This window comes from Nicotiana tomentosiformis, chromosome 6, assembly GCF_000390325.3.
Source record: "Nicotiana tomentosiformis chromosome 6, ASM39032v3, whole genome shotgun sequence".
Classification (NCBI taxonomy): Eukaryota; Viridiplantae; Streptophyta; class Magnoliopsida; order Solanales; family Solanaceae; genus Nicotiana; species Nicotiana tomentosiformis.
Window position 1 is genome coordinate 85267002 of NC_090817.1, and position 72089 is coordinate 85339090.

Genomic DNA, 72089 nt, shown 5'->3' on the forward strand with positions numbered 1-72089 from the left:
TTTACCAACGTGACAATTGTTTTATCAATATGCTCTTCCATGCTAAAGTGTTTCCTGAAAAATCATGTGTATAAAATTTAAGAAAAAGGAATACACATTTTTAAGAATATAAAATTATTTCATTAAAAATAAAAAATTTAAAGTTAAATTATTTATAATTATGAAACTATGTTGTTCTTTTTTGGAGATGCTAAATATAGAAAATGTGTCATATAAACTAAACAAAATAAACTATTACTATAATACTTAAAAATAATTTCCTTAAAAGATTTTAACATATCATAACAAATTATGTTTAGTACTTATTTTAGGCAATTAATAGAAAGTTATACAGGGTAATTGTCTTTTAATCAGCGTAATCAAATAAAAACAATTTAGCTACTGTGTATAGAACTTAACTCTTATTTTATTGCCACTACTCCACTTAGGGGGTGTCAATGGTTCGGTCGGTTATTTTATAAAATTTATACCGTACTAGTTTTTCAGTTATTCTATTATGTATAATCAAAATTAGACTTTTAGAAACCATACCAATCATGCCGGTTTCTCTTCGGTATCGGTACGGTTTGGTTAATTTTCGATATTTTGTTAAGTGTCATTTAAAAGTCACTAGTAGAACTATAATGCAATAACATACGTACTTTTATAGGACTTGGCAAAATTCTTTATATATTTTTTCTATTTAAAGGGTGATGAATTAAGAAAATATAAAAGATGGCCAGAGTATAGATCCATCAACTATTCTACAACAGTGCAAAAGAAACTAAGGAAAGAAAAAGATATAAATCACACTAGTGGAAAGATAAGAATAAAGTCTATAAAAGATTAAATATTTGAAAATATAAATTTAAATCATACGAAAGCAAACATATTCTATATATTGTAGCTTTCTATTTATAATCGCTACAATACCTTGTGTCTTGCTAGTGAATATGCTGGAAATAATTTAGTTTCAATAGAAGTAGTATAATAGGTTTGGGAATTAGGATTTTGACTTCAATTATTTATTGGCTTGTAACCGTTTTCATAATTCCAAAGTCCAAGGAAAAATTTAATGAGTTATTTTACTTAAACTTAATATATAGATATATTTATTCCATATAAATTTATTCGGTACAGTTCGGTATTTTTTCGGTTTATGTTCATAAAATAAAAAACTTACCCTAATTATCGGTACGATTATAGATTTATATAAAAATTTACGATTTTATTAAAAGAAACCTAAAAATCAATTCGGCACGGTACGGTTTACACTATGTTTGGATCATTGTTACCCATCGTTTTATAATATATTGTATTGTACTGTATTGTATTGTATTGTATCGTTTTATGGATACAACGTTTGAATAGATTGTATCGTTTACTGTTGTTAAATAATATTTTTGTTGTTGGTTTGATTGTATCGTACAGTACTGTACCTGATAAGTTCACTAAAATACCCGCAATTATTTTAAATAAAATTTATAAAGAATTACACATAAAAATAATTTAAGAAAATCTCTTTCTACTAATTTATCATTAATTACGTAGCTTGGAAACAAGAGCAAAAACCTGGGGAAAAAAGGTTAACTAATATTAGCAACACAAAAAAATTAAAACGATAAAAAGAGACAAAGAATCGAACGGAAACGTGGATAATAAAAAGAACGGGGCAAACCAACTCCAGAAAGGATGAAAGAAGACAAAGTAGGTCAATAGGTTGGAGATTTGGAGTTAAAATAAAAAAAAATTAATAATAAAATAAAATTATGGAGTAATAAGTAAAAGCATAATTAGAAAAGAAAATAGGGAATGATCTCACCACACCAAATCAGTTGTTTTATAAAATGGGGTTTCTGGTTATTCCGCAACAATAAATTTAACAATATGATACAATTAATTTTAAATAAATAATCAAAATAAATATTATTTTGAAATAATAATACAATACGATACAACGGATAAAACCATCCAATTAAATTGTAAGCTGGTTTTTAATATTCATTTACCCCCGACTCCACTAATATATTTTAGCAGTATGTCTGCTTCTAATTTTGTCATCTTGTGTTCTGAAGCTATACTAACTTTACCCTAAGGTCAGCTTAGCGGTGCAAATTATACGTGACAAACACTTTAAATCAACAGTGGGCTGATCTAATATCCTTCACTTCCAATCGAGAGGTTCTGAGTTCGAGTCGTCCCAAGAGAAAAGTGGAAAGTTTTTAAAAGGATGAAGTCGAGGGTCTATCGGAAACAGTCTCTCTACCCCAGGGTACGGGTAAGGTGTGCGTACACACTACCCCGAAACTCCACTAGTGAAATCATACCGTATTGTTAATGTAAACACTTTAAAAGCCGTTCGATAAGCAGGTGGGTCCCGAAATGTGATTGGTGTGAGGAGCTGCGACAAACTGTGACTGAAACATTAAGCGACGCGCCAACGCGGCATTTCAGTTGGAGAGCACGAGCCGACGTAAAACTCGTGGGCCAGGGCCGATGAAATCGAGCTGTAAGAATACTTGACTTGGTAAACCCATGTAACATTGAAACCTGTCACTGACTCAGTTGTTTGTACTTGTGGGTTTACGTTTTGACCAGAAGTCCTTAACCTATAGTCTAATTAATTTTGGCTGAATATTAGGAAAAGGAGCAAAATTCAAGCTCTTTCCTGAAAAAGTTGAAGCAACAACGTTTTAAAAAAGTAAAGTTGAACCTAATATTGTGACGGAGGACTTTTGAAGACAATTTCAAATTCTTAACAAAAATAAATATTAAGTGATTTTTTCTAATTTACCTTAACAGACAAAGTTATGTGATACACATATTTCAGCTGCTGCCAACTCAGTTGCCATGGAAGTACACACCTAAGCCTATTCATATGTTTGTTGTTGCTAGTTTTTAAATTTTAGTTGGCGGGAAAGTTAGTTAAGCTCTAATTTTTAGCTTATGCATTTCCTTTGCATTTTCATAGATAAATAGAACAATTGTAACATAGGAACACATATTTTGAATGACAATTGAACTTTGATCTATCTCCTTCTCTATTCTCAGCTCGTCTTCTCTTCTCCTTCTCTCCTTCTTCGTAATTACTGTTACATTGCTTCTCGATACCAGAATTTGGTATCAATTGGTATCAGAACTCGTAGACGATGGGACCACGCAGAGTTGTCGATGTTGTGACGGGAAATCAACCCATGGATTTACATGAGCAATATGAAGATCTTGCAGCTCAATAGCTAGATCTAAGGGAAGAAATGAATCACAAACAGCAAAAATTAAGAGAATAGTTGGACAAACGCCATGTTGAGCTACTTCAGATGGTAAGTGCCCTTAAGAACTCATTCGATGGCTTTCAATTGAGTCAGCAATCGAAGGACAATGCTTCTATTTCGACTGCTAGGAATAAGGTGCTACAATCTGGACAAGGCATCCTTGGTCCAAATCATTATGGTGTTAATACAAATCGAGGTCATAATTTGATTTTTTTCCAATTTTAATGGAAAATTTTTGAAAAGCTGGTTGTATAGAATTGAACAATAGTATTTTGTTGATAACACTCCTCTCAATCAGAGAGTGAGTTTAGTTGCAATGAATTTGGATGATGAGGCATTGGAATGGCATCAGTCTTACAAGAAGTGTCGTGAATCAATTGAGCTTCCTAACTGGGATGAATATTTGGCTGCTTTGGATGAGACTTTTAGTGAAGAATTCTATGATCCCATGTTAGTGTCACACCCCTTTTTTATCCCCCACAAAGATAATGTATATAAATTATTGTGGGTTAAAAAGAATTCCAGTTAAAGTGACAAAATTGAGTAGGGATTATTGTATTTACAGAGTCGCCACTTGGAATTGATTTTGTTGGTGTTCCAAGTCACCTTTTATTTGAATCCTCAGTCAAAGAAAGATTTGACTCTATTATTATTGGTTTGCGAAAATAAAGTTCGGGTAAGGAATTCTGTTGATCGGAGAGAAGGTGTAAGGCATTCCCCGAGTCCCGTGGTTCTAGCACGGTCGCTTTATTGACTATATTTAACTTAAATTAATTTTGGATAAACTGTAATTTATATGATTTTTATATTTTCCCTATGCCCGCTTTAATTGTGTGATTATGGCGTTATGAAATTATCTTGCAACGAGTCACGCGTATGTGTACACATTGATAATGCTTTTATCATTATTAAGATTGTTCCGTTAAAGTAGCGCGAACGCATACCTTGCCTTCAATTTTGAAATTTGTAATTATGTCACACGAACGTATGCATAAATCACGATAATTGATTTATTACTGCGCACCTAAAGCATACAAACGATATTTATGAGTGTTCAAATCCTAAATGTGAGATTATTATAAAGTCACAAATTACGAAATTTGTTGTGGAGAAGTGTAGCATTTAGATATTATTGTAACTAAAGATATTACTATAACGTCCCTATTATTCCTATAATCAAGCATAGAGATAATCCTAAAATGGAAATGCTTTAAACAACAATACAATCACATCAAGTTAACAGAACAGTAACATAGAGCACATTGCTTAGTAGAGCACAAATTTAAGCACTAAAATATTAATAATAAAGGTTACCAATGTACGATTATTAAAGGAAACAGAAGAATTACAATGAGAGTAAAAGTGGACCTTTACGTCAAATACTATGACGTGAATACCCCTTGAAACTTTAAAGACCAAAGCCGGCTTCAAACCGAAATCAGTGGTTTAAAATCTCGCCGGTGACTGAACCTCGACCGAAACTCTAATAACAACGATGATTTAAAGGCTGTTTTATTATGTTTCTATAACTGGGTTTTTTTAGCTTGATTTCAGGTTTAAAATTTGTAATTTATGGACTAATTTTTTTTTTTGCTAGGTTTGTAGTGTTGATTTAGGGACTGCTTTTGGGGTGAAAAAATGGATCGATTATTAGCTGAGCTCCCAATTGTCTTTTGTGAAGAAGTAGTAGTATTTGGCAGTGGTGTTAAGTTATTGGGTTATGGAGTTTTAGAGGTGATTTTAATGGTGGAAAAATAAGTGTTATGAATGGTAACTCCCAAAGAAAAAGATAAGATCCATTTGTAGTATATATATATTTTTTGTGCTGCATTTTCTTCTCTCTGTTCTCTGTCTCCAGATCTAATTTCCTCTCTTTTTGCTTCTCTCTCGGATCCCCTTTTTTTCCTCCTCCCCTTTTTGACTTTTTATTATATGTATAGTAGAATAAAAATTGGGAGAAGGAGAAATTGGATTCCTACCCTATGTGAGCTTTTTAAAAAGTGGGTAGCCAATTGGGAAAAGTGCAAGATTTGTGCAAAATTTTTAAGGCCATATCGTTGTGCCACTCTTTTGTTCATTTTTCTTTTTGCTCTTTTGTATTTATTTATTTAGAGATAATAGGTAAATAGGGTAAAATACTACATCTTACTAACCAAAGGATTAAAGTACTAAATATTCAATATTTATTTATAGAAAGTCATTAAACTAACAAAATATATACTAATAAAATATATTTTAAAATTTTTCTTTCTTTAAAAAAAATTAAAACAAGACTAATTATCTAAAAATATAACCTTTTTATTTTTAATTTTCTTAAAACCGTATCAAAAGATAAAACAAAAGCTTTAAAAATATTTACCAACTAAAAAGTGGTGAAAAAAATTCAAATATGATCAAAAATTAGGTGATCACAGCATGCCCCTCCTTGCTTGGAAACATGAAGTATTTTCTGGCAAAGAAAAATGAGCGATATGACTAATTTTTGTCCATACCATTATTCAAAAGGGAAGAGAGAAAAGAGTGCAATCGAGTCCTGGTTTTGGACGGCCTACATATCCCGGATTATAAGGGAATCAAGTCGCGTGTAGTTCAAGTAAAAGGATGGAATGCTGAGTTGGAGAGTCAAGTGAGGTTCTGTCGAGGCTCCGGCCAGTAGTCGTGTTATTACATCAAAATCAAAAGAGAATAAACAAGCCTATCAACTATAAGTTACAAGATTCATATCTATAAGTCTTCTAAAACTTGATCTTGAGTCTTGACTGGTTATTCATACAGACTCTGATCTGAACCTTGATGTTTGCTCGTTGCAGGTGCCAGTTCATTCTTCTACTACTTCTTCTGATGAAAATGGTAAATGCAATGCTCGTGACTTCAGTCATGTCTTGAGCAGTTCACATCTTTTCATCCGCTTCTGCATTCTGGATTCGTTTTTTTTTGTTTTCTTTCCTTTTTTTTTGGATCGAGACTTCTTTTATTGGTCATCTCGAACCCGTGCTTCGAGGTAAAACCTGCTGAGATACCAAAACAAACAAACGGACGAAATTTTTCTGGCTCAGTTTTCACTAGGAAAATTTCGTGAGTTATTTGTAACAAAACTCTATACTACTTCATTGTTGAAAGCAATAAAAGGTTGGGATTGGTGTACCCTAGGAAAGCATGATTCTTTAGGAATGGTGTACCCTAATTGTCTAAATGGTACCTCAACTAAGGATTGGTGTACCTTATGTTGGGGAAATGCGATGGGGAATAGTGTACCCTAATACTGGTAATGAGACTAAGAAGTGAAAACCCTATATTTAAAAAATAAAAATCAACTAAGGAGTGGATACCCTATGTCGGAAAATACAGTTAGGGATTGGTGTACCCTGATATTGGTTAGGAAAGGTAACCAGGGGTTGGTACCCTATATTACGGAAAAAGAATATAATTAGGGATTAGTACCATGTATTACTGAAATAAAATGTAAACAGGGGTTGGCGCCCTGTATTACTGAAAAGGAAATGTAACCAGGGGTTGGTACCATGTATTACTGAAAGGAAAAATGTAACCAGGGGTTAGTACCCTGTATATAACTAGGGGTTGGTACCCTATATTACTGAAAGGAGTGTAACCAGAGGTTGGCACCTTGTATTACTGAAAGGAAAAATATAACCAGGGGTTGGTACCATGTATTACTAAAAGGAATGTAACCAGGGGTTGGTACCCTGTATTACGGATAAAGTGCAGGATCCACCTAGGCGAAAAAGTTCTACCTAGGTTAAGCTACGTAAAACATCCTCAGCGAAGAGTACTTCTACCTGGAACTATGAGCTGGCTCCCCCTAGGCGAAAAGGTTCTACTTGGTTTTAGCTACGTAAATCATCCTGAGCAAAGAGTACTTCTACCCGGAACTATGAGCTGGATCCCCCTAGGCGAAAAGGTTCTACCTGGGTTAAGCTACGTAAAACATCCTGAGCGAAGAGTACTTCTACCCGGAACTATGAGCTAGATCTCCCTAGGCGAAAAGGTTCTACCTGGGTTAAGCTACATAAAACATCCTGAGCGAAGAGTACTTCTACCCAGAACTATGAGTTGAATCCCCCTAGGCTTAAAGGTTCTACCTGGGTTAAGCTACGTAAAACATCCGGAGCGAAGAGTACTTCTACCCGGAACTATGAGCTGGATCCCCTAGGCGAAAAGGTTCTACCTGGGTTAAGCTACGTAAAACATCCTGATCGAAGAGTACTTCTACCCGAAACTATGAGTTGGATCCCCCTAGGCGAAAAGGTTCTACCTGGGTTAAGCTACGTAAAACATCCCGAGCAAAAAGTACTTCTACCCGGAATTATGAGATGGATCCCCCTAGGCGAAAAAGTTCTACCTGGGTTAAGTTACGTAAATGATCTGTATGAACTATAGTGATGCATGCTAAAAATAAAAGAAAATGGAGATTTCACTTAAACTTACCTTTGGTGACATTCGTCCTTTAAGAATTGTCATTCTGCACTAACAAGGTGGGTTGCTCTGATGGTAAGCACCCTCCACTTCCAACCAAGAGGTTGTGAGTTCGAGTCACCCCAAGAGCAAGGTGGGGAGTTCTTGGAGGGAAGGATGTCGGGGGTCATTTGGAAACAGCCTCTCTACCCCAAGGTAGGGGTAAGGTCTGCGTACACAATACCCTCCCCAGACCCTACTAGTGGGATTATACTGAGTTGTTGTTGTTGTTGTATTCTGCATTGCTTTGTTCCTGCTTCAAAGCAAAGAAAAATTGTGAGTTTTAAAAATGGTGGTCGGTGTGTGGCCTTGATGTCTTTGGTAGCTTGGCTTCGTGCCCATCTTCTTTTGATGATGATTTCAACCTACCACTAGATGTATCCTGAATACCAATTAGATTTCTGGCCCCAGAGAGCCTTTGACTCTTCAAACTTTTACATGACGGTTGGTCGCGTGGGACTTAACCTTTTCAACTTTATTTTGCCTTTGTGGCATTTCACTTTCGACTTCTTTCCTACAAAACATTCAATTTCTGAGAATTAGGGAACCTTTGGCTTTTCAAACTTTGCCAAAATGGTTAGCCACTTGGGACTTAACCTATTCAACTTCATTTTGCCTTGTAGGCACTTTCAATTTGATTTTCTCCTTACAAGAGTTTTTGATTTCTAAGCATCGACCGCTATGGCCAGCCGGGGTCGACTTGATGCCCCTGTCGAATCTGGGTGCCTTTTTTGCATATTAGCTTGTATCAAATGAAAGCCCTGTAAATCAGTCTTGTTATCTCTTCTTTGCCTTAGTTTTGGAACAGAGTTAGATCGAAAGGGATTCAAATAAAAACAAATAATGGAATGGACGATGAATTTAGACAAGAGGTATCCCTTTCGGGGAAGGAAAGAAGGACCTATCTGGAGTACATGCGAACTTCAATGAACATGACATGCCTTTTGGACTTGATGCCTGATCTGTGTAAATCGTCCGACTCTTAGAAATTCATCATAACCTTTGTCTCGAAACCTAAAAACCTTGCCCAGGACTGTCAATACCAATGGCCGTGAAGATCCTCTTTTCGATCAGTAGTGCCCTTTGCGGGTTTTCACCAGTGAATCTCTCTCATTTCTCTTCTCGCCATCACCTTATAGTGCCCTTTGTGGGTTTTCACTAACAAGACTCTCTTATTTTCATTTTCTTTGCTCGTCATCGCCCTATGGTGCCCGTGAGGGTTTTCACCAATAAGCCTCTCTCATTTTATTTCTCTCATTTTGGTGGCATCAGATCCAAGTGATTGTATCCTCCAATTCTTGAATATTCTCGTTGATTGATCGGAAGGACTTGAAAAGGATTTGGATTGAATTACAACTTTGGAACCTCTCAGGCGAAACCATCGCTGAACCATTGTAACACCTTCCCAGTTTCAAATTTTGGGGGAATGTATATTTTTATTTTGGTATGACTGAACCCCAAAGAGAGGTTGCCTACGTATCCTTTTGGAATCAAGTCGAACGTAGTTCGATTAACATGAACTTTTTTGATTTACCTTTTTTGTTTGTCTGTTTTCTTTTCTTTTCTCTTTTTTTCATCTTTTTTTTTCCTTCCTTTTTTTCTTGTTTCTTTTTTTTTATAACATCTCCAGGTTCCAAAGAGAATAATCAAAGAAATGTAACCGGCTCGAAAGGGTTAGCAAAGGATTGATAGTGTTTGGATAGCGAGAATGAAAGCATTCGTCATCCCAATCCGAGAACATTAATGCTACATAGAGGGTCAAACGAAGTATCTTTTGACTACATCTGCATTGACAATTATCTCGGAGATATTTCCTTCAATATCTCCCAAATACAATGCTCCATTTGGCAAACACTCTTGTTAAAGTGAATGACTTTTCCAATTTGGAGTCAATTCTCCTTTAGCTTCTTCATGATGTGGGAGCATACGTCTCATAACGAGTTGTCTAACTTTCAAATTTCCTGGGCCTCACTTTTTGTTGTAGACACAGGCCATTCTTTGTTGGTACAACTGCCAGTGGCAAACTGTGACCAATCATTTTTCATCAATTAGTGTCAGTTATTCCAATCGGTTCTAGACCCAATATTTATCCTCGATCTCGGCTTCAACAATGATCCGAAGAGAGGGAATCTCAACTTCGTTCCAATTTTCTATTTCTTACAAGCCTTGTCTTCAAAATATTTTGTTTCTTGATTCATTATTTCGGGGTCTGGCAGCATTTTAAGATCAAGGTATGAAGTCCGCAAGCATGTCATGTTATTAAAATCTGCATTAACATAATTGAAAAGCGAACAAAAGAGGTGACAAGATTAAGAAAAGAAACATTCCTAGACAATGTAATATTAATTTCATTTGATTTTTATTTTATTTCTTTGATTTTTTTTTCTTTTGAATTTTAAATATATAAGGGTTTACATTGGAAAGTTAGACAATAAAGTAAAACATCCGGACCGCACCCTCGGATAATCCGAACACAGAAAGGATAGCAAGACTGGCTAGCGAGACTCCCATCTGTTGGGGGACTTTCAGGCTTGGCGATCGTTTTTGTTTTTTGGCTTTTCTTCTGTCTCGACAATGGCTGCAATGGCCTTTAGTGCCAGATCAAATTCCTTATCTTCACATATCATTCCGACTACTGGCCCATTGGTGTGAGTAGGCAGAAGATTGTTCATCATATTAGGGGCCTCTTCATCCCTAAGCATTATTGCCTTGACCTCAATGAGGTCTTCCACTGCTCTCTTAAAAGTCCAACAGTCTTCCGTATCATGTCCCACTACTCCAGAGTGGTATTCACATCTAGCATTAGCCCGGTGCGAGGGGGACTCAGAGTTTGACCGGTTCGGGGCTACTGGCTCCAGTAGACCTATCCCGACTAGCTTTTGGAACAAGCTCGAGTATGTTCACCAACATGGGTGAACTGATTCCTTTTGGGGAGGCTCTTTTTTTTTTCTTTTTTTTTTGATTTTTTTTTTCATATCTTGATTTCTTTTTCTTTCTTTTTTTGTTATTTTTCGCTCTTTGTTTTTCTTTGTTATTTTTTTTATCACTCTTTTCTTTCTTTTTCACTCAATTTTTTTTTCTTCTTTTTTTGGTTTATTTAATGGCAATAATCGACTCCGATGGGGATTGCTTACGTATCATGACGCCACATGAATCAGATTTTGCGTAGTTCGGGAGAAGATCAGGAATAAAGTAAATAAACTAATTCTTTATCTTTCTTTTTTTTCCTCATATACAAAACAGACCATGAAAGCTTCTAACAAGGAAAATATTTTGGATTTTATTTTTGGTTGAAATAAACTTCTAAAGAAAGATTTTTTTTTTGATTTCGCTTTTTTTGTTGAGTTATTTTTTGGAATCTTCGAAAGAAAGATTTTTAAAAAAGGAAAGAAAAGATTTTAAATTTTAATTTTTTTTGTAAATTTAAAAAGATTTTTTTTATGGAATTTTGGGAGAAATACTTTATTTTTTAAAAGGAAGAAAATATTTTTGGATTTTTAGATTTGACGTCTCTTTGAAAATTGGGGGTGGAACCGATGTGGTTTGCCTGCGTATCTCACATCTGGTGAGAATCAGACCCGCGTAGTTCGGTTAAAACCGACTATGTTTTTTTTTTATGAAAGTTAATCTTTAAAAACCATATGCACTAGACCACACCATATGCAAGCCTCCCATATAATGCAACAAGTAGCACATAATATGACATAATGGTCTCAACAAAGTACCTGTCCTAAAACAGAACTCGGCCCCTGTGTCGAGCGTTGCTAAGTCAAATGCACATGACGCAAATAAAGCGTAGCCTACTAGGGATATTTATTGCTTGTGGCTTGTTCTTCTAAGTTTTCAAATCCTAAAGGAGATGGCATCTAGAGCTAGCTTACCCGGACGGACAACCCAAGCTAAGAAGCGTCAAGCGTCACCAGTAGTAGAACAACACTGTCTAGCTAACGGCTCTCCCGCCTAAACATGTGTGACTAAATCCTTCACCCGAAGCTGGTAGGCAAACTGGCTTTATCTCAAGATAAAAATTTTGTGATACTGGTAGGAAAACACAACATAACTAACTATCAGAAGACTCAGAGGGGTATGAGAGAGGATACAATTTATATATACAGTTCAACAATATCAAAGCGATAAAAAGTGGACAAGTAGCACATTAGGCCCAATTAAATCACAATATATACAAAAATTAATAAAGCCAAATAAAGTCAATGTACAAGCTCGATTTTTTTAGAATTCCCCAGCAGAGTTGCCAGAGCTGTCACACCCCTTTTTTACCCCTCACAAAGATAATGTATATGAATTGTTGTGGGTTAAAGAGTTTTTTCAGTTAAAGTGATAAAATTGAGTAGGATTATTGTATTTACATAGTCGCCACTTGGAATTGATTTTGTTGGTGTTCCAAGTAACCTTTTATTTGAATCCCTAGTCAAAGGAAGATTTGACTCTATTATTATTGGTCTGCGAAAATAAAGTCCGGATAAGGAATTTTGTTGACCGGGGAGAAGGTGTACTCGTGGTTCTAGCACAGTCGCTTTATTGACTATATTTAACTTAAATTAATTTTGGATAAACTGTAATTTATATGATTTTATATTTTCTCTATGCCCGCTTTTATTGCTTGATTACGGCGTTATAAAATTATCTTGAAACGAGTCACGCGTATGTGTACCCATCGATAACGCTTTTATCATTATTAAGATTGTTCCGTTAAAGTGGCGCAAACACATACCTTGCCTTTAATTTTGGAAATTGTAATTATGTCACACAAGCGTATGCATAAATCACGATAATTGATTTATTACTGCGCGCCTAAAGCATACTAGCGATATTTATGAGTGTTCAAATCCTAAATTAGAGATTATTATAAAGTTACAAATTATGAAATTTGTTGTAGAGAAGTGTAGCATTTAGATATTATTGTAACTAAAGATATTACTATAATGTCCCTATTATTCCTATAATCAAGTATAGAGATAATCCTAAAATGGAAATGCTTTAAACAACAATACAATCACATCAAGTTAACAGAACAGTAACATAGAGGACATTGTTCAGTAGAGCATAAACTTAAGCACTAAATTATTAATAATAAAGCTTACCAATTTACATTTATTAAAGAAAAAAGAAGAATTACAATGAGAGTAAAAGTGGACCTTTACGTCAAAGACTATGACGTGAACACCCTTTGAAACTTTAAAGACCAAAGCCGGCTTCGAACCGAAATCAGTGGTTGAAAATCTCGCCGGTGACTGAACCTCAACCGAAACTCTAATAACAACGATGATTTAAAGGTTGTTTTATGGTGTTGCTATAACTCGATATTTTTAGCTTGATTTCAGGTTTAAAAGTTGTAATTTATGGACTATTTGTTTTTTTTTTGCTGGGTATGGAGTATTGATTTAGGGACTACTTTTGGGTGAAAAAATGGGTTGAATTTTAGCTGAGCTCCCAATTGGATTTTGTGAAGAAGTAGTAGTATTTGAAAGTGGTGTTAAGTTATTGGGTTGAGTTTTAGAGATTATTTTAATGGTGAAAAAATGAGTATTATGAATGGTATCTCCCAAAGAAAAAGATAAGATCCATTTGTAGTATATATATATATATATATATATATATATATATATATATATATATATATATTGTGTTGCATTTTCTTCTCTCTCTGCTCTCTGTCCCCAGATCTAATTTCCTCTCTTTTTTCTTCTCTCTCGAATCCCCTATTTTTCCTCCTCCCCTTTTTGACGGAGAAATTGGATTTCTACCCCATGTAAGCGTTTTAAAAAGTGGGTAGCCAATTGAGAAAAGTGCGTGTGCAAGATTTGTACAAGATTTGTGCAAACTTTTCAAGGCCACATCGTTGTGACACCCTTTCGTTCATTTTTCTTTTTACTCTTTTTTATTTATTTATTTAGAGATAATAGGTAAATAGTGTAAAATACTACATCTTACTAACCAAAGGATTAAAGTACTAAATATTCAATATTTATTTATAGAAAGTCTTTAGACTAACAAAAAATATACTAATAAAATATATTTTTAAATTTTTCTTTCTTTAGTTTTTAAAAAAAAAAATTAAAACAAGACTAATTATCTAAAAATATAACCTTTTTTTATTTTTAAATTTCTTAAAAACGTATAAAAAGATAAAACAAAAGCTTTAAAAATATTTACCAACTAAAAAGTGGTGAAAATAATTCAAATATGGTCGAAAATTAGGTGATCACAGTTAGAATTAAAGCTGTTGAGACAGACTGGATCAATTAGGGAATTCCAGTTTGCTTTTGCTCGACTCTTAGCTCAATGCGATTTATCTGTGAGCCAAGCCATCTCTTGTTTCCTAGGTGGACTTAAGGATGAGTTGGTTCATCCTGTGAAGATGCATGAGCCTCAGACCTTATCTAAAACATATAGGTTAGCCCGATTAGCAAAAGCAACATTGGCTGCTAATGCTAAGGCACAAAGGTCCAACTCTGGAGGTCACTCTTATTTTTCTATGAAGAGGCCTAGCTATGACTCTGCACAGTCCAAACTACACCCTAGCAGTGTTACTCCAGTACCTAAATTAACCTACCTCCTCCTCGAGCTCTAGTTGCCCCTAAGAACATAAGGACCATTTTCACTATTGAGATGCAGGCTAAGAGAGCACAGGAATTATGTGTCACGACCCAAATCTCACATGTCGTGATGTCGCCTATCACAATACTAGGCAAGCTGACAATCACAATAAACCATGTATCTTTAACTCTGAAAACATAATAAAATAAGCTTAAGAGTAAAATCTCATAAATAACTAATAAGAGAATACCGCAACTCCAAAATTCGGGTGTCACTGAGTACATGAGCTTCTAAATGACAACATAGTCTGACTGCTAAAACACTATCTAGAAAGATAGAACGGTATAAATAATTGAAAATAAGGAGAGTCAAGGTCTGCGAACGCCAAGGCAGCTACCTCGATAATCTCTAACAGATGAAACTCTGAAGCTAGTAGCCACCATACCCGAAAGTACCTGGATCTTCGCGCAAAGTGCAAAGTGTAGTATGAGTACAACCAACCTAATATTTTCAATAAGTAACAAGACTAACCTTGCGCTGAAAGTAGTGATGAGCTTAACATGTACAATCCAAATACAAAATTTTTAAAGTACAGAAATATAGACATGCTTCCAAATTTAACAGTTTAAGTTCAATACGGATAAAATATGCCAAGTGTGACAGAAATGAGGAATGATACATCACTATATCTACATGTCAATTATGCATGTTAATTGTAATACAACACAGTGATAAAATCATATGCATACTCTCGGAGCATCAATTCAGTCAGTCCTCCCAGTCACTCAGTCATCCTAGTCACTCAGTCCTTCAAATCGCTCGGCACTCGCACTTAGTAGGTACCTGCGCTCACTACTGGTAAGTCAGACTCCGAAGGGGTGGATCCTGCTCAAGCGCTAAAATAAACCAATCATGGAATGAATCAATAAATCATGATGTGGTGTACAACCCGATCCCATAAAACTCACTCACAACCAGGCTTGCGGCCTCACTCAGTCATCAATCTCTCCAGTCTCTTGGGCTCACAAATATCATGACAATTAGCCCAAACAATGATGATATGATGTATAAATAAATGCCAACAGAGACTGAGATATGATATACAAATGATAGATGTGATCAAGTACATAATTGCAAATTAAGCAAATAATTCAACAGCAACACGACCTCAGAGGGTCCCAACAGTACCAACAAATAGCCTAAACATGATTTCTAACATGAATCACGACTCAATTTCTCTAACACATGGAGAATACGTGGATAATAACAAGATTATATGACTACACAATTCCATAGAATTGACCGAGTCACAATTTCTATGGTGCACACCCACACGCCCATCACCTAGCATGTGTGTCACCTCAACACCAACCACATAACACTTAATTAGGGGTTCATACCCTCAGAACAAAGTTTAAAAGTATTACTTACCTCAAACCCTGCAAATCTCTACTCCAATATTCCCTTGCCTCGTGAATCGGCCTCCAAACGCCTCGAATCTAGCCACAAACAACTCGATACAATCAACATAAGTTATATGAATCAATTCCATATGACAAAGTTAAGCTCTTTAACAAAAGTAAAAAAGAAAATCAGCTCAAAAGGTTAACCCCGAGCCCATATCTCGGAATCTGACAAAATTAACAAAATCTGAATATCTATTCAACCACGAGTCCAACCATACCAAAATAATTCAATTCCAATCACAACTCGACCTTTAAATCCTCAAATTAAAGCCTATGAAGTTTCTACATTATTTCCCAATTTTTCCAACCCAAAACACTAATTAAATGATAAAAATAATGATAGATTCATGTATATTAACCAAATTCGAATTAGAATCACTTACCCCAATCAATTCCTTGAAAATCCCTCCAAGAATCGCCTCAATCCGAGCTCCCAAAGTCCAATTATGAAATTTTACTCTAACCCTCATTTTTGAAATCTTATATTCTATCGAGATGTCCTTCTTTGCGAACGCGGATAGAGCCTCGCGTTCGCCAAGCACAAAATACTCAGCTGCCAAAATTTCTCTTACGTGAACGCGAGAGCCCCCTGGCGAACGCGATAACCAAACGACCCCAAGCTTCACGAACGTGAAGCCTCCATCGCGAACGCGTAGACCTAACGTGTGAGGTCCCCAGCCTGCCTCTCTTCTTCGCGAACGCGGCTCCTTGCCTCTGATGCACAAACACACTATACCTTCGCGAACGCGTGGCCTTCTTCGCGAATGCGAAGAACAAACTTCACCTGCCTCCCAGGTACTTTTCGCGAATGCGAGACCTCTCTCGCGAACGCATATAAGAACATCAGACACCAAAAAATTTGCAACTCTACAAGGCCAAATTCAATTCGCAATCAACCTGAAACTCACCCGAGGCCCCCGTAACCTCAACCAAACATACCAACAAGTTCTAAAACATGATACGAAGTTAGTCGAGGCCTCAAATCACATCAAACAATATCAAAATTACGAATCGCACCCCAATTCAAGCCTATTGAAACTAATGAACTTCCAACTTCTACAATCGATGCCAAAACCTATCAAATCATCTCTGATTGACCTCAAATTTTACACACAAATCTTAAATGATACAACGTACCTATTCAAAATTCCAGAATGAAAATCCGAGCCTAGTAACCACAAAATCAACTCTCGGTCAAACTTCTTAACTCTCCTGCCACATCTTAGGCCGGGGGAGGGGAACAGACTCCCGCCGCCCGTACCCCAGAGCCACAGGCCCAGGTTTACCATGCCCTAGAGATTTTGAAGTACAGGGGTAGTAACAAGCGTCTCAAGTTCCTGCTCTCCAACTGGAGCTACTGGTGGCTTTGCTGCAGCAGCTCGTTCAAGTGCTCCCGCTGCACCGCGGGGTGTTCCTCGGCCTATGCCCCGGCTCCGGCCTCTTGAGGCTCCAACAGGGGGCGTGGGTGTCTGATCATCGGATTTAGTTGTGCGTGTCCTCACCATATGTGAGAGAATAAAAAGACTAGAGTTTATAATTTCGAAGTCAACAAATGCACACAATATGGAATCAAAAAAGCGAACAGTTTCATAGCCTCCCGAAGATAAGTGCAGACGTCTCCGTACCGATCCGCGAGACTCTACTAAATCTGCTTGTGACTCATAACACCTATGAACCTAGAGCTCTAATACCAACTTGTCACGACCCCAAATTCCCTCCATAGGATGTCGTGATGGCACCTAGTCTCTAAGACTAGGTAATCCTATCAATGCGGAATAACATAATAGAAATCTAAAATAATTGAAACAGCAATTCAAATAATTACAACTCCCAATACCAGGTAGAAATAAGTCACAAACTTTTAAAAATTTATTCTAAGTGTTTCTATACATCTGAGTCTAAAGATAAAAAGGAAAACAACATAATAAGGATAGAAGGGGATTTCGAGGTCTGCGGACTCTAGCAGATATAACTTGAAGTCTTCGCGTATGGCTAGTTCACTGATGTCTGGTCTGATAGGAAGTACCTTGATCTGCAAAAAAAGATGTGCAGAAGCGTAGTATGAGTACACCACAGCGGTACCCAGTAAGTGCTAAGCCTAACCTCGGTAGAGTAGTGACGAGGTTAGATCAGGCCCTACTGGAAATAATAAAAGGCAGGGTAAAATTTTTAACAATATAATAATAAAAATAATAATGGGAATGAATCAAGTAAGTAGTATTTCACAATTTAACTACACAGAATAAGGGCAAATAATACCTCACGGAAGGAAAACAAAAATTTACAACTTTAAGGAAAATACAAAAATAACCAAAGGCAAATGCAGCCATAAAGAAATATCAACAAGGGCACTCCCGAGGTACCGCCTCGTAGTCCCAAATCATAAATCAATTCACAATATCTCATTTCCTTATATCACTACAAGAGCCTTCACATTTAATTTTAAAGAAATCATTTTTCCCGAAATGGCATTTCACGTTTTATCCACCCTTATCACACCGTATGACTTCTAGTAGTTCCCCTACTAGCCACGTGTATCAAGCCACCCTTATCTCACTGCATGCGTTTCAACACCCAGACCTTATACCACCACATGCGTATCAGTATCACAATATATCACAATTTATACCTCAAGTGCCCAAATATCTCAACTTGCCAAAATAAATCAACAATAATATAAATTTTCACAATAAGGAGCTCACGACTCAATCAAAATGAATACAAATCTCAACAAAATATTCGAGAATGAATAACTCAACAAAGCAATATTTCACAATAAAACACTTTACCTCAAATACCAAATTTCAATGTCAAAAACTTCATATTAATAATAATTCAATTAAGAAATTCAACTTTCAAATAATGAGCACAGAATAAAAGAAACAAAGTTTCAACTAAACAGGTAAAGCAATTAGTAGGAAAAAGGTAAGACAAATTTAAAAATATATAAATAGACCAATGATGCTGAATATTATCGGATAAAATAATTTAATTAATATGTAACAAAGAATTACACAACTTAAAACTAAAGTTTTTCCACAGTTAACCCGTGTACACACTCGTCACCTTTCATACACGACTTTCAACACATCACAATTTTCATGACAATACCAATTCTAGAGAAATTTCTCCCACACAAGGTTAGACAAGTCACTTACCTTGAACCGTGTAATCATTTACTCCGCTATGCTTTTGCCTCGTGAATTAGCCTCTGAAAGCTTCGTATCTTTGTTAAAACCAAAATTTCTTTCAGAAATTGATTTATGAATGCCTCTAAGTACGACACCGAAAAGCAAAAGGTTGACAACAAACTTGCACTAAATTGAAAATCAATTCACGCCTCTGACCTGACCTTGAACAGAAAAGTGCCGATCGGAGCACTCGAACGATACTCAACGTTACTCAATAATTAATGGCGCCATGAAAATGGCTTGTTATGGAGGACCAATGGCAGTTTTGGGGACAGATCTACGATGGTTCTACTGGTGGTGCTTGGTATTGTATAGATGGTATTTTGGACGGATTTTCTGTGAGAGCAATAATAGAGAGCCAAATCCTAAAATGGGTATTGTCTCCTCCAGAAGCCGATGCTCTGTGTCGTCCCCCCCCCCCCCCCAAATTCCAGATCCTTCTCTAATTTCTAGCCCTTGTATTGTTCTGCTCTCCGTTCTTTATCTATGTGCCTCTCTAAAATGGATGAATTCTTGGGCAAAAAGAAACGAGTGTGGTCCCCCACTAATAAAAAATGTCGTGTTTTTGTGCTCTTGTCAATTAATTTTGAGTATGTACTACAAATAAGGACAAAAATTAAAATGGGAGAATAGGGTGATCACGTGAACTGATCGTAAGCATGTGAATTAGTTAAATTGGATATAAAGGAATCTTCAGCACTGTGGCCATCTTTGAATTGCTCTTCTTTTATTTTTGATCTTTCTTTTTAGTATAATACAAAATACTAATCCATAACTGAATACATGAAATAAAAAAGGGTGAAACAACTACATTAGCTATTATTTTGTGATTTTCAATTTTATCCAAAGTATGATAAACTAAAAATTGCTAGACTAAATATTAATTAGCTAAAATAAAAGAAAATATTCATGTAATTTTTATTTTTAAGATAAAATAAAGTAAAAAGTTAAAAATATTCAAAATAATAACATTATATCTAAAACCAACATTTAAGCACTAAAAGGTAAAAACAATTCGAGGAGTGTCAAAAATTATATGTCTACACACGTAACCACCAAATGAACTAGAGGGGGCAGAAATTAGGGGTTTAGGGCTAAATCTCTTAAAACGACCGACCGAGTCGTTACAGAAACAGAATCAATAGTAGGAGTCTCAGCACCAACATCTCTCACAAAGGCCAAATATGACAGACACCCTTTCCCAACCATCTGTTTGGCCTTCAGATAAGAAATCATCATGCTAGGAACATAATCTAGAGAACCTCTCCACTCGATGCTCGGCAACCCCGACATCTCCAAGGTCACGGTCTTAGCGTGATAATCCAGAATAGCATGACATGGGAACAACCAATCCATACCCAAAATCACATCGAAATCAACCAAACTAATCAACAAGAGATAAACTTTAGTCTTCAACCCTCCAATGGTCACCCCACACGATCGATACACACGGTCCACAATAATAGTATCTCACACTGGCGTAGATACATGAATGGGTGAAACTAAGAACTCATGGGGAATATCTAAATAACGAGAAAATAGAATGATACATACGAATAAATAGAACCAGGGTCAAATAATGTGGAATCATATTTGTTGCACACTAAAACAATACATATGATCACTGCGTCTGAAGCAACGGCCTCTAGCCTAGTTAGGATAGCATAGAATCGAGCATGACCGCCACCTGATCGACCTTCCCCTCTAAGGCGACCTCTAGCATCTTGAGCCCTACCCCGAGCTGGCTGGGCGGGTGGCGAAGTAACTGGTGTAGAAGTCATGACCTGAACCCTCTGCTGAACTGGACCTCCAAAGCAGTAGGGACACTGTCTCCACACATGCCCAAACTCCCTGCATTCGAAGAAACTCCCCGCTGTTTGTGGGGACTGAATCGGGCCTCAAGAACCAGAATAACTGCTAGAAGGACCCAATACAAATGAACCCTGAACTGATAAAGCACGGGATAAACTATGAGCTGAGAGAGCACTGAGAGATGACTGACCCGGACGAGCACTGTATGAACCATGGCTAGCTAATGTGCCACGATGAATCGGAAGAGCCATCTGAGCAGGCCTATAAGGACGGCCCCTGCTGGGGTAGGACTTCCCCCAGAAGAAACACTGCTGAAACCACCAGAACCACAAGGCCTATTGGCCTCTCTCTCCTCACGCTCCTCACTACGAACTAACTCTAGCCACCTAACAATATCAACAACCTCGTCGAAACTAGCACATGATGCAATTTCCCGAGTCATAACAAAAAAAGTCCATAACTGAGGCCATCAATGAACCTCCTAATCCTCTCCCTCTCTGTGGGAACCAACCAGATCGCGTGACGAGCCAACTCTGAAAATCTCATCTCGTACTAGGTCACGGACATACCCTCCTGGCGTAGATGCTCAAACTGCCTATGCAACTCCTCCCTATGGGTCGATGGCACAAACTTCTCCAAGAAGAGAATAGAGAACTCGTGCCATGAAAGTGGTGCAGCACCGGCTGGCCTGCTCCGCTCATAGGCCTCCCACAATCTGCCCCCGTTAGCTGAAAAGTAGTAAATGAGACCCCATTGGTCTCCAGAATACCCGTTGTACAAAGAATCCGCACCATGCAAAGAATCCGCTGGCACCTATCCAAGAAGTCATGAGCATCCTCTGATTTAGCCCCACTGAATGATGGAGGCTTGAACCTCCCAAATATCTCTAGTCTCTTCTGCTCCTCATCACTCATAATGGGACCGACATGGGCCTGATCAACTGCAACCGTATGGGCTGGTAGTACTCCCGGGGTCTGAAGTCCCTGCACCACCTGCTCTGCAGTACAAACGGCAGGAGTCTGAGCATCTCTCTCGGCCTACGAAGTGGCTAGTGCGGCCGAAACTGAAACTGCCTAAGCAAGACTAGTACAATCAGTCAATATCTGGGCCAGAGTCTCCTAAAGGCCTGGAATCCAATGGGCATAATTGGTGTTTGAGTTGGTCCTACTTGCTCAACCACCTCTGGAATCTGCTCCTGAGTTGAAGCAATTTGTGGGTTTGCAGGTGCTGCTCTAGCTACTGTACGAGTTGCACCTCAATCCCTACCGCAGCCCCGGCCTCTCATGGCCTTAGCTAGTGGTACTGATGGATGTCCGCCCGATCCGGTAGCACATGTCCTTACCATCTGTGAGAGAATAGAATAACAGAAGTTTAGTTTCCGGAATTAACAAATTCGCACGACAAGAATACAAGGAATGAAATTGTCCTAATAGTTCGACATACTCTCGAAGATAAGTACAAACGTCTCTGTACCGATCCGTAAAACTCTACTAAACCTGCTCATGACTCATGAGACCTATGTAACCTAGGCTTTGATACCAACTTATCACGACCCAAATTTCACATGTCGTGATAGCGCCTATCACAATACTAGACAAGTCGACAATCACAATAAACCACATATCTTTAACTTTGAAAACATAAAAAAATAAGCTTAACAGTAAAATCTCATAAATAACTGATAAGAAAATACCGCGACTCAATACAAAATCCCCCAAAATCCGGGTGCCATTAAGTATATGAGCTTCTAAATGACAACATGGTTTGACAACTAAAACACTGTCTAGAAAGATAGAATAATACAAATGACTTAAAAGAAAGAGAGTCAAGGTCTGTGGACGCCAAGGCAGCTACCTCGATAGTCTCTAACGGATAAAGCTCCGAAGCTAGCAACCCTCGTACTCAGAAGTACCTGGATCTGCACACGAAGTGCAAAGTGTAGTATGAATCAACCAACTCAATGTACTCAATAAGTAACAAAACTAACCTTGGGCTGAAAGCAGTGACAAGCTCAACAGGTACAGTCCAAATACAAAATTTGACAGTACAAAAATATAGGAATGCTTCCAAATTTAACAGTTTAAGTTCAATAAGGATAAAATATGGCAAGTGTGACTGAAATGAGGAATGATATATCACTATATCTACATGTCAATTATGCATGCCAACTGTAATACAACACAGTTATAAAATCATATGCATACTCTCGGAGCATCAATCCACTCGGTCCTCCCAGTCACTCCATCCTCACAGTCACTCGGTCCTCTCAATCGCTCGGCACTCACACTCAATTGGTACATATGCTCAGTGCTCGTAAGTCAGACTCCGGAGGAGCACATCCTGCCCAAGCGCTAAAATAAGCCAACCATCTCATGAATCAATAAATCCTGTTGCGGCGTGCAACCCGATCCCATAAAACTCACTCACAATCAGGCCCTCGGCCTCACTCAGTCTTCAATCTCTCTAGTCTCTCGGGCTCACAAATATATTGACAATCAGCCCAAACAATGATGATATGATGTATCAATAAATGCCAACAAAGATTGAGATATGATATGCAAATGATACATATGACTAAGTACATAATTTCAAATTAAGCAAGTAATTCAACAACAACACGACCTTTGTGGGTCCCAATAGTACTAGCATATAGCCTAAGCATGATTTCTAACATGAATCACAACTCAATTTCTCTAACACATGGAGAATACGTGGATAATAACAAGATTATATGACCACACAGTTCCACGGAATTGACCCAGTCACAATTCTACGGTGCACGCCCATACACCCGTCACCTAGCATGTGCGTCACCTCAACACCAACCACATAACATGTAATTAGGGGTTCATACCCTCAGAACCAAGTTTAGAAGTGTTACTTACCTCAAACACTGCAAATCTCTACTCCAATATTCGCTTGCCTCGCGAATCGGCCTCCAAACGCCTCGAATCTAACCACAAACAACTCGATACAATCAACATAAGTTATATAAATCAATTCCATATGACAAAGCTAAGCTCTTTAACAAAAGTCAAAAAATCAACTCAAAAAGTCAACCCGGGCCCATGTATCGCAATCTGACAAATTTAACAAAATCAAAACACCCATTAAATCACGAGTCCAACCATACTAAAATTACTCAATTCCTATCGCAACTCGACCTTTAAATCCTCAAATTAAAGCCTATGAAGTTTTTAAAATTTTTCCAATCCAAAATACTAATTAAATGATAAAACAATGATAGATTCATGTATATTAACCAAATCTGAATCAAAATCACTTACCCAAATCAAATCCTTGCAAAACCCTCCAATAATCGCCTCAATCCGAGCTCCCAAAGTCCAATTATGAAATTTTACTCTAACCCTCGTTTTTGAGATCTTATATTCTGCCCAGATGTCCTTCGCGAACGCGGAAAGAGCCTCACGTTTGCGAAGCACAAAATGCTCAGTTGCCAAAATTCCTCTTACGCGAACGCGAGAGCCCCCTCGTGAACGCGATGACCAAACGATCCCAAGCTTCGCGAACGCGAGGTCTATATCGCGAATGGGTAGACCTAATGTGGCTCCCTGCCCGCGATCGCGATGCACAAACACAATATACCTTCACGAATGCGTCGCCTTCTTCTCGAACGCGAAGAAAAAACTTCACCTGCCTCCCAGGTATTCTTCGCGAACGCGAGACCTTTCTCACAAATGCGTAAAAGAATACCAGGCACCAGAAAATTTGCAGCTCTACAAGGCCAAATTCAATTCGCAATCAACCCAAAACTCACCCGAGGCCCCAGGGACCTCAACCAAATATACCAACAAATCCTAAAACATGACACGAACTTATTCGAGGCATCAAATCACATCAAACAATATCAAAAACATGAATCGCACCCCAGTTCAAGCCTATTGAAACTAATGAACTTCCAACTTCTACAATCGATGTCGAAACCTATCAAATCAACTATGAATGACCTCAAATTTTGCACACAAGTCATAAATGACACAACGGACCTATTCCAACTTCCGAAACTAAAATATGATCCCTATAACCGCAAATTCAACTCTCAGTCAAACTTCTCAACTCTCAAAACTTCTATTTTTTTCAACTTTCGTCATTTCAAGCCAAAATCAATATTCGGACACACTCTTAAGTCCAAAATCACCATACAAAACTATTGAAACCATCAAAACTCTATTCCGGATCCATTTATACATAAGTCAATATCTTGTCAACTTTTCAACTTAGACTTCTAACCTTGGGACTAAGTGTCCCAACTCATTCTGAAACATCTCAGGAACTAATCAGACTACCCGGGCAAGTCGCATAACAACAAATGAGCATACTATAAGCAATAAATGGGGGAACGGGGATGTAATACTCAAAATGACTGTTGGGTCATTACATTATGCTACTTTTGTGATGACAAGTACACTCTTGGGCACACGTGCACACTCCCTAAGAAATTATTTGTGTTGGAATTGGAGTATGGAGATGATGAAAGCTCAGAAGAAGTAGTACCAAAGACAGTCTGTTACTGAAGGAGATCCTCCTATGATATCCTTGTGTGTACTGAGTGGCATACAAGGGGCACAAACTATACATGTGACTGGCTATAGCAACAAGAGGCCATTGCAAATTATTTTGGATGGAGGAAGTACTCACAATTTCATAGATTGTGAGTTTTCTAAAAGGCTAGGTTGTCAAGTTTCTCCCACTAAGGTTGGTTATGTCAGCCTTGGTAATAACTCTATGGAGGCCACTTCTAGGGCAGTGAGAGACTTTCAATAGATATTGCAAGGCACAATCTACACTTCTGATCTCATTGTCTTTATAGTAGGGAAATATGATTTGGTTTTGGGAGCATTATGGGTGAAAATCTTAAGGCTAGTTACCTTGATTATACAGCCTTAACTATGTCCTTCACTTATCAGGGTAAATTCTATCTACTTAAAGGAGTATCTGAGGAGTGTAAGTTCTCGAGCACCAAGGCTGTTAATAAAATGAATGGAAATGATGTCCAACTCTTTATGTTACAAGTACTATTTACTGAGCCTGCCTTACAGTTAACCAATCAGCTTAATGTACTGCACCTTCCTCAGGAGTTCCAAACTCATGTTGTCATTGAAGAACTCTTGTCTCAGTACCATCAGGTGTTTGCAAAACCCACCACCTTACCTCCTCAAAGAGGTGCTTTTGATCACAGTATTCCATTAATACCTGGGACTAAACCAATCAACATACGACCTTACATGTATTCCTCTATGAAAAAAGACATCATTGAAAAGCTGGTCAAAGACATACTGCAACAAGGTGTAATTCAGTATAGCAACAGTCATTTTGCATCACCTGTGGTGTTGGTAGGCAAAAAAGATAGTTCATGGAGATTATATGTGGACTACATGGAGTTGAATCAATGTATTGTCAAGGACAAAATCCATATTCCCATCATAGATGACTTATTGCATGAATTAGCTGGAACAGTGGTATTCTCTAAAATTGATCTTCGATCAGGTTATCATCAAATAAGAATGGTGATAATTGACATTCCAAAATAGACTTCAAGACTCACTTGGGCCATTATGAGTATTTGGTCATGTCATTTGGCTTTACCAATGCTCATTCTACCTTTCAGTGCCTCATGAATTACTTATTTCAGCACTTCCTAAGGAAATTTGTTCTAGTCTTTTTTGATGATGATATATATATATATATATATATATATATATATATATATATATATATATATATATATATATAGCAGGATCATGAATTACACTTGCAGCAGTTGTTTGAGGTCATGGTGCATAACAATTTGCTAGCTAAGCAATCTAAATGCGTCTTTGGAGTTGCAAGAGTGGAGTACTTAGGACACTTCATCTCTAGTGAAGGGGTATCTATAGATCCTAAGAAAATCACAGATGTTCAACACTGGACTACTCCCATACACTCAAACAACTGAGAGGCTTCTTAGGGCTGGAAGGGTATTACAGGAAATTTATAAAAGGTTATGGTCTCATCAGTTGACCACTCACTAAATTACTAAGGAAGGATAATTTCAAATAGTCTGAAAGTGCTACTCATGCCTTCTCTGCACTGAATTTAGCTTTAACAACTTCCCCAGTCCTAGCTCTGCCAGACTATTCTACTCCTTTTGTAGTAGAAACAGATGCTAGTGGAACAGGCATTGGAGCTGTTCTAATGCAGCATGGTTATCCTATAGCCTTCATCAGTAAAGTTTTATCCCCTAGACATCTTGCACTCTCAGTTTATGAAAGGGAACTACTTGCACTAGTCTTTGCTCTCACAAAATGGTCCCATTATTTGCTTGGTCAGTATTTCATTGTTAAAACTGACCAAAAGGCTTTGAAGTATTTGTTGGAGCAAAAACTGCATGCTGATTCATAATTGAGGTGGCTAGCTAAGTTGCTCCCTTTTGAATTTGAAATACAGTACAAAAAGGGAAAGGAAAATGTTGCTGCAGATTCACTTTCCAGAATTGATGGTACTGAACTCATGTCCTTGATGATATCTTCTGTTTAAGCTGAGCTTTGGCACGAGATCACAGCTGGGTGGAATTATGATCCCGAGTTAAAAACTTTCATTGCTTCCTTGCAACACACACTTTAGAAGCACTACACTTGGATCAATGATCAACTAAGAAGAAAGGGCAAGCTTGTCATAGGACATGATGTTGGCTTGAGACACAAGATCCTCACTCTATGACATTCCACTCCCTCAGGTGGACATTCTGGGATTGATGCCACCACAAGGAAGGTGATGGCATACCCTTACCGGGAAGGATATCTTTGACTTCATTCAGAAATGTGATGTCTGTCTGAGAAACAAATATGACACTTCTGCATATCCTGGCCTGTTGCAACCTTTTCCAATACCTTCATTGCCTTGGAGTGACATTTATATGGATTTCATAGAGGGGTTACCTAAATCTAAAGGGAAGACTGTTATTTGGGTCATTATAGACAGGCTCACTAAGTATGGTCATTTCATTGCCATCTCTTATCCTTATACTGCCCAAACTCTTGCTTAGGTGTTTTTGGATACTGTCTTTAAACTTCATCTGCGTCCATTACTAGTGATAGGGATCCCATATTCATCAAGCTCTTTTTGGAAGGAATTCTTGTCAGCTCAAGGTGTTACATTGCATACTTCAACTGCTTACCATCCTCAAACAGATGGTCAGAGTGAAGTGCTCAACAGGTGTTTAGAGACCTACTCGAGATACTTTTGCACAGATTCTCCCGCTGATTGGGGTGCCTTCTTATCCATAGCAGAATGGTGGTACAATTCTAGTCCTCATTCTGCTATTCAACCCTCTCCTTTTGAACTCCTATATGGCTATCCTCCTCTTATACATCTTCCCTATCTTCTTGGAGATTCTTTTGTTGATGTTGTTAAGGACTTCATATTGGTTAGGGAATTCAAGCTTCAGTTGGCTAAATTTCATCTCTGTCGAGCTCAACGGAGAATGCAAGCTCAAACTAATAGCCACAAGTCTGATAAAGAGTTCCAGGTGGGAGATTGGGTCTTTGTCAAGCTGCAGCCCTATAGACAGTCTACCCTCTCAATTTCTTCTTATCATAAGCTCACTTTTAAGTATTTTGCCCCCTATCCTATTATAGAAAGAGTAGGGCTTGTTGCTTATAAGCTTTTACTTCCCCTAGAGGTTCAAATTCACCCCACACTCCACATTTCTCAGCTCAAGTTTTGTTATGATCTACCTACAGAAATTGTTCATCCTCCAATTTTAAACTTAGCTAGTCCCTTATGTCTCCTCCCAACAGTTGTGTTGGGTAGAAAGTTAATCTAGAAAGGCAATAAAGTTGTTGCACAATATTTTGTTAAATGGAAGGACTTGGATGCTTCGCAAGCTACATGGGAACTTGCCTCTGACATGCACACCAGATTTCCCACATTCACCCTTGAGGACAAGGGTGTTGTCCATCAGGTGGGAGGGGGGGTATTGATACACATATTTTAGCTGCTACGAGCTAGGATGCCAGCTCAGATGCCATGGAAGCACACACCTAAACCTATTCACGTGTTTATTGTTGTTAGTTTTTAAATTTCAGTTGGCGGGAAAGTTAGTTAAGCTCTAATTTTCAACTTATGCATTTTCTTTGCATTTTTATAGATAAATAGGACAAATGTAATAGAGGAACACATGTTTTGAATGACAATTGAACTCTCATCTCTCTCCTTTTCTATTCTCAGCTCGTCTTCTCTTCTTCTCTTTCTTCTTCGTAATTACTGTTACATTGCTTCTCGATACCAGAATTTGGTGTCAACATATGTTAGTCGAAAATAGCCCGAACAAATAGAATAGTCAAGACATATGTAGACTTACCAAAGGTCATCATTATTTAAAAACTAAAGACTAACATATAATGCTAGGCTACGTACCTCTACTATCACATGGTATTAGCGGAGGCTAAAATCTCATCTGACAACTCAGAGAGATTGAGAGCATTTCTTGTTTTCTTGTTCCTTTTAAAACTATCGTGAACACTCTAAACCATCGTAATCAACGTTAGAAGATCTAAAATCTAAATCATGACAATTAAACATATCCATGTTATTCCATATAGCTTATATTTTTGGGAAAAAAGGTAATTCTTCAATGTTATAATAGTCACACCGTATTCTTTCCTGCTCTTCTCCTTCCATATATCCACTAAAAGAGAACACCCCAAGATAGGAAAAAATGAAGAAGAAATCAGCATAGAGTAGCATAGTTCACCAAATACAAACTCGACCATTACCAACTTGTACTTGTGTTTATATATTGCAATTTTCTGCTCTCTACATAAAACCAAAAAGAGTTGAACATGCTTCACGAGTATGTCTAGAAACTATTACAAAGAATAAGTCTCAAAACACAAATTACAGACCCAAAATCCACAGGACACAAAATTAAGAAAACTTTTATAAAGGACTTACCAAATTTCTATATGGATAATAAGTACTTCCAATATATATATATATATATATATATATATATATATATATATATATATATATATATATATATAACATACATACGAAGATTATAAAAAAAGTGGAATATATTGTCGAATTTGGTTTGTTATCAGTTCGACTTTTTGTTTTATAATTAAAAAAATGAAATTTTGTCTGTGTTTTATAATTTAATTCCATATAGTACCAAATCAAACCACACATTTGTTTATTTTGATTTTTGATTCGATTTGGTATTTCAGTTTATCTTCAACTCCCCTACTCAAAATGAACTTATGCCATTTTGTTTTTTTCTAATTTGTTTTCCCCTCATTAAAAAATTGGAATGTTCTCTACCAAATGTAGTTCTGTATTTTCAATTTTGTCGAGAAAAAGACTTGTATTACTCTATTTAAAAAAACAGACACTCGCCGCCCAGGTGTTAAGCAAAAATATTATTTTAGAAAGCGATAAAATTAAAAAAATATTATTCAATCCCTTACATCTCTTTCTGGCCTAGATCAAATATCTATTGTTAAAAAAGAATTCATATGACAAGGAACACAAATGTAAGGATAACCAAGATTCAAGAACGTACAGTTTTTTCGATTTGTCCATTCTTAAAACAATATAAAATCGATAAAATGGTTAAGGGAACCAAATTTGTGTTAAACTTTTTTGTGCGAGTTAAGAAATTGACTTGTGAAATCTGGAAAAGTGATTTTTGTAATATTTTACCGTAACACATTCGAGAATCTTTCCATTTCCGCGTATAATCGCATGCATGTTTTATTAACATATGTTTAACTCAAAGAATCTAAAAAAGTAAAAGAAAAGATTAATGTTAGTATTATAATTATGCAAATGCAATGACATCCAAAATTACAAATTTCAAATATTAGAATAAGACCTTTTCTAAAATTCATAACAAGATTCAAGCCCAAAAAGAGGAAAATAGAAAACAAAATGAAATAATCAATAAAAACCAGCTTTTAAACTGTTATAACTTATTTTTTTGTAATGTTGGGTAATGCCAATAACCTGCGTATGTCAAGGCTCATATGATGGTTCGAAGAGCTTGGTTAAGTTTGCTGAATGAATTTGGTGCGAGTACCTTTGTCCCAAATTCCACTTGTCTAGGGATTAGATAACATATGTAGTAGTAACACATCCCACTTGGTGTGCCTTTGCGAAAGTGGAATACCAAAACAACGTATTAAACTAACTAATATGGATTAACCTTTTTGAGTGAGACATCCAAAATAATATACAATGGTAGTTGAATTAGGAGAAAACATACCTGTTTCTTGTTTTATCAACACTTTCACATATATTAAAGAAAGGAACTTGATTTGTCCTAATACAGATTTAACTACTAATGAAGTGACAAATAAGAGAGTACGTATAGTTGCGTGGAGTTTAGAAACTCTTAATTCACATTAGACCGTAAAGGTTAAGTTATACGTGATTAAGACAGAAATGACGATGTTCCCTTCCTCTTTGTTTTTCAAATGTTAGCAAAGCCACTTACCAAACCAATTACAGAAAAAATGGTTTCAGTTAATGGAATATCTTTTTTGTGAGAATGACTCACAACTATCCTCAAAACTTTTAAATGCATAAATGGCTTTTCATATGCTGCACCCACGCATGTATGTATAGCTTAATTGTTATGTTAGTATTTATAGGTTTAGAAGATGTTTGTAAGACTCCAAATGTCTATATAAGTTATCAGTGGACTATTAATAAATTATTTCCTTCCAGATTTTTTCCAACATCTCTAAGATCAAGATTTTACTCTCCCATTTGGTCACCCCATATGTGACTGACAACGCCAAGAGGCCATTTCCGAATCTCTTATCACATGTAAAAATCAAGAAATTACGTCTATAGATCTGAAAAAATCAAGACATAAGTCAACAATCAATTTTTCTAAGGTAGAAAACGCTAAGCTTATGAAAAGATCATCAAACCTACCGATATGGGGAAGAAGTTAGAAAAAAATAAATGGGTGCTTTAAATTGAAAAAACAAATATATAGATGGCACTTAATTACTTACTATTCATTAGGGAAACTTCAAAAGTTGGATAACAAAATTGCACGCCGCATCAACAGACAACAGCCAACAAATATTTTCCAAGACACATCGAGAACACCTACCAAAATACAAAGCATAAAGAGTTGGTAGGAATTCAAAGAATCGTACTGATATACCAAGTTACCAACCATATGAACACCCTTCTATAATCATGATCAATGAGTTCTTTTCTCACTATAGTGAAAAAATGTTCTTATTTTGACGAGTCACTGCTACTTGCTGGATTGTATGCTTATATTAAGAATTTCTCCGGTCCATATTAAGTTTGTCAAAACAATTAATATTTGGAACCAAGGGAAATGTTTTACAGATCCCAGAAGATGTAAGGCTTTGAAATTCCTTAAGGGGTCGTTTGGTAATCCCATCATTTTAGTGTAAAAGTTATCTTGAGATTAGTTAATACCCTAAAACCCAGATTAACTTTATCCCAAGATTATTATTCTTATCTCATGTACCAAACGGCCCCAAAATGGTCGGAGTTAAAAGGATTTACTATCTAAAACATTCCTTGAGCTTTGCTGCAGACATTCTTTTACAAACAAAATCAAATAAGTTCAATTGGCATGTATTTTTACAGACTACTTCTGTTAGCGAAGTTTTTCATACAGTTGTATGTTTTGACAAACCTTTCAAGATGGAGAGGAATGCACAACTGCCCAAGCATTCCCATCTGACACCAAGTCATCTTCACTTTTGAAGGCTAATTAGTCATTGCAAGTCTATTACTCCCAAGAAATATTTCAGATCAGACGCTTTAATCTTCCAAACTCAAGTCCTAAAGGGGTATGTGATGACAATAGCCATTGAACGGTTAAACAAATAGAGCAGAGAACTTCCATTTTGCAAAACTTGATCTATTAAGTAACTTGTGAAGTAAAATCCTATAAGAAGCCGGAGCCCACTCCATAACAAAGTCATTTGAAGTTTAAGAATGACACTAGGACAAACAGATATCAAGATCGTTTACATCACGAAATGATCTGGACAAAGAATCAGCTCGGCTTGATGTGCTAAATATCTTCACAAATTTTTCTATAAGATTAAGAATCAGGTTTTGCATTACTTATTTCTTCAACAGGGGAAGAGTTCTAACCAATGCTTTATTGCAGTAACAGCAAATTTTGACCTTTTTCATTTGTACCAAAAGAGGAAAGAAATTGCAAATAAATGGTGATTTGGAAAGCTACGAGATCTACCAACTTCCTCGTGGAAAATTAGCCCCACATTAACATATATAAGGTAAAATCATGGTGAGACTTTTACCAGATGTGCATCATGAGACACACTCCTTGCTCAAAATGTAATCTACTGCTTCTTCCACTGTGTCCACAACCTGCATTAAATGAAGAGCATGCTTGGGCAATTTGTTCTTAGTAAAGATCATTATATTTGCTTGATGGTAGTGTAGAAATGGACCCTCACGTATATATGTGAAAGGATACCATCTATCCACCTTTTAGCTTCACAGGCTAATTTTCCAGGTAGATTGAGAAAGTGCAGACGGAATTAAAGAGAAATTAAATATGCTTCACAATATAAAAAATTAAAAAAAAGTAGATGCAAGCATAGTTCAAAAATATCATTCACCCACCAGATCTGCTGGGCAATCGTCATGATTTTCTTTCCCCTTGAAGACCCCAGTCCTTGTCAAAATAGAGAACCAAGGATTTCCAGCCTTAAAAAGTAAGATTCAGAGTTATTCATAGAATGAAATAGCTGAAAGTAGTAGCATATTAAGTCTAATAACAAACCTGTCGAGCTCCTTTGATATCAACAGCGGGATTATCACCAATCATATATAAGGTTTTGAAAAGCTGCTCTCTACCATCTACCTGATTGTTATCTTGAGATGATTGTAAAACGTGCGTCAATACTGTCTCCGCATTTTTAAATACAAAAGGACTTGGTTTCCCATATGACGTATACTTCAGCGCAGCAGGGTGGATACTGTAAACAAAAACTAGTCTCAGAAGTGCATCACAGGAAGCTGCAGTTTCTTTCACATCATCTCTAAATCCATCTTATGTATGTTTCACGTAATTTAAGATTTAAACTAAACCAGAGTTACATATTCAAAGCAAGGACGCCAACTCTATAATCAGAGCAAGATAATAAAACTATATGCAAGCTGCATTCTATATTGCCAGATATCATATCAAGTCTCAAGATATTTGGCAATGAGCCTCACGCATTGAAGACGGATTCTAATGCAATTCTGAAAGCACCCATGCCAAGTCGTTCTGATGGAAACAGAGCCTAGAGTCAAAAATCAGATAGAAAGGTTACCTTCTCTATGAATAGGTTGAAGAAAGCCAAGGACAATCTGATCTATTTAACACTAAAATACCTGATAGGCAAGGTCATCATTCGCAAAAAAGAGTGGTGGCTGGTGTGCAATCTCTTTTCCTGGTAGGCCTCCAGTCCTTAGAATGTCACAGAGAACCTAAATTGACTTGTCTAGTTAGAATTTCATAGCTTCGACTGAGAGCAAATTTGAACACACTGCATATAGTAAGACGAGATGCATGTAGATGCACACAAAAATATAGCATAAAAGTGTCTTTCGATCTTTGTTTCTTACTCCACATGATTTTAGCGCTAATCTACCAGGTACCTGTAAGTCTAAGCTTATGTTAAAAAGAAGAATACCTGGATGTCTCTGCTCCAATCAACAGAATCACTAACAACAAAGACTGCTTGCACTCTCTGTGAGCATGGATCATTGCTCAAAGCAAAATGCTTAGACTTGCTATTCTGATTAACATCCTGCTTGTCTGTCCATTTTTTGCATTGGGCCAATGGGTCAATGTTGTCAAAATAAGATGCATACTCGTCTATGGAGAGAACAGTTCTGAAATTTAAAGCGCAGTAGTATATCGCAGTTGAAATTGTTAAGTATATCAAAGCATACCCTCTCAACCTACATTCATAAAATGCAAAACCAGGAATCTTACTTAAAACCATATTCAGACATTACTTCAGCGGGTTCTCCTTTTCCAACAGCAACAACAAGCTCATCCTCAAATCTGTAACACAGAGTCGACTTGTTAAAGCCAATCAAAGCAACTTTTGATCTTTCAATATAGTAAAATTGATTTCTCATTAATGAAAACTAACTCAGTCCTAGCAAATCTTTTCCCTTGTAACCCTGTTCTGCAATCCTACAAAATGGCTAGTACATAGATTGAATCCCACGACTATGAGCTCTTAAGTTTGGTTATTGCGTCTGTGTCTAATACTTCTCCTACCCGTCACACTGTCCAACACTCAGTAGACACACAATAGGAACTTCAGCACTTTCAAGGTTTAGCAAGTTATTAAAGTAATACATAAAATCATAATTAATGAAATAAACATTTTCTGGCTGAGGCATTTACTCTCTTCATTCCGAATTGACTGTCCACACTCAAACGTTTTTGGACATCCAATTTGGGACTGAACATCTAACATGCGCTTTCAGAGTCAGCTTTAGAAGACTAATTACATAGGATAACCATTTGCTAAGCTTTGTTTTTCTTTCTTTCTTTAAAAGAACAAGTAACCATTTCTTAAACTGCAGTTACATTGACTATTTATGTGTTATCAATTAACTAAAGACATGCTTGTACTTCTATCAACTAAACTATGTCCCTCTTGTTTAATATACAGGTGTCAGCATAGCATACTGGTAATAAGGCCACATGTCTTTTAGGTGCTTCCATAGATCTTGCTATTAGTTTCAATTCAGAATAAGGGACGACCCTTGCATTTCATTTTTTGAAAGTACACCTACACAAAGAAATAGAGATTTCTGTTTTCTTATACTAATTATTCTTTTATATCTGAAAGGGGAGAGTAGGGTAGGAGATATAACAAACAAAAGATCACCTTCTCGTCAATTGTTTGAATGGTGTATGCCCCTGTATAACCTGCAGATTCATTCAAGTAAAAAAAAAAAAGCACGAGAGGCTTTAAGAAAAGGAGCGAGTAGCACATCCTAGGACTACCAACACGTGGAAATTATTGAAGAAAAAGAGCAGATTATGATCAAGACAAAGACTATTTTAGATAATCGTGAAAATATCCAGTAGGACCACTACTATCGTCTCACAGAAGTTGCATACCTGTAAAGGCAGGATATTGACATCCAATAATCTGGCCAACTCCTTTGCTCTTTTAGATTCAGGAACACCGCCCCCTATTGAACATAAGAGACCACGTTAAGCCCCTTTGTTCTGATAAGCAATAAGCTCTTAAAATGCATGTAAGTCCAGAAAAGTAGGTTGCAATAAGGTTGCAGCAATGAGTCACAGTGGAAAATAAATTACTTAGACAAGAAAACTATTCTAGGATGAATCAATATTTACTGTGATTCTAGTAAGTGAATGACGCCACTACTCAGTTTGTATCATTAGATCTAATTACAAAGATCTTTGAATAAACCTAGCGTCTATTCACCTGATTCATAAAACACATAAATAGTGCATCATTTTTATTTCACTCAATTTTGTTTGGTATAAAAAGTGGAACTCAAAATAAATTCAGAATATCCTAATACAAGATATTTTTCTGAAGCAAACCTTGCACCTATCTCCCAAGGAAATTAGGAACCAAAATACTAACTGATGACACTGACAACTAACAACTGAGAAGTTCTCTTCAGCTTTCCTGTTACTAAATATTCAACTTGAGGTAACACTTAGGAATCACATAAAAGATATTGCAGCATGTACTCGGAGCAAATCACCTTGCATGAAAGAGATAGTATAAGCAGTAAACTTAGTTATTGTATTAAGATACATAGCTGCTATGCTATGACCCATCCTATTCCATAAGTTGCTCTGCATAACTTAGAAAATTACACTTAAGGAGCTGTTACTTTAAATAGCAAAAGAACAAAAACAAAAACCAGCTGGAGTACCAAATAAATGGGTGCTGGACCAGAACAGGTTACATCAACCACTCACCATTAGTCAAGAATACATAGGGAACTTTCAGAGTACCTGCACAAATCAAAAGTTAGTTAACCTAACCTCCCTGAACATGGTTACCAAGAGAAAGTACCAAAAAAGTAAAAAGGAGTTTTTTGTGATATTATTTGTGCAGAAGAGATTGATAACATTGTCCAAATATTGGTTAAGGCAAGCGATATTGGAAATGTGTAAGGAAAAATGACTTAAGTGGATAATAAGATGTCTTCGAAATAGCTGAATCCAAAAAAGTTGAGTATTTATTCTTTCTATTTCTTGTTATACCACATGCAGTAGATATTGTACATTACAAAAGTAAATACATTGTCACCCTGGCCTTTGTAATTGCAGAATAAGCAGGCCACTGCAATTCATGAATTCTAGCTTCTAAGATTCTTAAGTTTCAACTTTAAAATAATTTTCATTTCCTCTTGTAACGAACCTTACACGATCACCAATCAATTGAATTTCAACTAGAGAGATAAAAAAAAGAACAAACGGTAAATCAAATGTAATAAGCGAAACGATGTCGTACCAGAATCATCATAGAGGCGTTTGAGAGCTGGAGGAGAGCCGCCGATAGGAATGCTGCCACGAAGCAAGACGCCGTCAATGTCGAACGCAATGCCGAATGACGCTCTGTATCAAATAGAGTATGAATTTCTCATAAACTATCGCAATAAAGTCATACATACATACAGTAAGAGATAGGGGGAAGAAATTTAAGTACGGATTGGAGAGGGAGTGCAGTTGGCGAGAAGAGAAAGTTGAAGATAGTGAAGGCGCTGTGCTTCGAATCTGGGAAGAAGAGAGCTTTCTTGTTAAGATCTGGAGAATTCTCATCGTCTCTTTGATCCAAAGCTGGAGAATGCTCCTAAGTCCTATCCCCGCTTCTTGCCTATTTTCAACAGTATAAGCCGATTGGTTTATTGGACACAGCATGCCGTTGTACTAGATTATTAGTATAATTTAAATCTTTTTAATTACGAGTAATTTTTTGCAACAAAAATATACAGAATTCTTTTATAGTTATATACTATATACTTTAACTTTATCCTTTTGTGTATTAAAATTATATTATCGTATCCTTATTGGACCCTAAACATAAGGAATCATTTTTGTAAATTTTTCGTAGAAAATAGTCATATTCTTTTTTTTTATAATTTTGTTTTTTGTTTTCTCAGACAAGAGGGGTTGCTCTGATGGTAAGCAACTTTCCAATCAAGATATTGTGAGTTCGAGTCACCCCAAGAGCAAGGTGGGGGAGTTTTTGGAGGGAAGGATGCCGAGGGTCTATTGGAAACAGCCCCTCTACCTCATTGTAGGGATAAGGTCTGCGTACACACTACCAGTATATTATTGTTTTTGTTTTCTTCATCATTATTTAGGTAATTAGGTATGAAACTAAGAGTCCACTAATCCCCAAGTCATGTCCACCTCAACCAACATTCTGCATATGAAGGGGGTGAATCCATACTCTCTAAAGACGCGGCTTCAATGAAAAATCAATGCGCCTCTTACATTACTTAAATGAATCACGCTCTCATCACACTGATGAAACAAGAAATAGAGGGAAAAAACCATAAGAAGACGAACGAACGGAATATTTTTGACGTTAAAAAGGATTATTTGAAAAATGTAATTTCTGTTTTAAAAAAAATTAAATTATGGTGGATGTCTACATTTTTTTCATGATCTTCTCAAATGCTCAATGACATATTTTTATGCTTAATGGCATATTCAATGACATATTTTTCTTCACTTTTCATGCATATGTAAAAGTCTTGTAATAGATAAGAAAATACACACAATTGAAGAAGAAAATCTCTTCATTCTCTCTATCTCCATTTTTTGTTCATGTTTTACTAAATTATTTTTATTTATAACACGTTATCAGCATGAATTGCTCATTTCATGATCTTCTACGTCAAGACTATGTAAATTATAAGCAAACAATGAGATCAAGTACAATGAAAAATGTCTTGGATGATAATACAAAGATAAGTTTTACATTCATCTAAACTCATTCATACTTTCATATCTTTGCATTAACTTTATGTGTAGTGTTTGTATCAATGAAATAAAGAACTGGAAAGGTATGTCTTTATTTGCTACATATCTTATAGGACAAAGATAATATTCCAACGTATATATATGTTATGACCGTTTACATACTATGTTAGATAATTATTAAGGTAATTTAGTAATAATATTTTTACCATCACATGATGTATTTTATTGAAAGTAAAATTATCAAATATGTAGGCGATTTTAAAGTACCTTGCAAATTTGGCATTCGAATATACAATCAATATAAACTCATTTTAGTTATAATTTATAATAGTCACGGTTATGCATTAAGCCTTAAATATTTTTGCTGGAAACATACGGCTCATTCCTCTGTATTGAATTTTTTTGGTGAAGTTCTTATAGTCTTAGAAATATAAGTGGTCATAGGTTATCTGCACCTTCCCCTTGATTAATTTATTAAAATATAAAAGTGATTGTATCATTTAAGAAAAAATTGACATATATCTTAACTAGTATTTTTGTTGCAGGGGAATTGTTTCAAGATTGAAATAGTTATATATGTCTTCTTGAAAGTTAATTTACTTATGCCTATAATTAAGAAGTAATAATATTTTAAAGACTCGAGTGCGAGTCCTAGTGATTTTTGGCCTATTATGTCAAAGATTGAGGGTAAGACGACGGGTTCAAGTCCCAACGCACTATGTTGATGAAAAGACGTTGGATTTAAGTTCCAACGCATTATGGCCTAGCATGCCTTTATATGGGTAAGGCATTGGGTTTGAGTCCTAATGCACCATATTGATAATAATAATAATAACTAAAGAAAAATAATATATTTTTCATGAAAAAAGCATGAAGCTTGTCCCACTTGATTTGCTCCATTCTTGAAGTGAATGTGATAGCAGTACATGATAAGTCTAAATAAATACAAGTGATTGACCAATGAATGTGGGCGTGCGAAAGGCCAAAATAATAATAGTTATCACTATGATAATTATAAAATGGGAGAACAAGACAATGTTTACCATCAAATTGGTATGAAAAAAAAGTACATTGTATGATTATACTTCATTATTTGAAGAGAATGTAACTTGTGATAAACATTGAGAATGTATACTCATTGCTGAAAGTGAATGTAAAAATATATATATGATAAAGATTACACATAATAATGTACTTGTGCATGGTTGGATAAATACTACAACTAACCTCTAAGGGAGGTTTGAGACAAAGAAAGATAATGAATATTACTGTTTAATTACATGAATATATAATTGGTCGCATACATGTGATACGCCAAAAAAAGTATTTTGTCAAGCCTTATGAAAGCAAGAAATTATTTTGTTTGTGATGATTTTGAACATAACAATTATTATGATATGATTCTCTTTGTGAATGAGACATTCATTATATGGATGGTGTGACAAAAGATCTTGTAGTACAAAAGCAGTTAAGAGCTTTGAAAGAACTAATTTGTTACTACACGGATGAATGAAATTGTTCATGACATTAATATTGTAGTAAGTCTCAAAAGAAATATTTTGATTTACAAATATATTAGCCAAAGTGGTTGTCATATTGAGACTATAAATGAAAAGAAGATTGAATATATTTATATTACTATAATCATATCGGGTAAATATGAAATGTTACCTAACTTTTCTTCTATTTGTACTACACAAGTATAAGCATGATGATGCAATCACAAGCCACAAGTAAACTAGATGTTTACTGAAATAAATATTAATTGGCATGACCAGTTGACCATCTCGGTTCAATTATGATGCAAAAAATTAATTGAGAATTACATTGGCATATATTGAAGAAATATAAGATTCTTCAAGAATTCTCTTCTGCTGCTTATTCTCATGATATACTAGTTAAGGTTGGGATTGAATCCCTTGATTTATGGAACGAATAAAAGGTGATAAATATATGGGCTCAGTCACTTTTCATGTGGACCGTTTACTATTATATGATTTTAATAGATTCATTTATTCTATGGTCATATGTGCTATCAACTTACAGTTTGGCTTTTGCAAGATTGATTGCTCAAATTATTAGAGCACAATTCCAGAATATAAATTATAATGATTTATCTTGATAATACTGGTTTAAATCCAAGTTGGTTTAGCAGAAATTGTATGCCTCCAATTATATCTAAACCATTGGTTATGAGAACAAAACTGCCAAAATAAAATTTGGTAAGTGATGTATTATTTAATATACAACAACATTTGTACGCATCTAGCCAAGTTATGATAAGTTCTCCCTATCACAATCGGTTCAGGGTAAGGGTGGAAAGTGAGCCAGTCCCGGGCCTAAACGGGCTAAGTGGTCCGGTCTGAACGGTTCCGGTCTCGGGCCGGTCCCAAATTAAACGGGCTAAACGGTCTTTTTGTATGGACCGGCCCGGGACCGGGACCGTTTGGTCCTGGGCTAAACGGTGCCGGCCCGCGGGCTAAATGGGCAAAGTGGGATAAGTGGGCCCAACGGATTTAAAAAAAAAATTAAATTAAATAGATATTAGAGACAAAAGGATGTTAAAAAAAATATCTAAAGCAATGCTTTATAAATTTTATTATAGAATTGTGACCTAAATTTTATTTAATATATATATACACTATACTATATATACATCTTATATCGAATATAACTTTTATATATATATATACGATACTATACTATACGTAAATCTTATATAACTTATATACTATACACTTAGTGTGTATATATATAAGATGTATATATAGCTTATCGAATATAGCTTATATATATACTATACTATACTATACTATATATTTTATCTTATATCGAATATAACTTTTATATATATATATATATATATATATATATATATATATATATATATATATACTATACTATACTATACTATACATAAATCTTATATAGCTTATATACTATACACTTAGTATATATACTATATAAACATCTCATTTAGTATATATACTATACTATACTATATATACATCTTATATATAGTATATAAGATGTATATATATATCTTATCGAATATAGCTTATATATATATACTATACTATACTATATATATATATATATATATATATATATATATATATATATATATATATATACTTTTTAGTAGTAACATGAAAGGACCAAAGTATGGTACTTTTTAGCTGGTATAGATATGGAATGATAGAAAATCAAGTTTTAGCTCAACTCAGATTACAGTTTCAACTAAAACTGGGTTGAGCTAAAACTTGATCTTCTATCATTCTATATTTATACTAGTTAAAAAGTACCATACTTTGGTCATTTCATGTTACTACTAAAAAGTATATATATACTAATTGTATAGTATATAAACTGTATAAGATGTACATATAATATAATATATATATATATATATATATATATATATATATACATTTAGTATATATATATATATATATATATATATATATATATATATAGCTTATATATTATACACTTAGTAACAATAAAGTAAGCAATAGTAGCAATTATAGAAGGAAATTAGAGAGAGATTGTGATAGATTAATGATTTTATAAGAAAAATAAAAGAATAAGGGGATATTTATAGTTGAAAATAGGAAAAAACTGTAATTATAAAACGTCTGGGATTAAAACAAAGTTGGAAGGGGTTAAATGGCTATTTTATAAATAACCAACGGCTATTTTTGACAGTCCAACGGCTATATTTAAATTATTTTATTTTTTTTTGTTAAAAAATATAGCCGTTGGGACCGTTTGGCCCGCTAAGGGACCGGTCCGGTCACGGTCCCTGGCGGGCTAAATGGTCCCGGGCCTGGCAGTCCCAAAGCATAGGACATGCACACGAGACCGGCCCAGGCCCACTAAAACTGGGCCAAACGGTCCTGGTTCGTTTAGCCCGTTAGGCCCGTTTGGCCCGCGGTCCCGGATCTGGACCGGCCCACTTTTCACCCTTAGTTCAGGGTCAGGAACCAACTAATTTCCATCTAGAAATATGAATGTGCTATATGATTTAATTGTTCTATCACAATGCACAAAGATGGATCCCCAAATAAGGCTAGGGATATGTGTTGGTGATCCCAACAATAGGGAGAGAAAATTGACAGCTAAAAATTTAATGCATGTAATGAATTATTACGAGTACATCTAGATCCTCGTACGAGAAAATATGAACTTGAAGTTCAAGTGATAATTCATTTGTAAAATATTACTAGGCGTATTTGCTGACCCAAAGCTAAATGTCATATTCAGCTGCTAATGCTACAAATAAAATAAAGTTCATAATGAATAGAACCTATGGCATGCATGAAGCATAATAGACTAATCGGTTCCAAAGATAAAACTCCTTGAAGAAGGAAATGAACAAATGTTCAAGATGGATATAATAAGGAGGCAGGTGCTCTAGTAGAGCACCACGGCATAATATTTCATAAAACCTCATGGGAGAGGCCCAGGTACCTGAAAATAATAAGATAAAGAGATCTCAATAAGTTATGTCTTTATTGGGTAATAGTAGAACCGATATAAAATGATTGTCGACGATATTGTTAATATAATGTACCGCTCAATATTATTAATACTGACAAGGATCTTGAGTTCAAATCTGTCATGAAATTTGGACAGATAAATGATTGGCCAAGTGAAAAATACGCAATGAAAATTGATTTCACCTGAAAAATATGAAGTTGGACGGATTGTCCCAACACCTGAAAGTATAAAGCCAGTGGAGGTATAAATGTGTTCTTGTGCGGAAAAAAATGTCAAGTCGATAGACATAAAGACGACTTGTGTCACAAAAAGATTTGTAAATATCCTGGCATTGATTATATAGAGACATGTTCTCCTGTGGTGGATGTCGCCATTTCAGGTTTTAATCTGGCAACACAAGAAAAACGTGATATGTGTGTAATGGAAATCATTGAATGATTTAAATTGTTCTGAAGCATATTAAGGCTTTCAAGAAATTTATTAAATAAAGCTTTAAAAATCCTTATACGGATTGAAACAATCAGTGCGCATATGGTATAATCGCCTCAGTGAATACCTGTTGAAAGAAGGGTACAAGAATGATTCAATTTGTTCTTGTATTTTTATAAAAAGATCTGAATCTAAATTTGTTATAATCACCGTGTATGTTGATAATTTAAATATCATTGTAATTCCTAGGGAGCTTTCTAAAGCAGTAGACTATTTAAAGAAAGAATTTGAAATGAAAGATCTTGGAAAGACAAAAATGTGTCTTGGTCTACAAATTGAGTATATGAAAGATGGAATTCTTGTCCATCAATCAACATACGCTAAAAAGATTTTAAAGTGATTCTATATGGATAAAGCACATCCATTCCACCTCATGAAAATAATGAAGAGTTTCTTGGTCCCGGGTACCATATCTTAGTGCAATTGGTGTACTAATGTATCTTTCTAACATTACAAGGTCTAACATAACTTTTTCAGTTAATGTCTTAACAAGATATAGCTCTGCTCCTACAAGGAGACATTGGAATGGAATCAAACACATATTGCGGTATCTAAAAGGGACTACTGATATAGGATTATTTTATGGCAATATTTGCAGTCCCGATCTTGTTGGTTATGCCGATGCTGGGTATTTATCTGGCCCACACAAGGCTCGATCTCAAACATGCTATGTGTTTATATATGGAGGCACTGACATATCTTGTTGATCGACTAAGCAATCAATCGTGACTACTTCATCTAATCATGCTGAGATAATTGTTATTCATGAAGCAAGTCGAGAATGTGTATGGTTGAGGTCTATAATACACCTTATTCGAGACAAATGTGGTTTGAAGTGCGACAAACTACCCACAATTTTGTATGAAGACAATGCAACATGCATAGCCCAATTGAAGGGAGGATTCATAAAAGGGGATAGGACAAAGCAAATTTCACCAAAGTTATTTTTCACATATGATCTTCAAAAGAATCGTGATATTCAGGTGATAATATGACTCATCTGTTCACCAAATCTCTACCGACGTCAACTTTCAAGAAACTAGTGTTCAAGATTAGGATGTGAAGGCTCAAGGATGTGAATTAATGCTCTCATCAGGGGGAGTTAATACGCGTTGTACTCTTTTTCCCTTACAAGGTTTTGTCCAATTGGGTTTTCCTTGCAAGGTTTTTAACGAGGCAATCAAAAGGCATATTTCTAAACATGTATACTCTTTTTCCCTAGGATTTTTTTCCCATAAGTTTTTTTTCCTAATAAGGTTTTAACGAGACACATTATCTATGGACATCCAAGGGAGAGTGTTATAAGAAAAATCAAATTATGGTGGATGTCTACTCTTCCTCCATGATCTTCTCAAATATTTAATGACATATTCAATGACATATTTCTATGCTTAATGACATAATTTTCTTCACTTTTCATGCATATATAAAAGCCTTGTAATAGATAAGAAAATACACACAATTGAAGAAGAAAATCTCTTCTTTCTCTCTATCTCCATTTCTTGTTCATATTTTACTAAATTGCTTTTATTTATAACAATTTCCAAATATTATAGGAGTACCAAATATTTGTATTTTATCTATGGCCAAAATGGGGAGTTCTTGGAGGGAGGGAGCCGAGGGTCTATCGGAAACAAACTCTCTATCTCAGGGTAGGGGTAAGGTCTGCGTACATACTATCCTCCTCAGACCCCACTAGTAATTATACTGGGTTGTTGTTGTTGTATGTATGGCCAAAGTTGTACCCTTGGTCGGCAGAAATAAGTATGATGCAGTAGGCCCCTTTTCTTAAAAACCTAAAGGGAGGGGAATAGCAGCCAATAACATAGACGGATGCTCAAGTGAGAATTGAAGCCAAGCAACTACCCTCAAATCTACCAAGAATACTGTGTAAGCTTTGAGTGTTAAGGTACCAATGTCCGCGGCTACAAAGATAATGGTCTCATCACCAAAAGTATTTAGTGTACTAGCAAGAAACATTAAGTCGGACAAACCTGCTCACAAGTTAGTAGCCAGGGAGCACAACTCTTTTAAGCTCATGATCATACAAGTTAAAATGAAAAAGATTGAGCTCTCAATTTTTTTCCAATCATTTTTACTTCTTTGGCTCACACACAAATTGAAAAATGAAAACAGTATTACATCAGAGCCTTAAGCTTTTAACTCAAATACAGTGAATAAAAAAATCAAAACCCAACATTCAAGACAAGACACCTCCACCTCCAGCACTTACCACTGTTGATCCGGGAGAGAGAACAATAGAGTAGTATCTTCAAGCTAAGCTGGAACTTGGGGAAAAAACAGGGGAACATGAATTTCCCACTTGCGAATATTCCGCAAGTTTGCTATATGAAATAGATCATCATAATATGTGTAAGTCACCGGTCAGAATCAGCACCGGAATCGTAGCCACTAGGACTAGGGGATTCTCCTGGGGTTGCAATTGATGGTGTCGAGTACCCTCCACTTCCGTTCTTCCTTCCTGATCGCCTTCCCATGGAAGCCAATTCAACAGCTGATTTCACCACAGATTTCAAAATCTTCATCGTGATTTGGCCCCTTCTTGGAGGAACCCTCTGCTTCTGGTTTGACTTTGTCACCGGTTTTTCCATTTACAGTTTGTTGGTTCTGATCAATTCAAAGAAGATATATATTTGAAAGTTGGAGATTAGAGTTGAAAATTGAAATGGATAAGTCACTAAAATTAGGAGCCTGATGAATGAAGAGATGTGCTAAAGGGAGGCTACCTTTATATAAGCCCAAAGAAGGATCAAATTGCAAATTCCAGTTACTTGGTTCCCAAGGCTGTGGGGCGGATGACCAATGGCACATCTGGCTTCTCGGAGTGCTTACGTGGACACTAAATTGGTCCATTTGCCTAAAGTAGTAGGATAAGATTCAAAGGTCATACCTGACCCCTACCAATAAGTATTGCTTTCAAAAATTAAAAAGAAGTCAAGAGGGGTTGTTACGGTCAGCTCCCTAGTATACAATCCCAGGGTTATGTGTTTGAATTACCGTAATAGCTCTAATAAAAAAGATCAAATGAGGAATTAAAGGACAGGGAAACAAAAAAAAACAATTAATTAAAAAGATATTAATTATATTAGTTTTCATCTCCTTGCTCCAGTAAATGATATGTACTATAATTCTAAAGAGTCTCAAAAACTATTACCCAATCCCAGGAGAATTAAAGAGTAATTTATAAATGGATATGTCAAATCTTTAAACTATATTAAAATGAATCGAATCAATTTTTGGAAAGGCTCATTGGGTGGGAAAAGAGAAGAAATCGAAAAGAAGAGGAAAGGTCCAAGCGATAAGAATCATACTCATTGTTCAATTGAGTAGAAAAGGTCCACTTTTTTATTAAAAGAAGTTCATTGAGTTAAAAGGTTCAACTTTGAAAAGGTTCATTGACTTGAAAATCATATGTTAAATTAGTGACAAGGCAGCGGTTCAACAGATATGATAACCTAGTTTTTGAATTGAGTAGAAAAGGCCAGTTCATTGTGTTGAAAGGTTCAAATCTATGAGAAGGTTGATTGAGTTGAAAAGCATATTGTTAAACAGGTGACAAGACAGATTATAACGCGGATTTCAATCTTTCCCCGTCAGTGTCACTTTCTCTAGTTCAAAAAATATTCTCTGAGGAGGACCTAAAAATGGTAGGAGTTGGGAGCCGAGAGGAACCTAATCCTATATGAGTTTTTGATTAATTTACTTGATTTTCTGCAGCTCCATCTACACTAGCAGATGAAGATTACGGCGTCTTAAGCTTAATATGCCTAATTGAAGCATAGTTGATCGTTAATTGATTTTATTTAAAAAAATATGGAAATTAAAATTATGAAACCAAAAGAAAAAGTTGTTAATTCCATTGAACTTAAGAAGTTAAAAGCTCTTTAATTTGAGCTGTGAAAGATAAAACCTAGCAAGTAGCAAGGCTAATAGTACTAGTACAGAAGCAGAGGGCGATTACGGACGTGAAATTAAAGTGCATATATGTGGCTTGGCTATAGCTAAAACACATTTAAATCCCTGTCTAATTAAACAATTATTTTGATTGATCAATTGTCAATTGTCATGTTTTCACAGCTTTGTATATAAGCTTAAGGGCTGATATTTACTGAATCTAATTGGCGGTGTTACACTTACACAAATTTGGATGAAAGAAGTATAAGATATATATCAAATGCACTACACTAGAATCGTTGTCGTGGAATGCGAGAAAAGGAAATAAAAGAAAATTAATATTATTTGTTGTTAACAAAAAAGAAACAGACAAGTGGTACGACGTTTTGAACTTATGATACACACTGCAAACAAAATAAACTATTTAAAAAAAAAAACAGTGCGCTAAAATCATCAGATAAGAAGAATGGTTTTCTGTTTCTTAGCATGGAACTGGACAAAATAGGTTGCATTCAATGGAAATGAGAAGAATCACCATTCCCTCAGATTGTATTTCCAAAATCACCGATCATCATGAAAACCGAAGCTACCGATTTCAACAGTTTCTTGAAAATCATGACTTTAACTTCCCCTCGTTTCGCCGGGAGTCTTTCTGTCCGCCTGTTCTTTTGGTTCGGCATCAGAATTTCCATTCGTGCCGATTTTTTGAGTTATTAAAATTTTTGAAAGTGAATAGCCAGAGACACGGCTGAAACTCACTCTTGGAGTTTGGTTCGAGTAGAGGAATGGGATGTGTTAAAGTACTATTTGTTGAAATTTTAAGGCAGCTTTGTGAAGATGAAAGAAAGAGCGAGGGAGGCAAAGACAGGGGAGTGAAATTTATATTGTTATGTTTGGAGGGTAAGCAGTCGCAAGCAAGGTTTGTTTTTTCTTTCTTTTATTAATCTGTCACTTTATCTGCTTATCAGTGGAGTGGAGTAAAGAAATTTTAGGCACCGTTTTTATTAGTATTACTGTTTATCCGTAAACAAGGTGCAATTGAATTTATATGTAATTTCTAGACAAATGAATTAATTCGATCATGAAATAATAAAATAATTGAACAAATACGCAATACTTAGTCTTGAAATAAAGATAAAATAGCAGAAACAGTAATTCCGGGAGCAGGGCTGCCGGGCATAATAGCAATGAGATCAAGGAAGAAGGAGATAAAATTGTATAAAGTTTCGAATCGATTATAGCTTAAGTTTGCCAGAAAAGTCGTATAATTTACAATGATAACATAGCTCATTATTTATAGCTGCATCTAGGGAACAAGGTCCTAGGATAATGCCTTTCTTTAATGTCAATTATGAGAGCCATTGAAGAATGTGTAACCGTGAGCATAAATGACAAATTCTCCATAACGGGCAAAGTACTAAATGTTGTGAAATATTCTCCATTAAATGCTACCGGTCGGAGGGTATTTATTGCATCTTTACGAGTGTCATTCTTTCCGATGACAAACGGGACAATTGCCTTCGATTTTAACTATCCCCCGCCTTAGGCTCCACGTGTCGCTCTCTTAAGCGGCCACTTAGCATAGCATATTTTACCTTATACAGAGAGTCCCCCTGCTTTCCGGTGACATAACTTTGTGTCACCGGGAAGTTGGTAGAAACACTTTTTTGGCCGGAATTACTATGATTCCCTCTAAAAAGCTTCTAACGGTTGATTAGACGCACGTCTCTCCGCATTTAATGCCCCAAACACGCGTCATCCCATGATTCAGCATAACTTTTGCCGGTTATCGAGGTAATCATGTCCACGAATTTAGCCGCCTAAACCTTTACCTATACGCATTAACCTCCTTCATTCATACTCCATAATTTTCCAAACTCTCTAAAACTCTCGTTATTCAACTTGCATCGTGTTCTTCAACCTTTCTTTAACTCTCTTCAAACGAAATAACTTTTCCTTCTTCCATAACATATAATGACTTCTTCTTCAAAAAATACCAGTTCCTCAAAGAAAAAGAACAAAGCCGAGGACGCTGCTCCTCCAATAGTGAGCACCATCATCCCTAGAAATCTTATTACAACAAACGATTTCGAAGAGAAATTTTCTTATGTTAGCCCTCGTACATGGGCCGTTAGTAGGTATCTTTCTTCCATCCGCCCTTCCAGCATTCCTGCTGTGACGAAAGAATTTCATTTCTAGGACTTATACATTATCGCTCCCGACGTGGCGAAGCGGGTAACCTTACCCGAGAAGGATTTCACGTACTTCTATATGTATCCCTTCACTTTGGGGACGTTTTCTCTGAGTGGAGAGCTTGACTCTGTCATTGAGGAGTTTTGCCTCCGCTACCAAGTGTGTTTTAGCACAGGTGAGTCCCTATATGTGGAGGACGATTGCTTGCTTTCGGCGCCTGTGCCAGGAAACGGGGGAGGAGCTAATTTTAGCTCATGTGATGAACCTTTATTCCCCCAAGATCTTCTGTGGGGGATGATCAACTTCAACAAGGAGGGCCATCATGCATTTCTTTCCAGCATGGATAATGATAATGATCGTGGGTAGATAGAACAGTTTGTTTTAGTTGCCACCAGTGACATCATCCCGGCCTCGGCTCTTTCCTTCCCGGAACTGTGAAACTGCACTCGTAAGTATACAATCTGCTTCTTTTCTTGTTAAAGATCCTTTCTTCGTCATTATTAACTTTTCTTCCTTTTCCTGCCTCAGCGGCTCGGTGGGTTCCCCCTAGGGTTGAGGGCTTGGACCAATGGGTTCAGAAGATTTTAGACGTTACCACTCCTGAAACCCGCTCGTGGAAAGAGATGTCCCTGAAATACGGGTGGAAGGCCAAAAATCATGGTAAGCTTAACTCATTATGTCCTTAACTTTTCTTATGAGAAAGTTATCTAACTCCTTTCCCTTGTTGAATATAGGTCTACCCCAGGGCTCAGTTCGTTGTCCTCGAGGAGGACATTTTGGCCGATCCTACTGATGCGGCGAGGCTGCTGTAGAAAGCTTTTTCATAGACAGGCGTCTCCGAGCCTGCTTCTGGTGCAAGTGCTTCTTCTCGGAGTCTCCGTTCAGAGAACAAGCAACCAAAAAGAAGGCGTTCTTCTGCGGCCGAGTGGAAAGAATAAGAGGGCAAAGAATGCTACCCCCAAATCGTCTCCGGAAGTGGTGGTGACGAGACTTCCGCCCGGGCCGGCCATAGATATCATGATGATTGATGTTGATGCAGAAGCTAGCAAGGAGGGAGCTTCTCTACATAGAATACGACTACCTTCCTCAACTCAACAGACCGCTCAATCTGTTGAGTTAGTTACACCAACCGAGGACGATGTCTCAGCGCTCTGGGGGGAGTATGAAATGGTGGAAAATGCCAACTCCCGCTTTCGGGTCTAGTCGCTTCACACGGTATTTTAGGGCTGAGTATCGGGTCCCTTCCGTCTTCGATTGATGAGCAACCAACAACCACCACTGCGTTTGTCACAGTTGTTTCTCATCCTTCAATGCCATCAGCTTCATCTCTATCTTCACCAACATCAACAACTGCTACATCATCTCCACCTTCGTCAACTCTTCCACCAGCATCTGCTACATCATGTTCACCGGCTGCATCTGCCTGAGAAGAGGGTGTCCTTCTCCCCCATTCCCCAGTTCATGGGAATTTGGGGCAAAACTATGCTCCCCTCAGAAGATCCACAAAGGAGGAGGAGCGTTACTCTCCCAGTCTCTACCGGATGCAATTTGCTATCCCGACTAGTTGAACTTGCAAACTATCTGAATCATTTAGCTTCAGAAAAAGATTGAGAAAAGATACAGGCTCTCTCGGGAGAGTATTTGTTGAACAATGCCATGCACAATGCCACAACGGTACATTTTTTACTTCCTTTGTTATTTCTTCTGTTTTTGCCTGAAAATATCCTAAGTTTGCCTTTCTTGTTTTGTAGGCCAACTTTCTTACTTTCGATGGACTCCACAGGTTGATTCGGGAAAAGGATGGACCTACCTCCGCAAGGGATCAACTTTTGGCCGAGCGGGAGCAAACTGCTGCTCGCCTCTCAGAATTGGAAGCCAAAGCTGTTGAGGCCGTTGTATTGGAGACTCGTTTGTAGCAAAGAGATCAAGAAGTGGTATCCCTTAGCCAAGAGTGGTATCCCTTAACCAAGAGATTGGCCCACTGAGGGTTAAATTTAATGAAGCTAGGGCCAAATGGGCTGAAGTCCATAATGTCGTTCTTGCTGCAACCGACTGTGAGGCTGCCTCTACTGAAATATTGACCAACTTAGAGCCAGCCTTGAACTCCAAAACTAAAGAGCTTGCTTCTACGTGGGTGAAACATGCCCAGTTAGAGGAGAGTTATAAGAAGACTATTGAGCATAATAGGCTCTTTAGCTCAACTGTCCATGACCTCGATGTTAGCATCAAATTCGTTAAATCCATCCGGGAAAACCTTTCTGCCGAGGTAACCTAACTCAAAGAAGAACTTAAGTGTCGAGAGGCTTCCCTCGTTGTTGAGAAAACTTATGTTATGTAAAGCATGAGGAGTAAAACCTTGGAAGAGGCTAAAGCGTGTATCATTGACTTTGATGCCGAAACTGCTAAGGCCTGTGAGCTTGAGTTAGCTGCTAAAAGGGGTCTCCTGGCAGAGCCTGATGCTTCCGGTTCTTCCGGTTCCGAAGCTTCGGGAACTGAAGAAGAAACAGATGACGAAGATGCTGAAGTCTAAACTAATGAGTGTCAAGATGTTGAGCCATCGACGAATCTACCCACTTCCCCTAGGGGCACGAACATTTCTCTTCCTTAGGGTTCTGGAGATGCAACAGTTTAGCTTTTCTTTTCTTTTTTCAACTTTTGTATTTGTGCCTCTTTGGCACATTATTGTAAATATAAACATCTATTTGCTCAAGTATTGCATGAGTCTTTCTTTCATTTGAACCTTTATGCAAGTTTTAATCTTTGCATTTTTTTTGCTTAAGTGTTTTGCGCAAGTTTTACTATTTGCGTCTTATTATGTAAAGCCTTGGGTGTATTTTTCCCCAAAAGCATTTGGATTTCGGGCACAAATTCTTCTGAAATCAACCATTTATCGTGAGGGTTTTTATAAGAGAGAGCCCTCTTATGTTTACTGTGCTCTTGAAGAGGGCGTCTCATGTTCATTAGGGCACTATCATTTGAAGTACTTATTTTACTTTCAAATGATAAAATCAATTCATCGATCAGACAAGAAACATAATGGAAAATAAAAGGCCTTTACTTTATTCCTTCTGTTTTCAAAAAGTACATAAGCATTGGTTATGCTAAAAAGAAATTGCCATTTACAACTTGTTTCTACAGGGCTAGTCGCGCAGTCCCCGGTCCTAATAATACAACTATGTTCCCAATTTTCGTGTTCTAGTCAACGTGGCAGTCATTGTTGCAGTATTCTCATATCATTCCTCCCCAGTGTTCAAATGCGAAGAATGCGAATTGGAACACTGGAAATCTTGCACCTTCTAAGATCCCACTAATAAATTGCTAGACAATCTTCAGCTCAGTAACAAACTTCGCTTCCCCTTAGGAATTTATGCTATCGAGCAAAAGACTATCTAATAATCCTCTAGTGGTTTGTACTTATGAACGGTCAGGTAACCTTTGCTTGATAGCAAACTCACTTTCCCGGTGGGAATTTTGCTATCGAGCCAAAGATTATCTAACCGCCCCGGAGTGGTTCTTCGCTTGTGTGCCTTGCTATTAAAGGTATTATTGCAAATGTTGAAACTTTCTTCGTAGTATGCTTTCTGTTGCTGTCTCGTTAAAAACCTTGCCAGAAAATCCCAATTTGGACAAAACCTGGATGAAGGGAAAAAAAGTATAGCACTATACTTTTCAGTATATGTGATGTTTGTCAGCAATAATATCTCTTAAGGTGTACCACATTCCAGTTGCTTGGCAACTTTTCTCCATCCTGATTCTGAAACCCGTATGAATCTTTTCTGGTGACAACTGAAACACGGTAAGGGCCTTCCCAGTTGGACCTAGCTTCCATATGTTGCGTTGCGTTCCCGGGTGTTTTGAGTTACTTTTCTTAGAGCCAAGTCTCCCACTTTAAAATAACGAAGGTTGGCTCTTCGATTATAATATCTTTCATTCTCTTCTTTTGGGTTGTCATTCTTATATGTGCCAAGTCCCTGCGCTCATCGAGTAACTCCAAGTTGACCAACATCGCTTCGTTGTTCGTCTCTTCGCTTGCCTAGAAATATCTTAAAGTAGGCTCTCCTACTTCTACCGGGATTAATGTTTCTGCTCCATACACAAGGAAAAAAAGAGTTTCTCCCGTGCTCGATTTGGTCGTCGTTCGGTATGCCCATAGCACTCCAGGTAGTTCCGCAGACCATTTACCTTTAGCCGCTTCCAACTGTTTCTTGAGATTTTGTATAATCACTTTGTTCATTGATTCCGCTTGACCATTTGCACTCGGATGATAGGGTGAAGATGTGATTCTCTTTATTTTCAAATCTTTAAGGAACTTTGTAATATTCGCGCCAATAAATTGTGGCCCATTATCGTATGCTATCTCTTTTGGTATTCCAAACTTGCAGATTATGTTATCCCACAAGAAATCTACCACTTCACGTTCGCCGATCTTCTGATAAGGACCTGCTTCAACCCACTTAGAAAAATAGTCAGTTAAAATTAAAAGAATCCTTACCTTACCGGGGGTCGGCGGCAGCGGTCCGACGATATCTATTCCCTACTTCATGAACGGCCACGGAGACAGAACTGAGTGTAATGGTTCTGCTGGTTGATGTACTAGTGGTGCGTAGCATTGGCACTTATCGCATTTTTGCACGAAAGCTTTAGCGTCTTGTTCCATGTGGGCTAATAATATCATGCCCTTACCAGTTTTAGCACTAAGGAATCTGCGCTCGAATAGTTTCCACAGATCCCTTCGTTGACTTCTCACATAACGTAATTAGCTTCGGACACTCCCAAGCATCGGGCCAGCAGGCCTTGGAAAGATTTCCTGTACATTTGGCCTCCTTTGAAGCTATACCGAGCTTCTTTGGCGTGCAGTGCACAAAATGCCTTCTTCGGGTAACTTCCCGTGCTCGAGATAATCAATGATCTCATTCCTCCAGTCCAGACCAAGTTAGTCGTACTACCATCCCAGAATCGTATCCCTTTATTTTCGTTGATGAACCGAGGTTAGCTAGTGCATCTGCTTCTGCATTTTCTTCCCTCTGGATGTGAGTAATCGACCACTCACAAAATCGAGCCAACATAGCCTGGACCTTCACTACGTATTATTGCATGCACTCCTCTTTGGTTTCGAAGATCTCGTAGACCTGATCTACCACCAGCTAGGAGTCACATTTGATTTCTATGACCTCGGAATCAATCCCCGAGCCAGTTCGAGTCCTGCAATTAAAGCCTCATACTCTGCTTCATTGTTAGTTAAAGGGGCCATTCAGATGGCTTGCCTTAGGGCTTCTCCTGAGGGCATGGTTAATACTATGCCAAGCCCATACCCATTTACGTTGGAAGCTCCTTCCGTAAATAATGTCCAAACTCCTGATGTTGATTCTGACACCATCACTGCCTCTTTGGTTGCTAGAGACAGCAATCCCGGATTGAAATCGGCCATAAAGTTGGCCAAAACTTTGACTTAATCACAATCCTCGATTTGTATTATATGTCGAAGTCACTCATTTTGACGGGCCATTTGGCCAATCTACCCAAGAGTTCGGGTTTGTGGAGGATGTTGCATAGGGGAAAGGTGGTCACCACATCTATCGAGTGACATTGGAAATAAGGCCTCAACTTCCAAGCGGTTACTCCGAGAGCTAAGGCCAGCTTCTCCAAATGCGGGTAGCGAGTTTCTGCTCCCGTTAAAATTCTACTAACATATTAAATGGGAGATTGCGTACCTTCTTCCTCACAGACTAAAACGACGCTTACCGCTACCTCTGAGACTACAGAGGTAAACTAACAGTGTTTCATCTTCCTTCGGTTTTGATAGTAACGGAGGGCTTGACAAGTACCTTTTCAAATCTCTCAAAGCCTGCTGGTATTCAGGGGTCCATTCGAAATTGTTTTTGTTTTTGAGCAGCGGGAAGAAATGGTGGCATTTCTCTGATGACCGGGAAATAAACCTGCTCAAAGCGGTCAATCTCCCTGTGAGCCTTTAAACTTATTTCACACTTGACAGCTGGTCGGGGATGTCCTCGATGGCTTTGATCTTATCGGGATTTACCTCAATCCCCCTTTATGATGCCAGAAATCCAAAGAATTTTTCGGAGCTGACCCCGAACGCGCACTTCTCGGGGTTAAGCTTCATGTTATACTTCCTTAGGATATCAAAAGTTTCTTGCAAATTCTTAAGATGATCACTTGCGTTCAAAGACTTAACGAGCATATCGTCTATATAAACCTCCATAGTTTTTCCTATCTGTTTTCAAACATGTTATTTACGAGCCGTTGGTAAGTAGCTCTGGCGTTCTTCAACTCGAAGGGCATCACAGTATAGTAATTGTGCCTAAATTCGTTATGAACGAAGTCTTTTTCTGATCCTCCGAGTTCATCTTAATTAGGTTGTACCCGGAATAAGCATCGAGGAAACTCATTAACTCGTGCCCGGCCGTCGCATCAATCATTTGATCGATGTTTGGCAGTGGGAATGAGTCTTTTGGGCATGCCTTATTCAAGTCTTTATAATCTACACATATATGAAATTTATTGTTCTTCTTAGAAACTACTACTACATTAGCTAGCAAGTCTGGATACTTTACCTCTCGAATCGAACCGATATCAAGTAGGCGAGTTACCTCTTCTTTGACTAATTTATTCATGGCCTCCGCAACAGGGCATTTCTTTTGTCTTATCGTAGAGATGTCGGGATCCAATCTTAGCTTTTGTACGACCACTTCCGTTGGGATACCTGTCATGTCTGCATTAGACCATGCAAAACAATCAACATTAAATTTAAGAAATTCAATAAAGCCAAACCTGAGCTCGGGGTGCAGTCCTGTCCCCAAGTAAAATTTTCTTTCTAAGAGCATTTCAAACAATGCAACTTGTTCGAGCTTTTCCGTTATGGATTTTGTTGCATCCGTCTCTTTTGGTACCTAAATATATCTCGGCACCTTATAGGATTCCGACGCTGCTTCCCTCTGGCTAACTTCATTCGATTCGGGAGAGAGCGCCGGTTCCTATAGTTTCTATGTCGTGTGTTCCTTCCCTTTGCTACTGGAGACCGAAATTGTATTCATTTCCCTTGCCGCCTACTGGTCGCCCCTTATCTATTTGATTCCTTCAGATGTTGGGAATTTCAGCAACTGATGATACGTTGATGGTACATCTCTCATCTTGTGCAACCATGGTCTTCCCAGAATAATATTATATCTCATATCACCGTCCACCACTTCAAAAAGAGTCATCTTCATCACTATTTTGGCGTTTGTGGGCAGAAAGATCTCTCCTTGAGTTGTTTCGCTTACGAGATTGAATCCGGGGAGGAGTTTTGTGGCCGGAATGATGCTTCCGGTGAGTTTGGCTTGCTTCAATACCCTCAATTGTATGATATTGGCTGAACTTCCTATATCTACTAGAACGCGTTTGATTTTGAAATCTAATACATTTAAAGAAATTACCAATGCATCATTATGCGGTAGTAACAATCCGTCTCCATCCTCCTCCGTGAAAGTGATGTCGTCTTCAGTGACTTCCCGGAGTATCTTGCTATGGGTTATTGATACCTTCGTCTTTTTTTCTTTCGATAAGGTGACCCAGTTGATCTCGTCCCCCCGAAGATTATGTTGATCGTCTGGCACGAGAGATCTTCTCCTTTTTTCGAGGGTCCGCATTATCACGGTTGAGACCGTAGTTGTTCTAGGCCTGGTCACTTAAGAGTTCTCTGAGATGTCCATTCTTTGGTAGTGTCGCCAATTCTTCACGCAGATGTCGGCAGTCCCCAATCTGGTGGCCATTCATTTCGTGGTACTCACACCACAAGTTGGGATCCCTCTAGCTAGGTTCAAACCTCATCGGCTTCGGGAACAGCGCTTCTTTGATGTTTATCATAGCTAATACTAACTCCACTACACTGATGTTGAAATTGTACTCTGATAGCTTGGGATAGGAAGGATCCCGCGTATCCGACGCTTCTTTGTCCTGCAATGATCTATTGTTCCGGCTGCAATCAGTTTTTCTATCAGTAACGAACCTGTCTGCCGACCGAAAACATCTGTCGTGTCCTTTGGCCCATTTGTAGGGCAAAAATCGACCCCTAGAAGACCTTCTATCTGTGTCAAAATCGTCTTTTGATTTTTCTTTATTCTTTTCCCGTCCTTTTGCCAAAGATGGGAAGCCAACCTGATCATCTTCGATCCTTATCTTATACTCGTACCGGTTGTGGACATCCGCCCAAGTCGTTGCTTGGAACTCAAGCATGCTTTCCTTCAGTTTCCGAAAAGCGTCTGAACTTCTCGGATTCAGACCCTTGGTGAATGCTTCAGCCGCCCATTCATCCGGAATAGCCGGGAGCAACATCATATCCTTTTGGAACCGAGTGACAAATTCCCGCAGCAACTCGGACTCTCTTTGTGCAATTCTGAATATGTCGGCCTTCCGGGTCTGCACCTTTTTGGCCCCGACATGAGCTTTAATAAACGAGACCGCAAGAATCTCAAAGGAATCTATGGAATGCTCGGGTAATAACCTATACCGCGTTAAGGCTCCCCTCGAGAGAGTCTCTCTAAATTTCTTCAACAAAACAAATTCAATCTCATGGGGAACTAAATCATTCCCATTCACCGCCGTTGTATAGGTGGTAATATGCTCCCGAGGGTCTGAAGTTCCATCATACTTTGGCACGTCAGGCATTTTAAACCGCTTCAGGATTAATTCTGGTATCGCACTTATTTTGTACGGCAACTGAGTATACTTCTTTGAGTCCGACCCTTTCAGCACCGGTGGTGCGCCCGAGATTTGGTCCTTGTGGGCATTCACTTACCTTATAAATTGTAAGAGTTCGCTCTTAAAGGGATCGTTCTCGTTATTGGGGCCGGATCCGCTCCCCCCAGTCCCATTGGAGCGAACCTCGCCCCTCGGGGTGTTGTTGTTGACCCTATGTGTTGTTTGATTTGAGGGAGCGCTGGGAGGAACTGAACCTCTTCTATTCGCGTTATTGGAAGCCCCTGATAACGCCTCCTTGAACTCCATCATAACTTTATCCTGCCATGCGAGGTGGCCTAAAATGATCACTTGTTGCTCTTGTAGGACCCTTACCGCATCAATAACACTCTTCAGCATCATCGAGAGTCGCCTCTCGAACATATCGTGAGTACCGCCTATCGTGGACCGGCGTGGCATCGTTTCCCTCATTGTGGGTGTCACTGACTGAATCCTCATAATGAGACTGCTCTCCCTGAGTCTCAAGATTGTGTGTGTTGTTAACACCATTATTTACCATTTTTTGCGATTTTTTTTGCTAAGACAAATAATCAAAACACGTTAGTAAAAGAGGCAAGGATCAACTTAATTACACGACTGTCTAGGTCCCACGGTGGGCGCCAAACTGTTTACCCGTAAAATAGGTACAGTTAAATTTATACGTGGTTTATAGACACGTGAATTAATTCGATCCTGAAATAATAAAATAATTGAAGAAATATGCAATACTTAGCCTTGAAGTGAAGATAAAATAGCAAAAATAATAATTTCAGGAGTAGGGCTGCCATGCACAATAACATTAAAATCAAGGAATAAGGAGATAAAATTGTATAAAGTTTTGAATCGATTATAACATAAGTTTGCCAGAAAAGTCGTGTCCTTTACAGTGATAACAGAGCTCACTATTTATAGATGCATCTAGGGAACAAGGTCCTAGGATCATGCTCTTCTTTAATGTCAATTATGAAGGCAATTGAAGAAAGTGTAACGGTGAGCATAAATTATAAATTCTCCGTAAGAGGCAGTGTACTAAATGCTGTGGAATATTCTCCATCAAATGCTACCGAGCTGAGGGTATTTATTGCATCTTTACGAGTGTCATTCTTTTCCGATGACAAACGGGACAGTTGCCTTCGATTTTAACTATCCCCCGCCTTAGGCTCCACGTGTCACTCTCTTAAGCGGTCACTTAGCATATCATATTTTACCCTATGCAATTACATATTGGATTATGGATATAGAATTATATGATACTCCATATCATTCTTTTCAACATATGATATGTTATCAATTAAATAAAATTTTGAATATATTATTCCGCCCTCTTGGGCAAACATGCGTTAGACATAGTGTACGGTAGAGGTGTATATGGACCATATTGGTTCGGTTTTATCAAAATCAAACAAAACCAACTATATCGGTTCAGATTAGTCGATTTTATTGATTTTTTCGGGGTTTTCAGATTTTTTTTGTTACATGAATATTATTTGAATCTTACTTAGTTAAAGGTATAGATAAAGTTTTGATAAGTGAATATATGTTTAGTAAAAATTTAAAAAACTGACAAACATATGATCTATTAAAATATTCTTATGGGAGAATTTCTTTTTGTAACACATGATAGTTATTTTCTTAGTTATCTAACAATAATTTTTTATTTGATGTACCCTTTCAAGGTTAACTGAATTTAATAATTAAGCATAAAATCAATATAAAACCTAAATAATGATATGTTCTATTTAATTTTAAAATTATTGAACTACCAATTAAAATTCGAAAAAGGTATAAGAATTTAACAGATTTTGACATATGAATATGAAAGAACAAAGAGATTGATGCATTTCTAAAACACTTGATAAGAAAGTGATGATACAACTCATTATTTAGCGTAAATAAATATGGATGCATTTCGTAGTTCTATTAAATATTATATCACATGAGAGAATTCCACATATTTCTAAAGAAAATTATATATAAAAATTATATATTTATATGTCGGCGTTCGAGTTGTTTTTACTCAATACCAAACCTAATCGGGTTTTTTAATCGATTTGTTTTGACTTTTCGGTTTGGTTCGATTTTCCGGTTCGATTTGAACGCCCCAGTGTACGGTTGTGCAAAATTAGTGTGCTCTTTCTTGAAAACAAACAACTTGAAGGTTAATTGAACTTAAATATCTCTGATCAAAATCAAAATTTATAAAAAGCAATAGTATTCACTTTCTTTTGGTTTCCGCCTTCTTTTGTTTCTAAAATTTATTGGACATACGCACACGGGTGGGAAGCCATTATCTGTGAGAAGAGAGGACCCTGTTCTCTCTAACCCTTCCAAGGCTTGGACAATATCCACAAATATTCAACGTTGACTTCATTTTCATAATAAAAGAGTCAAGAAATACATAAAACAAATTCAATCCTCGTGCAAAATAAAATAAACCAAAAAAGAAAAAGGTCGCACTATATATATATGTTATATTCGGACCCTTTTGTACGTAGAAGCTTTCAAGATACAATAAAGTCAACCATTGATAGCGCTTGAAGTTTCACAGCAGTACTTACTTTGCTGGTTGGATACTTTTCGAGCGGTGACGAAATCAGAAAATTCAATAGGTGTTCAAACCTTTGTTAGTGGGCTATATAAAAGTGTTCAAAGTCTATTTTTAATCAATAACAAGTAATATTTTACTTTATACGAAATATAATTTTCCGACGAAGGGTGATCAGTTGACCACCCTTGATTGCACGTAGCTTCGCCCCTGTTTCCGGGCATCATCATTCTTAGGAAAATGTTCACAAAATGTCAAGATTGACTTTATTTCATAATAATAATACAAGAAAACAGAAAAAGTACGTACAAGATTTCTCGCAAAATAAAAGGTCCATTTCCTTTTGTGGGCCCCACTATAGCTGGGGGGTCGGAACGAGAAGGGTCGAGTCATCATATTTAGCTTACACGTAGCACATCCAATTAATTTGGGTAAATATTTGAATTCTAGAAACAAACAAAATTCCAGAAGTAGACACTGATAGTAATAAATTCTCTCTCTTTCGTTGTAACGTAATTTCTCACCTTTTTTATTTTTGCCAAGTAATTTCTCAGCTTACATCGTATTGTATCTAGTTCTATAATGGCCTTTTTATTTATTTATAGATATTTGCCTATGGTACATCTTAGAAGTATTTTAATTTCTATTTCAAAATAACAAATATTCTAGTAAAACTCTTGATGAATGATATGTGAGTTTTTGTGTATAAGAGGAAAAAAGGGAACTACAGATTTGCAATAGTTGCAAGTTATTGGTACGAGTTTTATATTTCTATTTAAGACAGATGTTGAAGTTTACATTACACCAAGTAATCTAATTAAGAATTTTACTTCCGTTTATGAAGATGTTTTTATGAGTCTATCAACAGCCTTCAAAGTCAAAATCAAGTTCAATATCTGTGTGGGGGCCTTGATAGTAGATAACAAACGCGTTAAACTATTGTAATTCTAATTAACCGCAGTTCAGTGTCTTTCAAAGCAGATGTTTTCTATTTAAGGGAGAAGTGGAAGCACATGCGGATCTAAGATTTAAATTTTATGGGTTCAACTTTTAAGACTTTTAGCATTTAACTCATTATATTTTTAAAATTATGGGTTCATATCTACTTTTTTTACAATTTTAATAAATTTTTACATATAAATTTTTACTTCGCGTCGAAAGTTATGAGTTCAATTGAACCCGATGGTAACACACTACATCCGCCACTGAGTGGAAGAAGAAAAAACAAAGGAATACTTAAGATTGATTTCATGAATGGTCACATATATAACTTTTACTTTTTTATTGCACCAAAATGCTAATTTACTTTTTTAATGAAAAAGTCACTCAAAATATCACGAGAGTTAATATATTTTGTAATAAAAGAGTTTCATATCATTATCTTGGTAGTTGGTTTACAGTATTGTTTTGAATGAAACCCTTGAAGAGAAGAGAAAATGATAAAAATATTGAAGTGGGAGTTGACTTAAGTGTAGAAAGATCATTCTTCCACTGAGTTATTAATTGTCCCATAGCGAAGTTTTGATCAGTTAATTTCCCAAAAATAGTGTATAATTTAAAACCAGAATCTTGGAAATATTTAGTGTATGTAAAACTGCTTAAAGACAATTCTTCGAAGGGATTGATTTCTTAACTATATTCATTAGGTAAAAAGGTTGACTATTGTTTATCTTTTTATGTAGTCATATTGACAAATGAATCCATTCAATTCCAATCACGTTTATTATACCCTGCATTTAAACTATTAGACAAAACCATGGAAAATATAGGATAGAACAGAGAAAGAATTTTCTATATTTGTTGAAAAGTTGGTTAAATACAAATGCATGATGTGGTTTTCAGAGAAATTATTTTGTCAATCACTACACAAACAAACGAGTCCATCAAACATTCAAACATCATTCAATAGGAGCTTGCTCTCATTTATTCTTAGACTTGTGTAAGTACATTATCAGTAAATACAAACATAAGCCTGAGGGTTGACTTCGTGATATCTTATTCGGTAAAAGACTTAAATATTTCTACTTTATATAATCACGTTGAATAATGAATCCATCTAAATCCAGTCACATTCATGACAACTATGCAGTTAAACTATTAAACAAAATTGCCATGGAAAATATATAGGATAGAACTTATAAAAGAAATTGATATTTGTTGAGAAGTAGGTTAAATCTAATTATGAGGATGGTTCTCAAAATCCATTTTGTCAACCACTATACAAGGGTCCATAAAGTATAATTTTGTTGGAAAGCTAGCTCTCATTTACTTTTGGAGTTGTATACATATTCTCTTGCATGTGCTAAAAAATTCTTTAAACAAGTCAATTAATAATCATAGCCGTGCAGGAATGGACATATTACATAAGCGAATCAACAATTTCATATTCATTGAACAACTCACATCAGATTCTCTCTTTTCACAAAGATAACATAAATCACCATGCTATGAAATTTGCCATGATAATCTTGATTTCCTTTATTTCGTTGTATATTTATATGACAATATTTCCATTTTAGTTTATTACAAAATTAAAGATCATTTATTGAATTTCAACAAATAACTTCAACCATTTGAAATATAATCTAACAAAAAGATCTAACGTTCCCGATGAAGAAGACGAAATACACATAATTAAAGTCTATAGCAACTGTTGTATTATAATACTAGACGAAATACAGAAGTTGTAGTAGTAGGAATTAACAACCTAATTAGTACATGCATATACCATTCATTCATCACGTTTCTGTAACGGTTAAAACTTATCATGTTTGCCGATATACCTTTCATTATTTTCGGTATACCATAAGATAGAACACTAATGCTACCTATGAATCAACAAAAGCTTTCTTCACTTCATGATCAAATGTGTTTCTGCTTATTATAGATAAACCATCTGTGCAATATATAATATCTCTTGAGCTTCAAGAATTATCACAGTAGCTAGCACAAGTGTATGGACTTGTGGTTTTCTTGACATTGCTGCTGCTTCTGTTCTTGATTTTAACCAGCATTTCCCCTGCTTTCGAGGACATTGAAGATAGAGTTTCCCCCAACCTTTCAAATATTTGAGCCTTAATTTGGCCCCTTTTTGAAGGAATGTTTGTTATCTGTCTCTTTGGGTTAGTTGGAGAAGCTGTTGCCATTAATTGATCAGTGATCCCCAACAATGCAGAGAATACAAGGAAAGCAAATGAATGATAATATGAAGTTCCTCTTAGAACTAACAAAGACAGAGGGAAGTTATATAGAACAAAAAAAGGGAAGGGTCCAACTATTTTATCATGTTACCGACTATTACTTATCGTAGAAATTTATATATAAGTACTTTATGAGTGATCTAATTACTTATTCAGTAAATATTTATTATCGGTGCACAAAACTTAACAATTTCTTTTTGGTCCCTTGAGCCATAGGCCGACAGGGCCCCGCAACTTAAAGGAGAGCCAATTACATGACAGGCCGACATGGCCCCAGAGCTTAAAAGAGAGCCAATTACATGACAAGCCGACAGGGCCCATAAGAAGGATTATGCAGTAACTTCTCACAAAATGCATATAGGATTCGATCTCGTTACCTTTGGTCCAAGGGGGGCTGATTAAGGGATCAATTCTTCTAGTATTCAACTTAGCTTTTTTTTTTCTTCTCAAAATTGTATTCTACTTAGCTAGCTTATCAAGAAGCAGGACTCCATCCCAAGAGATTATTCCTCGGTGGTTCGTAGTGGGAAAGATCCAAAAAAAATAAAAAAGGCACAAACACACAAAGAAAGAAAAGCTAACGCACCAAACTAGACTCGAATATACGAGTAGACACTGAAATTTTAACATATCAAGATAAATTCTAAATTCAAGACGACTCTTGAAATATTATGAGTCTATTAGGGTTATTTGGTGATTACTCCACCCAAACCTGAATTCATGCCTATAAATAAGGCTACATATGTCCTTCAAAGATGATCTCAGCAATTCCATAATGCACAAAGAGATCACATATCCGATCTCGAAATTCCATAAAAATTCATGGAATATTCATTAGAAATCAAAGACATGTCAAATATGTCTTGCTCGAAGTTCTAGCAACATTTAAGATCCAAATAGAGTGTTGCTATATGCTTCTTGATCATCAAATACATCAAGGAGATGCATATCATCCTACGTTCGAGAAATACGCCGCTAAGGCCCTCGAATTACGGATAACAAATCGGAGGGAAGAATCAAGGGATAAACAGAGTTGTAACATGCTATGTTTATCAATAAAATCTTTTTCTTTATAATTGTTTGTGATTGCGATTTTTTTTCTGCACAAATTTATTGCAAACAATACCAATTTGGCCCAAATCACTTCTAAATTTCACTAGGATGGGCCCAAAGAACAATAGTCGAAAAGCAATGAGTCAATTTACGTTTCAATTTAGACGAGATAGTTTGACTCGGCACTGAATTTAAGATAAAAAAAAGATTTTTGAAAGTTGTGGTCTTAAAAGTTTACGGGGTAAAAGTTTTGTGGGGCCATGATATTTGTGTGGTTATAAAAACTTCTCATTAAGGGTAAAATAAGTAAAATGAAGATTTTAAAGTTGAATTATTTTCAATTGTACAAATGTGTCATTCTTTTTGGAACGGACTAATATGTAAAGTGTCATCTAAATTAAAACAAAAGGAGTACATGTCTAGGTAGAAGTGTACATCGGTCAATTCGGTTTTATTTTGTTAAATTGTTTTAGGTTTGCTGATAAATTTCATTTGATTCAACGTTGCAGTTCGGTTTGGGGGCGACTGAGCCTCTTGAATAATATAATTATTAAATTAATTTATGTATACAAATATAAATTCAAAGAAATATACATATAACTATATAATTAATGCCAACTCCCACTTCATTTTGGAAGCACAAACATACAACTTCCCAACAAAAGAAAGTTTGACGTGAGATGATGTTAGTGTTATGTGCATTTTAATATTATTATAATATTAAGCTGTATTATTTTTTGTGATATTAGATTAGTGACTATAAATTGACAAGAAGCTGGTCATTATTTTTGGTGTAACACATGTAATCACTAATATCATGATTTATCATTAATTACCCACTAACTCTTAAATATTATAATTATTTTTCACAATTTTACTACCCCACTATCTTATTATTTATTTCATGAAAGATATTTTTTTACATATAAATAGCAGTATTTTTTCTTTGTGTTGGGTATGAAAAAAGTGTTATAGCATGTATGAAAAACGTGAGGTTGATGTAGTGAAAAAGAGAGTTGAGAGAAGAAGATAATTTAAGTCCTTAACTTATTCTCTACCGAAAAGAATATTATATTATTGAAGGAAGGTGTTTATTTTGGTAGAGTTTGGACTTAACAACTTGTCTAGAGTTTGTTCGAGTCATATGACATTGTCGGACTATTGTATCCTGTAGGAGACAAGACAATAGTGTTACTACTAGATCGGTAAAGATTCTATCATAGGCTTGAATCTCCTTAAAGAGAACAAGATATCCGCACTTCATCTTAAATAATATTTATTTATTTTTCTTCATTTTTTATCAACTGTAATTACTTGTAATTTTCTCAATAATTTTAAGGATATTTATTTTTATGCAATTGAAAAAATAGAGGATATCAAGTTAGAAGTTCACTCTCTTTATGAGATGAAAAGGTAAAAGTTTTTCTACTCGCTCAGCTCGGGCATTGAAAAGGTAAAATAGTTTTTTTTTTATCTAATATTGTTCATAAATATTACATGATAATATTTTCATGAAAACAATTTTTTTATTGAATTCTAGAAATGGTGGGGGTAAAATAATCTTGCATGAAAATTTTAAATATTCATGCATGAGTGAAAGTTGATTAAATCAAAAGAGTGTGGTAAGTGCATCTCTCATAAGTCTTGAAATAATTTACATGACATAGGATTCGACCTTTCCTTAACAAAATAATCAGCCCTAATCAGTGTACTTTCATCCCTAGTAGATGTGCCATTGATAATGCTATTATAGTTCAGGAAGCAATTCACTCTTTCAAAAAGAATTCAGGTAGTAAAAGGAAAATGATGCTTTAATTAGATTTAGAAAAAATATTTGATCGCTTGGAATGGTCCTTCATTAGATATTCCTTACATGCCTTAAACTTCCCTGTAAAATTGATTACTCTAATAATGAACTGCATCTCAACATCATCTACTTCTATAATTGCCAATGGCCAACCAACAGAATTCTCTGAACCCTCTCGTGGCATATGCCAAGGAGACCCATTATTCTTTACCTCTTCATCATCTGTATGCAATCCATTACTAGATATATTGACCATGTTGTAGATATATGTCAATGAAAACCTATCAAAATTAGTCGAGCAGGACCCACCATATCCCATCTCCTATTCGCAGATGACCTTATCCTATTCTCTGAGGCAAATGCAACTAGTGTTGCTTCTATCATAAATATATTCAACTCCATCACTCAACAATCTGGCCAGCGGATAAACTTTACAAAATCAAAAATCTTCTTCTCAAGGAATGTGCATAGTAATACTCAGAGCACACTCTCCACAATGCTTAACATTAAGGTAATAAGCAATGTAGGAAAGTACCTTGGCTTCCCAATCACTAATCTACAACCAAAAATCTCTGATTATCAATTCATACCTTATAGAATGAATACAAGGCTTAAGGGCTGGAAAGCAAAGTTCCTAACCCAAGCAGGAAGAACCACTCTTATCCAGTCGGTTCCGGCAGCTATACCAACTCACTCAATGTAACTCAACTACTTGCCTACATTTACTAAAAAATATATAGACCGTATTCAAAGGGACTTCCGTTGGGGCTCAACTGTAGAAAAAATGAGAGTCCGCCTTGTTAATAGGGATACTGTAACCTCCCCAAAACAAGAAGGAGGACTAGGTCATTTCAATTCCAAGAGAAAAAATTTAGCTATTCTTTGCAGCATTCTTTGGTGCCTCCACTATAGCCCCAACAGTCTATGGGCATATGTGGTAAGTCACAAATACAAGGCAATATAGGAACACAAAGATTTCATCACAACGATAGTTGACTCTTATGTGTGGAAAAGCCTTACTAAAGCTCATCCATTCTTTGCAAAAAGGATTAGCCTGGAATGTGGCCTAAGGCGACCACATCAACCTTTGGAAGGATAACTGGGTCATCGCACAACTTCTACTAAGGTCTCTCATCCAAGGTCTACTAATAAATACGGACTTGGGGACAAATCTTTCACACATGTTACAACTAAATTCTTGGGATCTAAGCCAATTATTCTTTGAACTCCCTGCAAATATCCAATCATTAATCCACACCACCTATATACCATTTTCTGAAACTGCTAAAGATAACTTCTTTTGGAAACCAACCAATGACCGCTCCTTCACTACCAAGTCAACTTACTCTTTAATTAGGCATTGTCTATCGGCACAACCATCAACGGACTTTGAACACTCTTGTATATGGAAAGACAACTGCCATAATAAAATAACACTTTCTATGGCTATTAATCATAAAGCGCTACAACATCCATGCTATACTATAGGAAAATAATTCCACCCCCTTTGTCCCTACTACAATCTAGTGAAAGACACAGAACACATCTTTCTCCATTGCCCATACAACACCCCCATCTAGAACACCTTACATATAGACTTTAATCCACCCAATTTCAGTAGGTTGATTAAATAACTATGTAATTTCACTGACTCAATAACTCTACCAAACCAAACACAAGTCCCTTTATCTATTATCACACCCATTACTCCATGGCATATCTGGCTATAACACAACAACAACCTATTCAAAAAAAACCTCCAAAACAATCGACAACAACACACCAGTCGTCCAAGCTATTGAATACCTCTGCTTCACCAAACAGAGAACAACTCATCAGCAAACCACAAAAATTCAAATACGGTGGATGCCACCAACATAAAATATCTATAAACTCAACATAGATAGTGCACAAAAAAAAATTCAACTATGGAGGAGCTGGAGGAATCATTAGAGATTCCCAAGAAAACTGGATAATAGGGTTCTCCAGCGGTGTTGTGGCCAATAAGCCACTCCAAGCGGAACTTACAGCCCTACTGAAGGGACTGGAACTGGCCTTCACTAAAAACTTAATGCCACTGATTGTGAAAACTGACTGTCATGTATTGCCAATAATAATAAAATATCACATGACTAATGATGCTCACATAACTCTACTAAATGATTGCAGGTTCCTCCTCGCAGCAATGGACCACCCACCAGTCAAGCACATATACCATGAAGCCAACTCAGTCACACACGTTCTAGTACATTACACAAGTACACAAATGCTGAAAGGATATGCAGAACGTGAAGACACTTTTTGGGGAATAGTGCCTTTATTTTATTTCTTTAATTACCGCAAATACTTGTTAGGAACTGCATCATTAAGATCGGTTTCGTGCTGTAATAACACTTTTTAATTTCCTGCTTAATACATCTCGTTGTTTTAGCAAAAGAAATAAATAATTTACATGTTATAATTTGCCTCTATATTGATAATTTAATATTTTTTTGCACAAACATGAATATTATTGAAAACTAAAAGCACACTTAGTAGCTATTTTGATATGAAAAATTGTGAGTCAAATTTTGTTCTTGAAAGAAAATTACTAAAATATATTGTAACGACTCGATCGGTCGTTTTATGTTATTGCGACCTGTTACCCTTTTTTTACTGCTTCATACTTGTGTGCTTATGCCTTTATGACTTTCAGGGTTGATTAGTTTCGTTTCGGGAGGCTTTCGGGTTGATTTGGATCCTTGATTCTAGACTTAGAAGTTTAAATTTGAAAATGCTGACCAAATTTTAAGTTTTGTGAAAACGACCCCGGAACTATGTTTTTATAAATTCGATAGCTTCGTGTCGTAATTTCGGACTTGGGCATTTGCTCGGAATTGATTTTGGAAGTTCGTAGGTTAATTTGAGTTGATTTGCTGAAATTTGGCAAATTTAAGTTGAAAAGTTTGACCGTAGGTTGACTTCTAGCTATTGAGCTCGAAAATTGATATGGCGTCGTTCGGAGTTGATTTGATAAGCTTCAGACGTAAGGGTGGCATGTGGGCCGGTCCCGGTCCTAAGTAGGCTTCGTGGGCCCGGTCCTAAGTGGGTCCGGGCTTCGCGGGCTTCTAGTTGGTACCGGTCCGGGACCACGAACTCACGGTCCCGGGTTAAGTGGGCTGGTCCTGGGCCTAAGTGGGCCCAACAGATATTTTTTATTTTTAAATTTTTTTTTATAGAAGTTTGAGAAAATAAATAGTAATAAAAATATCTAAGGCAATTTCTTGTAAATTATATTATAGAATTGTGACCTAAATGGTAATAAAAATATCTAAAGTAATTCCTTGAAGATTTTAATTCACCAACTTCACAATTTTGCACAAATTGTAACAATAAAGTAAGCAATTATAGAAGAAAATTAGAGAGAGATTGATGATTTTGTGAGAAAAATAAAAGAATGAGGGGGTATTTATAGTTGAAAATAGGGAAAAAGTGTAATTATAAAACGTTTGGGGTTAAAACATAGTGGGGGGGGGGGGAGGGGGAGGATTAAATGGCTATTTTGTAAATAGCCAACGGCTATTTTGGCAGAGAAAACAACTACATTTTAAATGCTCCAACGGGTAGAATTTTTTTTAAATTTGGATTCGTTGGGACCGTTTAGGCCCAAACGGCCCGGTCTCGCGGGCCTCACGCAAAGGACCGGCCCACTTGCAGGCCCACCTCCCCCCGGACCCGATCTTAAACGGTTAGGACCGTATAGGCCCACTACCCATATGGGCCGCGGTACTGGGCCGGTTCCGGTACTGGACCGGCCCACTTGCCAGCCTTATTCGGACGCTTGGTTGAAATTTTAGAAGTTCTTGAAAATATCTTTGAAAATCATGCATTTTAGAGTCCAATTTATAGTTTTAGATGTTATTTTTGTATTTTAATCGCACGAGCGAGTTGTATGATATTTTTAGACTTGTGTGAATGTTAGGTTTGGAGCCCTGAGGGCTCGGGTAAGTTTCTGATGCTTAGCGGAGTGTTGTTAGAAATAAAAAAAGTTGCTAGTCTGTGCACATGCCACAAATCTCGCAATTGCGAGGTCTGAGTTCGCATTTGCAAAATTGAGCCAAGCATGTTGGGTTCGCATTTGCGAATCCAGTGTTTGCATTTGCGAAGTGTGTTGGGCATGAGATAGTTCGCATTTGCGATTGCATTGGTCGCAATAGCGATGGTCCATTGTTTGCAATTGCGAACTATTCATCGCAATTGCGATGATAGTAGAGATGAGATGGTCTTCGCATTTGCGACGGATTCTTTGTATTTGGGGGTTTTGCAATTGCGAACCCCAGGGCGCAAATGCGACATTTGCGATTGGACAAATAGTTGAGGGACGGAAGTTTTGAGTTCATTCTCTCATTTTTGAACCCTAGACTCGGTAGGAGACGACTTGGAGAGGGTATTTTCACCTATAAACCTTGGGTAAGTGATCCTAATCTATTTCTAATCAGATTCCATAAACATATCTTAGATTTTAACATCAAAATCATGTGACTCAAAGTAGAAATTTATGAAACTTTGTCAAGTTTTTGAAAAAATAAGAAATTGAGTTTTGAGAGTCGATTTGGACTCGGATTTTGAAACTAATCACATATATGAACTCGTGGGGACTTGGGTAGATAAAATCTACCATTATACCCGGGATTTGACCGGGCCGGCCTCAGGTTGACTTTTGTTGACGTTTTGGAAAAAGTGTAAAAATCTTAACTTTATCTATTGCAATTGAATTCTCTAGCATTGTTTGATGTCGTTGAGTCGATTTTGGTTAGGTTTGAGTCGTGTGGAGGCGGATTGTAAGGGAAAAGATATTTTCGAGTATTGAATTAGCCTAATGAGGTAAGT

The 72089-nt window shown here is 36.7% G+C and overlaps 2 protein-coding genes across 9 annotated transcripts; one reads left to right on the plus strand and one right to left on the minus strand.

Annotated features, from left to right (window-relative positions):
* The first annotated feature begins 3567 nt into the window (after positions 1-3567).
* On the plus strand, positions 3568-28576 carry LOC138894343 (uncharacterized). The gene is made up of 7 exons (XM_070179034.1): positions 3568-3701; positions 4868-4985; positions 6062-6130; positions 25680-26259; positions 26852-27116; positions 27199-27250; positions 27797-28576. Exons 1-7 carry the CDS (start codon positions 3568-3570, stop codon positions 28574-28576), a joined length of 1998 nt encoding a protein of 665 aa, XP_070035135.1.
* On the minus strand, positions 22401-37743 carry LOC104089365 (mitochondrial hydrolase YKR070W). 8 transcript variants are annotated; one of them, XR_011408715.1, is made up of 15 exons: positions 37500-37743; positions 37305-37408; positions 36767-36802; positions 35924-35997; positions 35688-35728; positions 34775-34846; positions 34470-34671; positions 34168-34263; positions 34009-34076; positions 33572-33767; positions 33412-33495; positions 33084-33153; positions 31782-31878; positions 23637-23704; positions 22401-22669 (listed from the first exon to the last, which is right to left on the minus strand). XR_011408715.1 is itself a non-coding variant. In XM_009594232.3 (13 exons), the coding sequence occupies exons 1-12, from the start codon at positions 37709-37711 to the stop codon at positions 33094-33096; spliced, it is 1245 nt and encodes a 414-aa protein (XP_009592527.1). In that variant the 5' UTR covers positions 37712-37743; the 3' UTR covers positions 31440-31878; positions 33084-33093. The 8 variants fall into 8 exon arrangements, 2 of the variants coding, with proteins under 2 accessions (XP_009592527.1, XP_018624055.1); XR_011408716.1 differs by lacking the exon at positions 23637-23704 and adding an exon at positions 32447-32595; XR_684738.4 differs by lacking the exon at positions 23637-23704.
* Positions 37744-72089: the final 34346 nt, after the last annotated feature.

Coding starts and splice junctions, on each gene's coding strand:
- LOC138894343 (XM_070179034.1), top strand. CDS start 3,568: ATGAATTTGGATGATGAGGCATTGGAATGGCATCAGTCTTACAAGAAG. Junction 3,702..4,867: donor GAAGAATTCTATGATCCCAT/GTTAGTGTCACA, acceptor GTGTTGATTTAG/GGACTGCTTTTGGGGTGAAA. Junction 27,251..27,796: donor TTCACTTTCCAGAATTGATG/GTACTGAACTCA, acceptor ACTCTTGCTTAG/GTGTTTTTGGATACTGTCTT.
- LOC104089365 (XM_009594232.3), bottom strand. CDS start 37,711: ATGCTGTGTCCAATAAACCAATCGGCTTATACTGTTGAAAATAGGCAA. Junction 35,998..36,766: donor CTATGTATTCTTGACTAATG/GTGAGTGGTTGA, acceptor TATGTTCAATAG/GGGGCGGTGTTCCTGAATCT. Junction 33,768..34,008: donor TTAGAATCCGTCTTCAATGC/GTGAGGCTCATT, acceptor TTTTGTTTACAG/TATCCACCCTGCTGCGCTGA.